The 72,089-nt window shown below is 40.8% G+C and overlaps 2 protein-coding genes across 5 annotated transcripts in view; one reads left to right on the top strand and one right to left on the bottom strand.

The window, feature by feature from the left end:
- fam78a (family with sequence similarity 78 member A) overlaps positions 1 to 2,355 on the top strand; it is a 13,761-nt gene extending 11,406 nt beyond the window's left edge. For both annotated transcript variants that reach the window (XM_062959049.1, XM_062959050.1), the window contains exon 2: positions 1,548 to 2,355. In XM_062959049.1, the coding sequence (XP_062815119.1) occupies positions 1,548 to 2,076 (529 nt within the window). In that variant the 3' untranslated portion in view covers positions 2,077 to 2,355. The remainder of the gene's footprint in view (positions 1 to 1,547) is intronic.
- A 9,755-nt stretch (positions 2,356 to 12,110) lies between these two features.
- nup214 (nucleoporin 214) lies at positions 12,111 to 71,822 on the bottom strand. Of its 3 annotated transcripts, none has more exons than XM_062959026.1 (36): positions 70,967 to 71,820; positions 67,443 to 67,638; positions 64,204 to 64,355; positions 63,913 to 64,102; positions 63,321 to 63,391; positions 63,086 to 63,149; positions 61,562 to 61,665; positions 61,273 to 61,379; positions 58,914 to 58,980; positions 56,895 to 57,021; positions 56,004 to 56,165; positions 54,108 to 54,504; positions 53,236 to 53,432; positions 51,762 to 51,853; positions 47,956 to 48,045; positions 47,718 to 47,867; positions 44,878 to 45,036; positions 43,040 to 43,143; positions 42,727 to 42,909; positions 40,743 to 40,828; positions 40,457 to 40,540; positions 37,920 to 38,207; positions 36,567 to 36,716; positions 35,363 to 35,465; positions 32,898 to 32,973; positions 31,334 to 31,433; positions 29,339 to 29,510; positions 27,320 to 27,372; positions 24,756 to 26,087; positions 24,424 to 24,488; positions 21,447 to 21,603; positions 20,005 to 20,190; positions 14,813 to 14,987; positions 14,544 to 14,695; positions 12,548 to 12,572; positions 12,111 to 12,353 (listed from the first exon to the last, which is right to left on the bottom strand). In XM_062959026.1, exons 1-36 carry the CDS (start codon positions 71,141 to 71,143, stop codon positions 12,320 to 12,322), a joined length of 6,027 nt encoding a protein of 2,008 aa, XP_062815096.1. In that variant the 5' UTR covers positions 71,144 to 71,820; the 3' UTR covers positions 12,111 to 12,319. The 3 variants fall into 3 exon arrangements, with proteins under 3 accessions (XP_062815096.1, XP_062815098.1, XP_062815099.1); XM_062959028.1 differs by having other exon boundaries at positions 29,399 to 29,510; positions 70,967 to 71,818; XM_062959029.1 differs by lacking the exon at positions 20,005 to 20,190 and having other exon boundaries at positions 70,967 to 71,822.
- Between the last annotated feature and the right edge of the window lie 267 nt (positions 71,823 to 72,089).

Genomic DNA, 72,089 nt, shown 5'->3' with positions numbered 1-72,089 from the left:
CAACCTGTGCTTCCTCCTCTTCCATCATAGGTCAATGTTCTCCAGGCTTTGATCCTCAACCAGTGCTTTCTCCTCTTCCATCATAAATCAATGTTCTCCAGGCTTTGCTCCTCAACCAGTGCTTTCTCCTCTTCCATCATAGGTCCATGTTCTCCAGGCTTTGCTCCTCAACCTGTGCTTTCTCCTCTTCCATCATAGGTCAATGTTCTCCAGGCTTTGCTCCTCAATCTGTGCTTCCTCCTCTTCCATCATAGGTCAATGTTCTCCAGGCTTTGCTCCTCAACCAGTGCTTTCTCCTCTTCCATCATAAATCAATGTTCTCCAGGCTTTGCTCCTCAACCAGTGCTTTTTCCTCTTCCATCATAAATCAATGTTCTCCAGGCTTTGCTCCTCAACCAGTGCTTTCTCCTCTTCCATCATAAATCAATGTTCTCCAGGCTTTGCTCCTCAATCTGTGCTTCCTCCTCTTCCATCATAGGTCCATGTTCTCCAGGCTTTGCTCCTCAACCAGTGCTTTCTCCTCTTCCATCATAGGTCCATGTTCTCCAGGCTTTGCTCCTCAATCTGTGCTTCCTCCTCTTCCATCATAGGTCCATGTTCTCCAGGCTTTGCTCCTCAACCTGTGCTTCCTCCTCTTCCATCATAGGTCAATGTTCTCCAGGCTTTGCTCCTCAATCTGTGCTTCCTCCTCTTCCATCATAGGTCAATGTTCTCCAGGCTTTGCTCCTCAACCAGTGCTTTCTCCTCTTCCATCATAAATCAATGTTCTCCAGGCTTTGCTCCTCAACCAGTGCTTTCTCCTCTTCCATCATAGGTCCATGTTCTCCAGGCTTTGCTCCTCAACCTGTGCTTCCTCCTCTTCCATCATAGGTCAATGTTCTCCAGGCTTTGCTCCTCAATCTGTGCTTCCTCCTCTTCCATCATAGGTCAATGTTCTCCAGGCTTTGCTCCTCAACCAGTGCTTTCTCCTCTTCCATCATAAATCAATGTTCTCCAGGCTTTGCTCCTCAACCAGTGCTTTTTCCTCTTCCATCATAAATCAATGTTCTCCAGGCTTTGCTCCTCAATCTGTGCTTCCTCCTCTTCCATCATAGGTCCATGTTCTCCAGGCTTTGCTCCTCAACCAGTGCTTTCTCCTCTTCCATCATAGGTCCATGTTCTCCAGGCTTTGCTCCTCAATCTGTGCTTCCTCCTCTTCCATCATAGGTCCATGTTCTCCAGGCTTTGCTCCTCAACCTGTGCTTCCTCCTCTTCCATCATAGGTCAATGTTCTCCAGGCTTTGCTCCTCAATCTGTGCTTCCTCCTCTTCCATCATAGGTCAATGTTCTCCAGGCTTTACTCCTCAACCTGTGCTTCCTCCTCTTCCATCATAGGTCAATGTTCTCCAGGTCTTTCTCACCTTGTCCTCTCTCCTCCTCCATTGTAAATCAGTCTTTTCCAAGGTCACCCTCCCAACTTTGCTCCTCAGCCAGAGCTTTGTCCACCACAGGTCCACCTTCTCCAGGCCTTGCTCCTCACCTTGTTCTTTCTCCTCCTCTCCCTCCAGGTCCAGCTGGGAGCTCCCGGACCTGCTGGAGGGCAAGATCCAGGCGATCAGCGACTCGGACGGGGTCAACTACCCCTGGTACGGCAACACCACGGAGACCTTCACGCTGGTGGGCCCCACCAAGAAGGAGAGCAAGTTCAGCGTCAGCATGAACGACAACTTCTACCCCAGCGTGACCTGGGCCGTGCCGGTGAGCGACAGCAACGTGGCCAAGCTGACCCGCATCCACCGGGACCAGAGCTTCACCACCTGGCTGGTGGCCACCAACACGGGCACGGGCGAGATGGTGGTCCTGCAGACCATCAAGTGGCGGATGAAGCTGTGCATCGAGGTCAACCCCCAGCGGCCCCTGGGCCAACGGGCCAGGCTGGCGGAGCCCTCCGCGCAGGAGCAGCCGACGGTGCTGCCCAAGAACGAGCCCATCCCGGCCAGCGCCCTGGTCAAGCCCAACGCCAACGACGCCCAGGTGCTGATGTGGCGGCCCAAGGAGGGGCGCCCCCTGGTGGTCATCCCCCCCAAGCACCGGTAGCGGGGAGGACGGAAGGGGGGGACGGGCACGGCCCACTCGCTCTGCATTAAAGAGAGAAAGCATCTATTTCGGAGGCACTTTTAGACTCGAAACGATCATAACGATAACAATCATAATAATAGTAATAATAATCATGCAACCGTTCTACCTTGACCCGCCCGAACGGATCTCACTGTGCTCCCCGAAGGCCCCTCCCCTCGCGTCAATCACGGAAGGCGGGCAGGTGGGCGGGCGTTTTCCTGACATCGCGGGGAAAAATACACGGATAATATACACTTACTTCCAGCTTTACGTTTGCTTTCAGGGAGGACCCGTCTTCCTTCGGGTTAAGGTTTCGAGTTCACTCTCATTTGTCGAGAGAAAAGGGAGATCATAGAATCATAGGAGACTTTTTTCTTTTGGTTCTTTTTCTTTGGGGAGAGTCTATTCAAAATTTCCAGCTTTACGTTTGCTTTCACGGCGGACCCGCCTTCCCTCGGGTTAAGGTTTCGAGTTCACCCTCATTTGTCGAGAGAAAAGGGAGACGGAGACGTTTTTCTTTTGGTGCTTTTTCTTTGGGGAGAGTCTATTCGAAATGCAGATCGTGTTGGGAACGAAGATAAATCATTATATATATATATATATGGGACGGTGAGACATTTGCTTTATGTTTGTTTTCACGGCGGACCCGCCTTCCCTCGAGTTAAGGTTTCGAGTTCACTCTCATTTGTCGAGAGAAAAGGGAGACGGAGACCTTTTTGGGGGGGGAGAGTCTATTCGAAATGCATATCGTGTTGGGAACGAAAAGAGGTCATTTTAAATATATATATATAAATATATATATATGGGGGACGGTGAGACGTTTGCTTTACGTTTGCTTTCACGACGGACCCGCCTTCCCTCGGGTTAAGGTTTCGAGTTCACTCTCATTTGTTGAGAGAAAAGGGAGATGCAGACCTTTTTCTTTTGGTTCTTTTTCTTTGGGGAGTCTATTCAAAATTTCCAGCTTTACGTTTGCTTTCACGGCGGACCCGCCCTCCCTTGAGTTAAGGTTTCGAGTTCACTCTCATTTGTCGAGAGAAAAGGGAGACGGAGACCTTTTTCTTTTGGTGCTTTTTCTTTGGGGTGAGTCTATTCGAAATGCATATCGTGTTGGGAAATGAAAAGAGGTCATTTTTAATATATATATTAAATATATATACATATAAATATATTTATATATATTTGGGGGACGGAGACACGGGTGGAAACGACGGGTGTTTTCTAACGTCCCGTGGCCTTATGTAGATGTTGCGTTGCGTTGCCAAACTTTTGCCTTAAGCTACGTTTCAAAAAAAGGAGGGAAAGAAAAAGACAAAAAGGAAGAAAAGAAAGAAGAAAGGAAGATGCATCGAATTTTCCTTCACCGTCGACTGATCCGCATCACTTTGTGACATTTCAAGGAAAATCAGGATTATTTTCATGCAATTATTGCATTCCAATGTTTGCGGCGAATTTTTTTGTGTGTGGATTTTGTTGGTAAAATTGGAGAGTTTGGTTTATCTTTAGTGCTGGGTTCCTGGGGTGGACTAGATGTCCTTTGGGAACCCCATCCCATCATAGTATGGGTCTACACTGCTATTTAATACAGTTTGAAACTGGGTCAAGTGTTAGATTGCGGTTTCAAACTCAAGGAGAGGTGGGTAAGAAATATAATAATAATAATAATAATAATAATAATAATAATAGAAAATATTAAATAATAATGCAATTAAATAATAATATTACATCATAAATGATCATAAAATGTAATGATTAAAATAATGAACATTTATAATAATAAAATTAATACTAATAGAAAAATAATAATATTAAATTTAAAATGTAATGATGGAAAATACTGAACATTTATAATAATAAAATTAATAATAGAAAAAAATAACTAATAATATAATAAAATTAAATAATATTACATCATAAATCACCATCATAAAATGTAATGATGGAAAATACTGAACATTTATAATAATAAAATTATTATTATTATTATTATTATTATTATTATTATTATTATTAATTACTTATTAATCGCCCTCCATCCAAGATGCTCTAGGCTCTAATAGAAGAAATTAAATAATAATATAATAAAATTAATAATATTACATCATAAACCACCATCATAAAATAAATGTAATGGCTGAAATTAATGAACATCTATAATAATAATATTAATAATAATATGAAATAATAATATTAAATAATATGAAATAATGAAAATAATAATATAATAAAATAAAATCATAATATTAAATAATAATAAATGTAATGTAACTTATATAATAGTAAAATAACAAATAGCAATTTTAATAAGTAGTAATATTCGATAATATTATTAAATAATAATAAGTAATAAATAATAAATAGTAATAAATAAATAATAAATAATATTAAATAATATAAAATAATGAAAATAAAATAATATAATAAAATTAAATCATAATATTAACTAAAAATAATAATAAATGTATTGTAACTTATATAATAGTAAAATAGCAAATAATAGCAATTTTAATAAGTAGTAATATTCGATAACATTATTAAATAATAAGTAATAAATAAATAATAATATTAAATAAAATATTTAATTTTAATTAATATTCGATATTATTAAATAAAAATAATGTTATTTATATAATAAAATAACACATAACAATTTTAATAAGTAATAATATTCGATAATATTACGAAATAATAATAAATATTTCGTAAAATATTTAATATTAATATTTGATAATATTGTTAAATAATATTAATATTCAATAAATATTTAACAATAAGTAATATTTGATAACATTATTAAATAATATTAATACTCAATAAAATATTTAAAAATAATAAGTAATAATATTTGATATTATTAAATAATATTTTATTATAATAATAATATGGCAGTGTGGATCCGGCTGTAATGATGGAGTTGGCTCTCATTTGGCACCCAATTAAGCAAAGCAGATGTGGCTTTGGTGCAATTAAAACACCAAATTCAAAATAATTTTAATTTTATTTTTTTGGTGGCAAAGCTTCCCTCGAACTCTGAGCTCTCTTGAGAAATGTTTGAAGAAAGAGGCAAAGAGAGAGAGGCTTAATTAATACCCAATTAGTCTGGACTATTTAATATAAATAATAGTAATAATAGAGGAGGTCATTGGCAAAGGCAGCTTCTGGCGGATGGTTAATTAATTAATCTAACGAGACAGCTGGGCCTCGCCATGGAAGGTCACTTTGGGGCCGATCCAAAAATAAGCATGCGAGGAACAAAAGCAATAATAATAATAATAATAACAATCTTACAAAAAAACAAATCTCGGCTATCAAACATGTAAGAAATCTCACAAAGTTTCGCATCTGATGTGCACTGAATAAGCCTTGCAGCTTCAAAGCCTGGCTGCTTCCTGCTTGGGGGGGGGGGGAATCCTTTGTTGGGAGGTGTTAGCTAGCCCTGATTGTTTCTTGTCTGGAATAAATAATAATAATATTGTTTACACTCTGCTTTGTTGCAAATTGGCCACCTTGACTAGCACTGAATTAGCCGTGCAGCTTCAAAGCCTGGCTGCTTCCTGCTTGGGGGAATCCTTTGTTGGGAATTGTTAGCTGGCCCTGGTTGTTTCTTGTCTGGAATAATAATAATTATTATTCTTTACACTTTTCTTTGTTGCAAATTGGCCACCTTGACTAGCATTGAATTAGCCTTGCAGTTTCAAAGCCTGGCTGCTTCCTGCCTGGGGGAATCCTTTGTTGGGAGGTGTTCGCTGGCCCTGGTTGTTTAATGTCTGGAAGAATTATTATTATTGTTGTTTACACTCTGCTTTGTTGAAAATTGGCCACCTTGACTAGCATTGAATTAGCCATGCAGCTTCAAAGCCTGGCTGCTTCCTGCCTGGGGGAATCCTTTGTTGGGAAGTGTTAGCTGGCCCTGGTTGTTTCTTGTCTGAAATTATTATTTGTTTACACTCTGCTTTGTTGCAAATTGGCCACCTTGACTAGCACTGAATTAGCCTTGCAGCTTCAAAGCCTGGCTGCTTCCTGCTGGGGGAATCCTTTGTTGGGAATTGTTAGCTGGCCCTGGTTGTTTCATGTCTGGAAGAATTATTGTTATTATTTGTTTACACTCTGCTTTGTTGCAAATTGGCCACCTTGACTAGCACTGAATTAGCCTTGCAGTTTCAAAGCCTGGCTGCTTCCTGCCTGGGGGAATCCTTTGTTGGGAGTTGTTAGCTGGCCCGGATTGTTTCTTGTCTGGAATTATTATTACTATTATTATTATTGCCGTTGTTGTTGTTTATTTACACTCCGCTTTGTTGCAAGTTGGCCACCTTGATTAGCATCGAATTAGCCTTGCAGCTTCAATCGGGGCCAGCTAACACCTCCCAACAAAGGATTCCCCCCCAGGCAGGAAGCAGCCAGGCTTTGAAGCTGCGAGGCCATTCAATGCTAATCAAGGTGGCCAATGGACATCATCCCTCAGGTACCTATGTAAACCCCACTTGCTCGGTTTCCAACAGACCTCCCAACCTCTGAGGATGCCTGCCACAGATGTGGGCGAAACGTCAGGAGAGAATGCTTCCGGAACACTCACAGCGATGGAATAATAATGCAGTTTGACCCTACTTGATTAATAATAATAATGATTATTATAATTGTGATGCAGTTTGACTCTACTTGAATTATTATTATGTAGCTTGAACCCACTGGAATGATTATTATTATGCAATTTGATCTCACAATAATAATAATAATAATAATAATAGTAATAATAGTAATGCACTGAACTGGCTCCATGCTCTGCCAGGGGATCATGGGAATTGTAGTCCAACCGCCTTGGAGCCAAACGACAGCTTCCTAGCACTGAGCTGGGGCGGCTCAAGTGGGATCAAACTGGATTAAACCGACAGTGCGGACGCCCCATTGACTTGAATGGAGCGACCCGGCCTCCCATCGTCCACCCATTTGCACTTCTTTGCACTGTGATGCGTCGTAGCAATAACGAAAATTATCTCTTTGCAGGAAAAAAAAGAAATATATACATACATATATATACTGTGAATTTTCTTTCTTGGCAACACTTGACGGGGAAAAAACAAAACACAAAAAAAGGAATAAATAAAAAATATCGGTTTTTTTCCATGAGAACGGTCTGCTGTGGTTTCCTATTGAGCTTGTACGTTAAATTATATTCTGGGAGTCTCATTGGTCCGCATTCAACACTGTTAGGTGCCCGCTCTAGGCATTTTCTAGGTCCTCCAAGGCAACTCTGTGATCTCATTCGGCCACTTCAATAGGATTCACCATTATCCAGAATATGTCCAGGATGGCTCCATGGCACTCCTGCAAAGGAAGTCCTTCACCTCAATAGGATTCGACATTATCCATGGTCTCGTTTATATTCGTTTTACACAATATGTCCCCTCTAGGCATTTTGTAGGTCCTCCAGGATGGCTCTATGGCACTCTCGCGCAGGATGTCCTTCATTTCAATGGGATTCGCCATTATCCATGGTCTCGTTTATATTCGTTTTACAGAATATGTCCTCTCTAGGCATTTTGTTGGTCCTCCAGGATGGCTCTATGGCACTCTTGCAAAGGAAGTCCTTCACCTCAATAGGATTCGACATTATCCATGGTCTCGTTTATACTCGTTTTACACAATATGTCCTCTCCAGGCATTTGTAGGTCTTCCAGGATGACTCAATGGGATTCGACATTATCCATGGTTTTGTTTATATCCAGTTTACAGAATATGTCCTCTCTAGGCATTTTGTTGGTCCTCCAGGATGACTCAATGGGATTCGACATTATCCATGCTTTCGTTTATATTCGTTTTACAGAGTGTGCCCTCTCTAGGCATTTTGTAGGTCCATACACACCTGACCCAACACACCCTCTCTAGGCATTTTGCAGGAATCGGAAACAACTGAATGAGTGAGATGATGACGATGATGTGTATATCCATTTTACAGAATATATCCTCTCTAGGCATTTTGTAGGTCATCCAGGATAGCTCTATGGCACTCTCGTACAGTACGTCCTTCACCCCAATGGGATTTGCCATTATCCATGGTTTCATTAATATCCGTTTTACAGAATATGTCCTCTCTAGGCATTTTGTAGGTCCTCCAGGATAGCTCTATGGCACTCTCGCGTATGGTGCGATTCACCATTATCCATTTTGTGTTTATTCATTTTACAGAATATGTCCTCTCTAGGCATTTTTTCGGTCCTCTGGTACGACTCTATGCCACTCTTACATAAGAAGTCCTTCATTTCGAGAAGAGTTTTGTTGCACGAAAACAGGTCTAAGAGGTTGGGACTCCACGGCGTTTTTGAACGAAGGAAGGCCTTTGGGGTTCGTGAAGAGGGAGCCATTTGCGGCATCTCTGGCCTCCGAGGTCTCCGTCTAGAATTGCAATCTATTTACGAATCCTGACGTCCGGAAGGGCCTCAGGCCGCCCTCGAAGCAGCTGCTGGACGTCTGACCGGTTGCGGAGGAGGAGGATGCTCACAGCGAGGGACCGGGAAACGGCCAGAGGGATCACCTTCCTCGGAAAAAGGGCCGATTCAGAGGTTATAGAGCCTCAACAGCTCTATAAAATGAATCGGACCAGTGTCTGCAAAGAACAAGATTAGGATGAGATTTGGGGAAAATTCGGAATATTTGCAGTTTCGGGGACAAATACCCTGCGGAAACGGGATTCCTCCTCCCGCACATAATAAGGATGCCTTCCAAGCGACCCAGCAACCACTCGTTTCCCTTTTGCAATTTGTTCGCATGGCTTTAATCCTCCGACGAGAAGAACGCCAACCACCCGATTTCTATTTATAAGCCGAGAGCGGAGAAATATAAGTCGCTCCGAGGGAAATGCCTCCCGTTCCTCTCTGGCACCTGTTCAGCTCCGTCTGCAACTTCCACTTCATTCCTCCTGTGACATTCTTCCGTTCTCTCGTTCCCTCTCTTTTTTGCAATCTCATCTCACTCTCCGACTCTTCGTACTACCTTCCTATCTACATCTTCCTTCCGATGTATGTACGAGGGTCCTTCGTTACTTGGGTTTGGATGGGAATATTTTAATAAATCAAACGCAGAACTAATCCTTAGAATGTGCTCTTTAACGACCACTATTCGCTTTTCCACAATTGTATACATTTCTGCCAACGATGAACAAGTTTTCTGAAGCCGTCACGGAAGAAGTCGACACTCAGTTCCCGCAACCAACGTCTCACAGTTCTCTCAACATCCGATAGCCAAGCAAAGCAATAATGCGACCCACACGTTCTTGTGAAATGCCGATTAGGCTTGAAATTTCTCCCTGAGGGATACGACGATCGTCCTGAATCAGAAGTCAACACTCAGTTCCCGCAACCAACGTCTCACAGTTCTCTCAACATCTGATAGCCAAGCAATGCAATAATGTGACCCACACGTTCTTGTGAAATGCCGATTATGCTTGAAATTTCTCCGAGTTATACGACGATCGTCCTGAATCAATCTGTCCACCTTTTGCTGGTGAAACTCGGTGGTTTCTGTCACAGGACATCCAACTCTTTGTTTGTCATGCAAGTCAGATGTTCCCACCTCAACATCTTTAAACCTGGGGATCAGGAGTTGTAGTTCACCTGCATCCAGAGAAACTGTGACCCCACCGAAAATGGACCGGGTTCGATCTTGGCACAGAGAAGCCCCATTGAATTGAAATGTAACTGAAATTGTTTTATATGTGTATTTTATATTTCTAAGCAGCCCCGAGTCACCTTAGGGGTGTTGTGGTTCAGTCTGATGATGAAGGCGGATTTGGGTTTATGCAGGCTGACCATGAATGTTGAGGGAAATGTTGAAGGCTCTGAATTGTTAGAGATGCCACAGACTAGCAGGGAAGCAGAAGCCAGAGATAAGGGTCACCTTTCACAGGATTCAGAACATCAACAAGTCCCAGATGGCTCTGGCAGCGAGTCAGAGGAATCTTCCTTAGATAGGGATACAAAGTTAAGGTTAAGAGTTCATTCTCTTGGGATAGCTGGTAAACGTGTGGGAACCCAAGGTCAGAGGAATGCTTTCTGAGCCTGTAAGCATGGTTAAATAAGGGAGAAACGGAAAGATTTCAGACGAAGCAACGTTGGTTTTGGAAGCAGAGTTCCTCTCTTGTCTATGCTCTTGGAAAACGATTCTTGCTTTTGTTCATGCCTGGGTCTTGTATTTTGGATGGTGTTTTGAAGTTCATGCTGCCTTGTTATCAGGATTGATTTGTTATATTAGAGACTTTGAACTACATTCCACAGACTGCCTTTGCATTGGATTATTGCCTTCTACTGACTGCCTTTGCCTTTGGATTACTGCTTTCTTTACTGATTTTTATTCAGACTTTGCTATCTTTTATCAATAAACTGTTGAAACCCAGTCTGCTGTGGTGGTTTGTGTGTAAAGAGCAAGGTGAACCTGCCCTGAGGTACAACAAGTGGGTGAGAAGGGTGGAGTAGAAATGCTGTAATAATAATAATAATAATAATAATAATAATAATAATAATAATACACAGCAGACAAAAAGCCAGTACAAGAAAACCGCACTACAAACTAGAGCTGACAGCTGGCACCACAAAACATTGCATGGAAAGTTCCTTGACAAAATTGAAGGAAAGGCTGATAAGGAGAAGACCTGGCTCTGGCTCACGAATGGGACCCTGAAGAAGGAGACAGAAGGCCTGATCCTTGCAGCCCAGGAGCAAGACATCAGGACAAAGGCCATTCAGGCCAAGATCGAAAAATCAGCTGATGACCCAAAATGCAGACTGTGCAAGGAAACTGATGAAACCATGGATCATATCCTCAGCTGCTGTAAGAAAATTGCACAGACAGACTACAAACAGAGGCACAAATCTGTGGCCCAAAGGATCCATTGGAACTTATGCCTCAAGTCCCACCTCCCAGCAGCAAAGAACTGGTGGAATCACAAACCAGCAAAGGTCGTGGAAAATGAGCACGCAAAGATACTGTGGGACTTCCGAATCCAGACTGACAAAGTTCTGGAACACAACACACCAGACATCACAGTTGTGGAAAATAAAAAGGTTTGGATCATTGATGTTGCCATCCCAGGTGACAGTCGCATTGACGAAAAACAACAGGAAAAACTCAGCCGCTCTCAGGACCTCAAGACTGAACTTCAAAGACTCTGGCAGAAACCAGTGCAGGTGGTCCCGGTGGTGATGGGCACACTGGGTGCCGTGCCAAAAGATCTCAGCCGGCATTTGGAAACAATAGACACTGACAAAATCACCATCTGCCAACTGCAAAAGGCCACCCGACTGGGATCTGCAGCATCATCCGAAAATACATCACACAGTCCTAGACACTTGGGAAGTGTTTGACTTGGGATTTTGTGATATGAAATCCAGCATATCTATCTTGTTTTTGGTGTCATAAAAATAATAATAACAATAATAATAACAATAATAATACATAACACAGTCCTAGACACTTGGGAAGTGTTTGATGTGTGATTTTGTGAAACGAAATCCAGCATGTCTATCTTGTTTGCTGTGTCATAATAATAATAAAATAACAATAACAATAACAATAATAATAATACATCACACAGTCTTAGACACTTGGGAAGTGTTCGACTTGTGATTTTGTGATATGAAATCCAGCATGTCTATCTTGTTTCCTGTATCATAATAAAATATAATAACAACAATAATAACAATAATAATAATAATACATCACACAGTCCTAGACACTTGGGAAGTGTTCGACTTGTGATTTTGTGATATGAAATCCAGCATGTCTATCTTGTTTGCTGTGTCATAATAATAATAAAATAATAATAACAATAACAATAACAATAATAATAATAATAATAAATCACACAGTCCTAGACACTTGGGAAGTGTTCGACTTGTGATTTTGTGATATGAAATATAGCATGTCTATCTTGTTTGCTATATCATAATAATAATAGTAATAATAATAATAATAATAATAAACCGTATCCCTCTCTGACCAAAGGAAGTCTCGGCATTCCAATCCCCGCGTTCCGGTGATTTTTATTCTTATTTTATAAAACCCACTTTGCTTTGGAGTCACAAACCTGACCTCGCAGGCCCGGAGGCAACAACACAGAGAAAATAATTTTATTGAAAGACGGGGTCCGCTCCGTTAAAAAAAAATAGGCCTCTTGGGGTGTGTTTCCTGTTTGTACAAAAGACGAAAGACAGACGTTGTGCTCCGCACACGCTCAGCTTCTCCATCCGCTGAATCCGGAGGCGGATCTGGAAGACACGCGAGAAATAAAGCATTACGGCGGGGAGACGTCTCGACCCGAAGCTACTCGTTCAGGAGACGCCCCGACATTAATTCCGCGTAGGATTACCACGTTCAACATACATATCTTTCCAAGAAGCTCATCCCTCTTTTTCCGCCCGAGCAAACCCAGTTTGTAAGGCCATCGCCAGGAGAGACTTACGTGTTCGAGGACCCAAAGCCGAAGCCTGAAAAAGGAAGATTGAAACTTTTAGTTCATACATACAGACATCTATATATATAAAAGAGTGATGGCATCAGGGCAGCGGACAAAACAACAAAACGACAGGCCCCCCAACCTCGAAATTTGACAACACAACCCATCATCCACGCCTCTACGTTGATACAACAAAAAGAAAAGAAAAATAAAGTCCTCATTAGCAGGATAGGAATAATTGTTTTTATCCAATTGCTGCCAGTTAGAGGGTTAAGCTCTGCCCACTTGGTCTCCTAGCAACCTACTCAGCCCAGGGGACAGGCACAAGAGTTTGGAGAGACCCCTAAGGGCCATCCAGCCCAACCCTTTCTACTATGCAGCAGGGCACAATCCAAGCATTCCCAACACATGGACAACATATAAATACTATACAATACTACACAGAGACACAGATTCCCTTCTACCCTCACCACTTTCACAGAACACAAACAACCAAATGCATACTAAACATAAAGACAACCATACAACAGACATTCAATACCACCACTACCTCAACAAGTTCTCACCAACACCACCAGACAACAACACAGCAACGCGTGGCCGGGCACAGCTAGTATCTATATATATCTATATCTATCTATATCTATATATAAAAGGGTAATGAAATTTCGGCCTAGCACAAAACAACAAAACGACACATCCCAGAAACACTAAACTTGGCAGCACAACCCCTCATCCATGCCTCTACGTTCCTACAACAAAAAGAAAAGAAAAATAAAGTCCTAATTAGAGGGAGAGGAATAATTGCTTTTATCCAATTGCTGCCAGTTAGAAGGCTAAGCTCCACCCACTTGGTCTCCTAGCAACCCACTCAGCCCAGGGCACAGGCAGAGTTAGGCCTCACTTAGGCCTCTTCCACACTGCCTATGAAATACAGATTATCTGATTTGAACTGGATTATATGGCAGTGTAGACTCAAGGCCCTTCCACACAGCTATATAACCCATTTATAATCTTATATTATCTGCTTTGAACTGGATTATCTTGACTCCACACTGCCATATAATCCACTTGTGTGCAGTCGGACACAACTGGACTTAACGTCAGGAGAAAACCTTTACCTTTTACCTTAACTACCACCAAATCCTCAATACTTTATTTCCCAGACCACCAGACTTCGCCACAGCAACGCGTGGCTGGGCACAGCTAGTATCTATATCTATCTATCTATCTATATATATAAAAGGGTAATGGAATCATGGCACCGTACAAAACAACTAAACTAAACACCCCACAACCTCGAAAATTGACAGCACAACCTCTCATCCACGCCTCTACGTTCATACAACAAAAAGAAAAGAAAAATTAAGTCCTAGCCACAGCAACGCGTGGCCGGGCACAGCTAGTATCTATATATATAGATATATTCTCTTTCTCAATCACAACTAGGGGATTGGACCACCTACATCTGGAGACACCATAGCTACCACTGAGAGTAGACCGGGAGCAAACCTGGCCCACAGAACCCACCTGACCAACTGAACCTACGGGAGGAGTTTTGGGGGAACTGACCTACATTTCTGGGAGTTATAGTTCACCGACATCCGGAGACACTACGACCCCCACCGAAAATAGACCGGGACCAGACTTGGAACACAGAACCCCCATGACCAACTGAACCTACACGAGGGAATTGAGGGGGACTGACCCACCGTGGTGGGAGTTGTAGTTTACTCTGCAGCCAGAGAGCACACTGAGCCCCACTGATGATGCACCTAGAGAGCAAACTAGCCCGACATAACAAAGTACTGAGGGAGTTTCTCGGGATTAACCTGACATGATGTGAGGGCTTTGATTGTGTCCTCCTTCCAACTCTACAACTCTATGATCTCTCTCCATTGCATCTATGTCCGTCTCTCTTTGGCTGGGTGGCCATCTGTCAGGAAGGCCCTGATGGTGGGGGTAAGGACTGGATAACCCTTGGGGTGGGTGCTGCCAGTACCTCCTCCTGTGTTGGTCCCGAAGCCGGAGAATCCGCCGCCTCCGCCACTCTGGGTTCCGAATGCGGTGGGCTGCTGGGAGAGGGAGCCGAAGGTGGGGGTGTTCTGGGAGGCCAAGGTGCCGAAAGAGGCCGTGTTGGCCGTCCCGCCAAAGCTGCGAGAGGAAAGAGAGGAGAGAAGAGGGGGTGCTCGGGGTCTCCGACACAGCCCAAGGGAACCACGGGAGCCCCCCGACCCCCCGCGGGAGCCCCCCGACCCCCCGCGTCCTTACCCGAATCCTCCGGCGCTGGCGGCGGCGGTGCCCTCTCCGAAGACTTTGCCTGCGGTCGAGCCCAGAGGGCTTGCAAAGGCTGGGGCTGAACCGAATGCCGGCACCCCTCCGAACCCCCCGGGGGAGCCCCCAAAGGTGGGAGGGCTGCCGAACACTGGAGCAGCGCCAAAGCCACCTGAGCAAAACGGAGGCAAACACAAGAGGGAAGGGGAGGGGACACAAAAAAGAAAGCGGCATCAGAGGAATGTGTTTGGAAGGCATCCGGGCCAAAGGTGAAGGAGAAATTAGCTGCCTTGAATGCCCATGGGTAAAGAAGCGGGATAAATAATAATAATAACTCAAGTCAAACAAGCAGTCAAAGAAGAAGAACATGCCCTGGCAGAATATGTAAAGCAAAGTGAAGAACCTGCTTTGATTGATGTCAAAAATCAGAAACTCCTCAAAGCACAGCAGACAAAAAATCAGTACAAGAAAACCGCACTACAAACTAGAGCAGAATCAGTACAACAAAACCGCACTACAAACTAGAGCAGAATCAGTACAAGAAAACTGCACTACAAACCAGAGCTGACAGCTGGCACAACAAAACATTGCATGGAAAGTTCCTTGACAAAATTGAAGGAAAGGCTGACAAGGAGAAGAGCTGTATGGGAAAACGGAAACTGAAATCCAGTCTCTGACTAACACTGTCCGAATTTTTAGCACTGATATCAGCATGGAGTTTGGTTTGGACAAATGTTCGATAGGGCACAGTTTTGCTTTATATGTTACATAATAATATAGTACCCAGTTGGGACTGTAAAGAAAATACTCAATAATACTAGCATACCATAATACATGAGAGTATATACATTTAAGTTGTTTTTTTTTAAATATATATATACCATTCTTATAGCATTGGACAAATGTTCGACAGTAGCATTGAAGAAGGGAAAAATCATTGAAAGTGAGAGCATAAATATGCCTAATGGCCAAACGATAAAGTGTCACCAGCCAGAGGCCTATAAATATCTGGGCATATTACAGCTGGACAACATCAAGCATGAACATGTGAAAACTGTGGTCAGCAAAGAATATACACAAAGGGTCAGAAAAATTATCAAAATCAAGCTCAATGGAGGCAGCACCATCAAGGCCACAAACACCTGGGCCATACCTGTCATAAGATATACTGCTGGCATCATAAACTGGACACAGGTGGAACTGGACAATTTGGACAGAAAAACAAGAAAACTCACGGCCATTCATCATTCACTGCACCCTCGCAGTGATGTTGACCGACTATATCTGCCTAGAAGATCAGGGGGCAGAGGACTCTTACAAATCAAACAAGCAGTCAAAGAAGAAGAACATGCCCTGGCAGAAGATGGCAAGCAAAGTGAAGAACCTGCTTTGATTGAAGTCAAAAATCAGAAACTCCTCAAAGCACAGCAGACAAAAAAACCTGTACAAGAAAACCGCACTACAAACTAGAGCTGACAGCTGGCACAACAAAACATTACATGGAAAGTTCCTTGACAAAATTGAAGGAAAAGCTGATAAGGAGAAGACCTGGCTCTGGCTCACGAATGGGACCCTGAAGAAGGAGACAGAAGGCCTGATCCTTGCAGCCCAGGAGCAAGACATCAGGACAAAGGCAATTAAGGCCAAGATCGAAAAATCAGCAAAATGCAGACTCTGCAAGGAAATCGACGAAACCATGGATCATATCCTCAGCTGCTGTAAGAAAATCGCACAGACAGACTACAAACAGAGGCACAACTATGTGGCCCAAATGCTTCATTGGAACTTATGCCTCAAGTCCCACCTCCCAGCAGCAAAGAACTGGTGGGATCACAAACCTGCAAAAGTCCTGGAAAATGAGCAGGCAAAGATACTGTGGGACTTCCGAATCCAGACTGACAAAGTTCTGGAACACAACACACCAGACATCACAGTTGTGGAAAAGAAACAGGTTTGGATCATTGATGTCGCCATCCCAGGTGACAGTCGCATTGACGAAAAACAACAGGAAAAACTCAAGATTGACCTTCAAAGACTCTGGCAGAAACCAGTGCAGGTGGACCCAGTGGTGATGGGCCAAAATTCCAAATTTATTTAATGCTTAGACCATAGGTGATGGGCACATTGGGTGCTGTGCCAAAAGATCTCAGCCAGCATTTGGAAACAATAGACATTGACAAAATTACGATCTGCCAACTGCAAAAGGCCACCCTGCTGGGATCTGCACGCATCATCCGAAAATACATCACACAGTCCTAGACACTTGGGAAGTGTTCGACTTGTGATTTTGTGATACGAAATCCAGCATGTCTATCTTGTTTGCTGTGTCATATAATATTATAATAATAACAATAACAATAATAATAATAATAATAATAATAATAATAATAATAATAATAATAATAATGATGCTTTATATTTTTAAAAAATGGAGGAGAAGCAGCAGCAGCTGTCTTTTGGAAACCTGAAAGTGTTCACGATCCTGGAGAGAAGTTGTCTTTGCCGGCTGTTGGGCCGGCGACGCATTCTAATACCGGGGTGAAATTCCACCCCGATGTAAGGGATACTCCCCGCTGCAAGCGTAAACCGCCCGGAGAAAGAAAGACATACAAAAAGGTCTGGAGCTGAATTATTTAGAGCAGGCCTGCACAACTTGGCGGCATGAAATAGGGCTCCGGAGAGGTTTTTAGCACCTGATCTCGCAATTGCGAGAGGCGTCTTTCCCGCCGAACAACAACAAATCGCTTCCCCTCAACATGGTGGCAGGTTGCATTCGTTTTCCCTTTGTAACTGTCGTTTCCTTCTCCTCTGGAAGGAAAAAACCTTGCCGTTCATCTCCCTCCCTTTTGATGTTTATTTATGTATTTTATTTATATATTTATTACATTTCTCCCTTATTTAACCATGCTTACAAGCTAAGAAAGCATTCCTCTGACCTTGAGTTCCCACACATTTCCCAGCTATTCTCAGAGAATGTCTGGGACGATGAACTCTTAACTTTAACCTTGTACAGTAGAGTCTCACTTATCCAACACTCGCTTATCCAATGCATTATTATTGGATTATCCAACGCATTTTTGTAGTCAATGTTTTCAATATATCGTGATATTTTGGTGCTAAATTCATAAATATTAATATTAATGACTATAAGAAAACATAAAAATGTAAATAAATATCAGTAAATAATATAAATATCAGTAGAATTCGTAAATACAGTAATTACTACATAGCATTACTATGTATTTAACTACTTTTTTAACTACTTAATTACTATGTATTTAACTACTTTTTCTGCCAAATTTGTTGTCTAACATGACGTTTTGGTGCTTCATTTGTAAAATCATAAGCTAATTTGATGTTTAATAGGCTTTTCCTTAATGCCTCCTTATTATCCAACATATTCGCTCATCCAACATTCTGCCGGCCCGTTTATGTCGGATAAGTGAGACTCTACTGTAATAATAATAACTTTATTCTTATACCCCGCCCCATCTCCCCGAAGGGACTCGGGGCGGCTTACATGGGGCCATGCCCAGACACAACAATATAAAAGCAAACAAAGTAATAAAACAAATCAATCAACAATAAAACAACAGTAATTGATAAAAACAATCATAAAAGGTCAACATATTAATCAGGTGTTAAAAACACAAGTTGAGTTCACGGATCAGGGCCAAAGTGCAAAATATGTCAAAATCATCAGGGATAGGTAGTTGCCCAGCTGACATAGTCGTTAAAGTGCAATTAAATGTAATACTGAGAAGGCAAACCTATGGGTCTATGCTAATGGTTTTAAATGCACATAAAAACAGATAGATAAACATTGATGGAAAAACATTATATAGATGTAGAAAATATATACGTGTGTATGTATATATATATATATATATATATACTAGCTGTGCCTGGCCACGCGTTGCTGTGGCGAAGTCTGGTGTTATGGGAAATAAAATATTGAGGAATTGTTGGTAGTTAAGGTAAAGGGTAAAGGTTTTACCCTGACATTAAGTCCATTATAAATGGGTTATATAGCTGTATGGAAGGGCCTTATAATTCAGTTAAAATCACATAATCTGTATTTTATAGGCAGTGTGGAAGAGGCCTAAGTGAGGCTTAACTCTGCCTGTCCCCTGGGCTGAGTGGGTTGCTAGGAGACCAAGTGGGCGGAGCTTAGCCTTCTAACTGGCAGCAATTGGATAAAAACAATTCCTCCTCTCCCTCTAATTAGGACTTTATTTTTCTCTTCTTTGTGTTGTATGAACGTAGAGGCGTGGATGAGGGGTTGTGCTGCCAAGTTTAGTGTTTCTGGGATGTGTCGTTTTGTTGTTTTGTCCTAGGCCGAAATTTCATTACCCATATATATATATATATATATATATATATATATATATATATATATTCCTTGGATATAAATGTAATTTATAGAAAAAGAAATGAAACCTAGATAAAAAGAAACCCCCATTCCTTCCAGATCTTCTGCATAACAAGGTATATTCCCTTCTGTTCTGGGCATTTTCTCAATAAATGCCCATTTGCACCTTTGAGCCTAGTATTGTTTTTAAACACATTATGTAAGAGTTCAATGTTTTCTTTTGATAAATATACACCTAAATTTCTCTTTGTCTTTATTCTATGTTAAAAGACATTGAATGTTTGCCTATATGAGTAATGTGATCTGCCCTGAGTCCCCTTTGGGGTGAGAAAGAAGGGTGGAATATCAATACTGTAAATAAATAAATATACTCGAGTATAAGCCTAGCCCTTTTTTTAAGACTGAAAAAGCCCCCCTCGGCTTATACTCGGGTGAGGGTCCTGGTTGGCTTATATTCGGGTCGGCTTATACTCGAATATATATGGTACATTTATTATTATTGGCATTGTTACATTTATTATTTTACTCTACTTATTATTATTATTATTATTATTATTATTATTATTATTATTATTATTATTATTACATTTATCATTTTACTCTTGGGATTATTGCTACTATTCCATTTATTTTAATCTATTTATTATTATTATTATTATTAATACATTTATTATTTCGTTCTGATATTATTATTATTACTGCATTAGAAATAGAAAGTCATTGTGGCCCAATGTGATGGGAGTCACAAGAGAGCCTTCAGGCGGGATGTTCCGATCCCAAAAAGCTGCAACGAAGTATGTTTGGGAAACCCCGGTACCTGCTTTGGTGGGGCTGGAGAACCCGAATCCCTGGGCGGCCACGCTCCCGGCTCCGGAGCTGAAGGTGCCGGCCCCCATGGGCTTCTGCTCACCGAAGGAGGAGGCGGCGGCGGCCGTGGCGGCGGCGGCAGGGCTCCCGAACCCGAAGGCCTTGGCCCCGCTGTTCCCAAAAAGGCTCGAGGTGCCTGGGACGAGGAGAAAGCAGAGGCTGAAACCAAACTCTAGCGGCCACGGAGATTCGGAGAGACTCCTTTTCCAAGTACATATACAGTAGAGTCCCGCTTATCCGATTTCTGCTCACAGACGCACTGTATTATCCAATGCTCACTCACTCAGAAGGCTGGGTCCCAGCCTGGTGAAACAGGACCCGGCCTGGTGGCGGGAACACTTGAAGAACTAAAAGAGAGTCCTCTCTACAACAGTGAGACTTCTTCCCAAGCTGGATGGATGTTGTGTTTCCGACTTAGGGCAACCCCAAAGCGACCTTCTGTGGGCCGCACTAAATTTTATTATTATTATTATTGCTATTACTATTATTATCTTTATTTCTTCCATAGGGACTCAAGGCAGCTCACAATATCGTCATCATCATCAAGATCACCATGATCTTTATTTCTATCCTGCTTTTCTCCCCATAGGGACTCAAGGCAGCTCACAATGATGTGACACAACCTAAAAAGTTTAAGACAAGGCAAATGCAGAATAAATTAGGAAAACAATCATGTATATGGATGGGTATAAAGAGTCTCACTTATCCAACACTTGCTTATCCAACGTTCTGGATTATCCAAGGCATTTTTGTAGTCAATGTTTTCAATACATCGTGATATTTTGGTGCTAAATTCGTAAATACAGTAATTACTACATAGCATTACTGCATATTGAACTACTTTTTCTGTCAAATTTGTTGTATAATATGATGTTTTGGTGCTTAATTTGTAAAATCATAACCTAATTTGATGTTTAATAGGCTTTTCCTTAATCCCTCATTATCCAACATATTCACTTATCCGACGTTCTGCCGGCCCGTTTATGTTGGATAAGTGAGACTCTACTGTATTATTATTATTATTGCTATTACTATTATTATCTTTCTTTCTTCCATAGGGACTCAAGGCAGCTCACAATATCATCATCATCATCAACATCACCATGATCTTTATTTCTATCCTGCTTTTAGATGTGACACAATCTAAAAAGTTTAAGACATGGCAAATGCAGAATAAATTAGGAAAACAATTATGTATATGGATGGGTATAAGGTCAATATATTTGTTACCCGCCTCTCCTAACGGCTTGAGATCATCCCGAGCTACGTCTTGGAGACAATTCTCCGTATAGGAAGCCATGCGCACAAGTCAACCCCGCAAAAGAAGGAAAAGATCCAGAAAAAGGAGGAGAGGAACGGAAGGACGGGGGGCCGAACACCCTGAGTGCTCACTTTGTGTGGCCGAGGAGCCAAAGGCGCTTCCGCCGGCGCCGAAGGGGTTCTTGTTGGCCGCCTCCTGGCTGGGCTTCCCCCCCAGGCCGCTGAAGAAACCCCCGCCTCGTCCGCCGCCGCCGCCGGACCCAAAGAGACCCGCGCCGGGTGCCGGTTGCTGCAAATACGGGCAGAGAAAGAGAGAGAAAGAGAACGTCATTCTTATTATTATTAAGAATGGGGCTGAGACAACAGGAAGTGAGACGAATCTTATCTATATATATAAAAGAGTGATGGCATCACGGCAACGCACAAAACAACAAAACTACAGGCCCCCCAACCTCGAAATTTGACCACACAACCCATCATCCACGCCTCTAGGTTGATACAACAAAAAGAAAAGAAAAATAAAATCCTAATTAGAGCGAGAGGAATAATTGCTTTTATCCAATTGCTGCCAGTTAGAAGGCTAAGCTCCTCCAGCTTGGTCTCCTAGCAACCCAATAAAAAATAATTAAAAAACACTAAAAAATTGATACAATAAAATACTATAATAACAGAAAATAACTAAAAATAATACAAGAAAATAATAAAATATAATAAATAAAAATATAACTTACAATAAAATTAATAAAAAAATGCAAATAACGTCAAATAAAAATTACACAACAATTTTTAACCAATACCACCACCACTTTGCCACAGCAACGCGTGGCCGGGCACAGCTAGTATTATATATAATAATAATAATAATAATAATAATAATAATAATAATAATAATAATTATTATTATTATATTTTAAAGAATGGGGCTGAGACAACAGGAAGTGAGACAAATCTTGTATTATATATCATTAGCATTTATATTATTATTATATTTTTAAGAATGAGGCTGAGACAACAGGAAGTGAGACAAATCTATTATTTATTATTATTATTATTATTGTTATTATTAAGAATGGGGCTGAGACAACAGGAAGTGAGACAAATCTTATATTATATATAATTAGCATTTATATTATTATCATTATATTTTTAAGAATGGGGCTGAGACAACAGGAAGTGAGACAAATCTATTATTATTTACTATCAGCATTTATATTATTATATTATTATTATTATTATTAAGAATGAGGCTGAGACAACAGGAAGTGAGACAAATCTTGTATTATATATCATTAGCATTTATATTATTATTATTATTATTATTATTATTATTATTATTATTATTATATTTTTAAGAACAAGGCTGAGACAATAGGAAGTGAGACGAATCTTATATTATATATAATTAGCATTTATTTTATTATTATTATATTTTTAAGAATGGGGCTGAGACAACAGGAAGTGAGACAAATCTTGTATTTATCATTAGCATTTATATTATTATTATATTTTTAAGAATGAGGCTGAGACAACAGGAAGTGAGAGGAATCTAATATTATATATTATTATATTTATATTATTATTATATTATTATATATGTACCATATATACTCGAGTACAAGCCAACCCAAATATAAACTGAGGTGCCTAATTTTACCACCAAAAAACTGGGAAAACTTATTGACTCGAGTATAAGCCTAGGGTGCGAAATGCAGCAGCTACTGGTCAATTTCAAAATAAAATAAAAAAAAAGTCAAAATAAAAATAAAATTACATTAATTGAGGCATCAGTAGGTTACATGTTTTTGAATATTGACCGTATTTCTAAGAAAAACAGTAAACTAGCTCTGTAAGTGGAAAAGGAGGGTCAACAAAAACAATATGGTCTCAACAATAAGTTAATAATAATAATAATAATAACAACAACTTCATTTGTACCCTGCCTTATCTCCCCATGGGGACTCAGGCCGGCTTCCAACCTAGTAATAGGCAAACATTCAATGCTTATATAAACAGAGCTAGATATAGATCTACAATTATATATACTAATTTCACATATGCATTTCCCCCTGAAATGTTTGTAAATCCTCTCTCTATATATATGCATTTCCCTCCTGCAATATTTGCAAGCCTTGTATATATATTTATGTTTATATCTATCTAGAAATCTGTGTGCATTTCCCTGCAATACTAGCAAGCCCTATATATCTATATTCATATATATCTATCTAGACATCTCTCTCTCTATATAGTTATTGTTATATATTGTTATATTCTTATTAATAATAATGATTATGCTATTGTTATATACAACAATAATAAAACTTTATATATACAGTAGAGTCTCACTTATCCAACATAAACGGGCCAGCAGAACGTTGGATAAGCGAATATGTTGGATAATAAGGAGAGATTAAGAAAAAGCCTATTAAACATCAAAATAGGTTATGATTTTACAAATTAAGCACCAAAACATCATGTTATACAACAAATTTGACAGAAAAAGTAGTTCATTACACATTAATGCTATATAGTAATTACTGTATTTACGAATTTAGCACCAAAATATCACGATTTATTGAAAACATTGACTACAAAAATGTGTTGGATAATCTAGAACGTTGGATAAGTGAGTGTTGGATAAGTGAGGCTCTACTGTATACTGTCAGAAATATTAAAAATTAACTAGGTATTTTTAATTGCAAAAATATGAGTCAAGGAGTGACTATCAAAAACAAAAACAAAATGGTCTCAACAATAAGTTAATAATAATAATAATAATAATAATAATAATAATACACATACAGATTTTCACTATTATGTGTATAGATTTATACATTATTTTAGTAGTTATACACTATTTTAAGTCTTTATAAAGCGCAAGTCCTACTTTTCTGAGTAAATGCGCTATTTACTGTAAATCGTAATTTTTATGATTAATAATATTTTTTAGTGTTAGAATTATTTTACATTAATATTTACTGGGAAAAAAACACAAAACAGCGAGCCCGTGAAAAGCGAGCCGCGAAGACGCGAGGAAACACTGTATATAACAACTGATTCGAACCACATAAGGTTAAAAATAATTAATGATAATATTAATAGGTATTACCTGGCCGAAGAGGCCGCCGCTTGGGTTGGCTGCTTGTCCAAAGACAGTGCTGCTGGAACCAAAAGCTAGAAAAAGGAGAAAATAATAAGGAAATTAAAATGGTGAAGAGTGAAAAAGAGGGCTAGCGCTGTAAACTTGTAAACTGCCCTGTGTCCCCTTCGGGGTGAGAAGGGCGGTATATAAATGTCACAAACAAATAAATAAATAAATAAATAAATAAATATGATTGATATTTTCCTCCCCAAAACGGCAGAAAAAGAGAGAACTGAAATACATACGCTTGTTGCGATGACCCCGCCCACCCTCACTTTCCAAACCAGAACTTCGTTCACCTGAGGCCTGGCAGAAGCTGAACCCGGCCGAAGAGGTTGGCGTGGTTGCGGCGCTCCCGAAGACGGAGCCGGCCTGCCCGAAAGTGGAGCTCTGTCCGAAGGCAGGGCCCCCGCTTTGGCCAAAAAGTCCCGTCGTCGTGGAGGACGACGAAGAGGACGGCTGGCCGAACGAGAAGGAGTTGACGGTGCTGGTGCTGGAGGGAGTCCCGAAAAGCCCGCTGGAAGTCGAAGAGGTGGCCGGTTGGCCGAAAGCGGGGGCGGCCCCGAAGGTGGTCTGGTTGAAAGTAAAGCCGCTGGCGGAGGTGCTGGCCGGCTGCCCGAAGGCAGGGGTCTGACCGAATGATGGCTGCCCGAATCCGGCAGTGCCGAAGGCTGTAAATCCGGTCGCAGTCGGAGGAGTGGTGACAACGGCCGTAGACGCTGGTGGGACAAAGAGCGAGGACGCCGTCGTGGTAGCTGTCGCAGGGATCTGGCCGAAGAGGGACGGCGGGGGCGGCGGAGCATCGGTCGCGGGTTGTCCGGACGCGAAGATGGAAGGCGCTGTGAACGCAGAGGCCCCCGTGGCCGGAAGAGACGTGGCGGTCGTTTCCACCGGAGGGGGGGCCTTCGGGTCCGTCGGAGCAGAAGTGGTGGCGGCTTCGGGGGCCTCCGAGGCGGGGGCGGGGCCTTCGGGGTCGACCAAAGCGGGCACCTCCGGGGGAGCATCCGGCCCCGGCGAAAGCGTTTGGGGCACGTGTCCCTCCGGGGTCGCCTCACCGGGAAGCGGCTTCTCGGGAACGGCCTCGTCCTCCGCTTTGCTAATCGTGGCCGAAGTCAAAAGGCTCCCGAAGGAGAGGCCGCTCGACGCAGACCCCGGCGGGGCCGTGCCTGCTTGGACCCCAAACGTGAAGGCGGACTTGGCGTTGCCCGCAAAGGCCGAAACCGGGGCGGTTCCCACCAACTGGACGTTGCCGAAGACGGGAAGCGAGGCCGAGCTGACTTCCGTCACCTCGGTGTTTGCGACGTTAGAAGGAGCTTTGGGGGGATTCTCATCCGCCGGACCGACCCGGAGGCCCGAGAAGCTCCCGATGGTTTCTCCGATGACCGGGAGGCCCTGAGGAAGGGGCTCGCCTTGCTTCTCCGCCTTGTTCGGGGTGGAGGCGACAGGGGCGGGAGCCACGGCCACGGTGGTCGGGGGGCAAGGGTCGCCGGAGCCGCTTCCGGCCACGGAGGAGGCGGGAAGAGCGGCCGGTTTGGCAGACCCAAAAGCAAAGGAGGATTCCCCGGAGGTCCCGAATTTCATGCTCCCGGCAAGAGAAAAGGCATCCGGCGGGCTCGGCTCTTTCGTCGCGGCTACAGAGGCAGACGGGAGAGAAAAGGAAGACCTTTTTAGGAAGCATTCTCTCCTGACGTTTCGCCCACATCTATGGCAGGCCTCCTCAGAGGTTGGCCCTGATTGTTTCCTTTGTGGAATTTCCAATTTCCCTGCTTTCAGACTGTTGCTCTTTATTTACTGTCCTGGTTTTAGAGATTATATTGTTCTGCATTATTCCATCCCAGTAATTATTTCATATTAAAGTAGAATCTCACTTATCCAACATTCACTTATACAATGTTCTGGATTATCCAACGCAGTCTGCCTTTTCATAATCAACGTTTTTGTAGTTGGTGTTTTAAATTCATTGGGATATTTTAGTGGTAAATACAGTACGTATATATCTGTGGAAAGTCCAGGGTGAGAGAAGAACTCTTGTCTGTTTGGAGGCCCGTGTGAATGTTGTAATTAATCCCCTTGATTAGCATTAAATGGCCTTGCAAGCTTCATATCCTGGCCTGGGGGGGAATCCTTTGTTCAGAGTCGTTAGCTGCCCCCTGATTGATTGATTGATTCATGTCATGTCTGGAATTTTTCTTCTTTCAGAGTGTTTCTCCTTATTTACTGTTCTGATTTTGGAGTTTTTTTTTTAATACAGTAGAGTCTCACTTATCCAACATTCTGGATTATCCAACACATTTTTGTAGTCAATGTTTACAATGCATTTTGATATTTTGATGCTAAATTCGAATATGACATTAATGTGTAATGAACTACTTTTTCTGTCAAATTTGTTGTCTAACATGATGGTTTGGTGCTTAATTTGTGAAATCATAACCTATTTTGATGTTTAATAGGCTTTTTCTTAATCTCTCCTTATTATCCAACATATTCGCTTATCCAACGTTCTGCCGGCCCATTTATGTTGGATAAGTGGGACTCTACTGTACTGGGAGCCAGATTTTGTTCATTTTCATGGTTTCCCCCTTTCTGATGAAATTGTCCACATGCTTCTTGCGGATTTCAATGGCTTCTCTCTGTCGTCTGGCTCCCATTATTAAAAAAAAAAACAACTCCAAAATCAGAACAATAAATAAGGAGCAGCATTTAGAAAACAGAAGAATACCAGACAGGAATCAATCAGGGGGCAGCTAACAACTCTGAACAAAGGATCTCCCCAGGTCAGGACACGTTAAAATAACTTAAAACATAGCCGTTATCCCATGACCATTACCCATAACAGTAAGAACACCTTTTTTTACGGTTTTACCTGGTAAAGATGTAGGGCCAGATGTGGCCGGGGCGGCAAAGTTGAATCCAGGCCTACGTTTGTTCAAAAAATAATAAGAGGGGAGGGAAAACCAAAATTTAATACCATGTTTAATTTTGTTTTAATGTTTGCATATTTGTAGATTTTAAATTGCATTAAAATGCTTTTAATATAAGCTGCTTTGAGCCCTCTTTGCGGAGAGAAAATGCAGGATATAAATAAACATAATAATAACAATAATAATAATATCCCTAGACACTTGGGAAATGTTCAACTTGTGATTTTGTGATATGAAATCCAGCATATCTATCTTGTTTGCTGTGTCATACAATAAAATAATAATAATAATAATAATGGGTTGTGGTTGGAACGAATCCATCAGCATTGCCTATAATAATAATAATATCCCTAGACACTTAGGAAGTGTTCGACTTTTGTGATACGAAATCCATCTTGTTTGCTGTGTCATACAATAAAATAATAATAATAATAATAATAATAATGGGTTGTGGTTGGAACAAATCTATCAACATTGCCTCTCCCAAAGCAGTTAACGTATATACTCGTGTATATACACCTAATTTTACTACAAAAAACGCATTGATCCGAGTATAAGCCGAGGGTTGGAAATGAAGCAGTTACTGGTAAATTTCAAAATAAAAATAGATACCAATAAAACTACATTAATCAAGGACTCAATGGGTTAAATAATGTGTGTGTGTGTATGTGTGTGTGTGTGTATATATATATATATATATGCATACAGATATACAGGTAGATGGATCAATATGTATATAGGATATACAAAGATTTGCAAACAGAGGAAAATTCATATACAGTAGAGTCTCACTTATCCAACGTTCTGGATTATCCAACAGTGCTTTTAGGATGTTTTAAAAGGTGCTTTTAAGATGTTTTTTTAAAGATGTTTTTAAGATGTTTTTAAAATTGTTGATTTTAGCCGGTTCTTGTAAGCCGCTCCGAGCCCTAGGGGAGTGGCGGCATATAAGTTTGAAAAATAAATAAATAAATAAATAAATACAAATGTAGCAAATAAATAAATGATAAATAATAGATGCCGTTGGGTTCCGATGCCGTGGGATCGTGGTGCTTCGGATCCCGATTCGACCCTTCACTTTGGCAGAAAAAATGGAAATCAAAGAGACAGAATGGGGGACGATGCCTGGCTTGACAGCAGTGTGTGCGAAAAAGACCGTGGAGTCCTCGTGGGGAAGAAGTTAAACATGAGCCAACAATGTGATGCGGCGGCTAAAAAAGCCAATGGGATTCTGTCCTGCATCAAGAGGGGAATAGCGTCTAGATCCAGGGAAGTCCTGCTCCCCCTTATTCTATTCTGCCTTGGTCTGACCACACCTGGAATCACACTGTGTCCAATTTTGGGCACCACAGTTGAAGGGAGATGTTGACAAGCTGGAAAGCGTCCAGAGGAGGGGACTAAAATGATTAAGGGTCTGGAGAACAAGCCCTATGAGGAGCGGCTTAAAGAGCTGGGCATGTTTAGCCTGCAGAAGAGAAGGCTGAGAGGAGACATGATAGCCATGTACAAATACATGAAGGGAAGTCATAGGGAGGAGGGAGGGAGCTTGTTTTCTGCTGCCCTGCAGACTAGGACGCAAGGGAACAAGGGCTTCAAACTACAGGAAAGGAAGGAGATTCCACCTGAACATCAGGAAGAACTTCCTCACTGTGAGAAGGGCTGTTCACCAGTGGAACTCTCTGCCCCGGACTGTGGTGGAGGCTCCTTCTTTGGAGGCTTTTAAGCAGAGGCTGGATGGCCATCTGTCGGGGGTGCTTTGAATGCGATTTCCTGCTTCTTAGCAGGGGGTTGGACTGGATGGCCCATGTGGTCTCTTCCAACTCTACTATTCTAGGATTCTATGATTCTATGACCCAATTTAACTATTCTCCCTGGATCACGTTTTGCAGCCTTGAAATATAGGCTTTTTTCCCCCCCTGCCATTCCAATCCGGGCGAGAGACGGTGCCCTTGCCGGCTTACATAACCAGGGCTCCAGATGGCACGGGAAGGAAATCCGGATGAAGGAGGGAAAGTACAGACCCGGAGGCGGAGGCGGAGGCGGAGAACAGCTTGTTGAACTGGGCGGCTGTGGACGGGACCGACGGCGCGGGAGACGACGAGGCCACGGCCTTCACGGACCCCGATCCGGGCCCTGCAAGGACAGCGGAGGGTTACGGGATGCAACACAACTTGGACATTGTCCTTGGACATGAAACACATGGATAAGCTAACACCAAAAAAAATAAGAGAAGGTAAAAATAAAACAGACTGGACCAACGTCACAAAATTCTTGGGGAAAAGAAGAATGGATAGTCTTCTTTACGATAGACTTATCAACAATATAAAACGGTTTAAACGAAAAGAGGACTAAGGAAAAATACCAATATGGAATCAACAAAAGAGAAAACTCCAAGGTCAAGATGGGAAGTCAAGCCATATATTTTTTCCGTTTTCTTCTCTTTCTCTTTTTTTCCCCCTCCGGTTTTCTCTCTTCACCTATTTTCAGAACCATTTCACCCCCCCTCACTTTCCTATCAATATATTGCTCCACCAGTTTCAATGTACACACACACACACACACACACACACACACACACACACACACATATATATATGCACACACATACACATATACACCTATACACACAGATATATATAAATGTTTGCATGTATCTATTACTATAATATATATATATATATGCAGACACATACACATATACACCTATACACACAGATATATATAAATGTTTGCATGTATCTATTACTATAATATATATATATATATATATATATATATATATATATATGCAGACACATACACATACACATATACACCTATACACACAGATATATATGTTTGCACGTATCTATTACTATAATATATATATATATATATATATATATATATGCACACACATACACATATACACCTATACACACAGATATATATAAATGTTTGCATGTATCTATTACTATTATATATATATATATATATATATATATATATATGCAGACACATACACATACACATATACACCTATACACACAGATATATATAAATGTTTGCATGTATCTATTACTATAATATATATATATATATATATATATATATGCAGACACATACACATACACATATACACCTATACACACAGATATATATGTTTGCACGTATCTATTACTATAATATATATATATATATATATATGCACACACATACACATATACACCTATACACACAGATATATATAAATGTTTGCATGTATCTATTACTATAATATATATATATATATATATATATATATATATATATATATGCAGACACATACACATACACATATACACCTATACACACAGATATATATAAATGTTTGCATGTACCTATTACTTTAATATATATATATATATATATATATATATATATATGCAGACACATACACACCTATATATATATATATATATATATATATATATATATACACACACACACACACACACACACACACACACCTATACACACAGATATATATAAATGTTTGCATGTATCTATTACTATAAGACTAAATATATATGCACACATACACATATACATCTATGTATATATACACACACACATACACACATATATAAATGTTTGCATGTACCTATTACTATAATATATATACATACATATATATATATACACACACACATACACACCTATATATATATATACACACACACACATATAAATGTTTGAATATATCTACAGTATTATCATTATCATTATTATTATTGGGTTCCTGGGAACCATCAAAATGAACAAAACCTGGCAGCCAGCATTAAAAAGACTCTACAATCTGGACAGTAAATAAAGAACAATACTCTGAAAATAAGGATATTCCAGACAGGAAACAACCAGAGCCAGCTAACACCTCCCAACAAAGGATTCCACCTCAGGCACAGCTAGTAGATCTATCGACAGCGGTCTGAACTGACCTGCGTTCTTCTTCCCAGTCTGACCAGTGGAGGCCACGGCAGCGCCTGGAGTTGAACTGGGAGGAGGCTGCGCTTTGATGGAACCGCCAGGAAGAGGACCCTGGAAGGTCAAGGGAGAAATGAAGAGGAGCCAAACAACACAGGTCCACCCAGAAAGGGACTCCACCACTCAAAAGGTTCTTGTGGATGGGGTGGCCACAACAACAACAACAACAAACATAATGAATAATTAGAGGTCACCTGGAAGTAGAGAGCAACCCATCCTTCAAACCATGCAAGTACCCAGCCTCTCAAGCAGAAAGTCTATTCCAGGGGTCCCCAAACTTTTTAAACAGGGGGCCAGTTCATGATCTTTCGGACCGTTGGAGGGCCGGACTATAGTTGGCCACCAAGCAATAATAATAATTAATAATAATAATAATAATAATAATAACAACAACAACAATAATAAAAAAAGAGGGTTGGAAGAGACCCTTTGGGCCATTGAGTCCAATCTCCTTCTGCCTTTGTGCACCGAAAGCACAAGCAAAGCATCCCTGACAGATGGCCACCCAGCCTCAATGTTAATAATAATAATAATAATAATAATAATAATAATAATAATAATAATAATAATAATAATAATAATAAAGAGGGTTGGAAGAGACCCCTTGGGCCATTTAGTTCTATCCCCTTCTGCCTTTGTGCACCAAAAGCCATTAGTATTGCCCCTGACAGATGTCCACCCAGCCTCAATGATAATAATAATAATAATAATAATAATAATAATAATAATAATAATAATAAGGGTTGTAAGAGAAGAAGAGACCCCTTGGGTCATTTAGCCCAACCCCCTTCTGCCCTTGTGCCGTGGGGGCCGGATAAATGGCTTCGATGGGCCGCATCCGGCCCCCGGGCCTTAGTTTGGGGACCCCTGGTCTATTCCATTGCATTCCTGCTCACCAAACAAGGATTCCCATAAGAAAACAGCCAGGCTTTGAGGCTGCAAGGCTATTCACGGCTATTCCACCTGGCCAACAAAGGATTCCCATACGTCACAGCAATACGTGGCCGGGCACAGCTAGTACTAATATAATAATAATATCAGATGCCTCTCACTTCCTGTGGTCTCAGCCACGTTGTTCTTAATTAGGAGTTGTTTCTAAGTTTGATGTTTCTAGCTTGTAGAGATAGATAAATACAGTAGAGTCTCACTTATCCAACATAAACGGGCCGGCAGAACGTCGGATAAGCGAATATGTTGGATAATGAGGAGGCATTAAGGAAAAGCCTATTAAACATCAAATTAGGTTATGATTTTACAAATGAAGCACCAAAACATCATGTTAGACAACAAATTTGGCAGAAAAAGTAGTTCAATATGCAGTAATGCAATGTAGTAATTACTGTATTTACGAATTTAGCACCAAAATATCACGATATATTGAAAACATTGACTACAAAAATGCGTTGGATAATCCAGAACGTTGGATAAGCGAGTGTTGGATAAGTGAGACTCTACTGTAGATAGATAGATAAGGACAAGAGGAAGATGAAGGGAGCATGCTTTAGGGAGGTCCGATACCTGGCTGCCTTGACTGGTGGCCACCGTGGCCAGGACTTGGTGGACGGCTTGAGCGGCCGACTGAGGCACCGAGGAGCTGCAAGAGGAAAGCGAGAAAATAATAATAATAATAATAATAATAATAATAATAATAATAAAATAATAAAAATAAAAAAATGATTCATTGGAACTTATGCCTCAAGTCCCACCTCCCAGCAGCAAAGAACTGGTGGGATCACAAACCTGCAAAGGTCGTGGAAAATGAACATGCAAAGATACTGTGGGACTTCCGAATCCAGACTGACAAAGTTCTGGAACACAACACACCAGACATCACAGTTGTGGAAAAGAAAAAGGTTTGGATCATGGATGTCGCCATCCCAGGTGACAGTCGCATTGACGAAAAACAACAGGAAAAACTCAGCCGCTCTCAGGACCTCAAGATGGAACTTCAAAGACTCTGGCAGAAACCAGTGCAGGTGGTCCCGGTGGTGATGGGCACACTGGGTGCCGTGCCAAAAGATCTCAGCCACCGGCATTTGGAAACAATAGACATTGACAAAATCACCATCTGCCAACTGCAAAAGGCCACCCTGCTGGGATCTGCACGAATCATCCGAAATACATCACAGAGTCCTAGACACTTGGAAAGTGTTCGACTTGTGGTTTTGTGATACGAAATCCAGCATATCTATCTTGTTTGCTGTGTCATAGTAAAATAATAATAATAATAATAATAATAATAATAATAATAATAATAATAAATCACACAGTCCTAGACACTTGGGAAGTGTTCGACTTGTGGTTTTGTGATACGAAATCCAGCATATCTATCTTGTTTGCTGTGTCAGAATAAAATAATAATAATAATAATAATAATAATAATAATAATAATAATATATTATTATTATTATTATTATTTTATTTTGTACCCCGCCCAGAGGGACTCAGGGCGGCTTACAGATATAAAACCAACATACAATAATATCAAATACATAAACACAATAATAAATTTAAAAAGGCATCACTTTCCAGGCCTGGTGAAAGCAACAACTTGTGGGATTCTGCAAAGGTGTCACAGGGAGTCAAAATACCCTCTTGACTCTCATGCCTCTATGTTGTATTATGAATGCACTTTAACTGCCTTGATTCAATGCTACGGAGTCACGAGGGGAACATACGAGGGTTGAATGAAAAGTAATGCCTCCACCTTCGTAACTCAACAGATGACAATACTGGTATGTAGCGGGTACTGACTTGTTCAGTTGACTCTACCGTTAGTTCCATTTGGTGAGAAGCCTTAGCATTGAATGGTTGTGTTGTTAAAGTGTGAAGTATGGAACCTTGTGCACATGGGGAAGCCTTAGCATTGAACGGTTGTGTTGTTAAAGGGCGAAGTATGGAACCCTGCACAGACAGGGAAGCCTTAGCATTGAACGGCTGTGTTGTTAAAGTGCAAAGTATGGAACCCTGCACAGACGGAACCTTGTGCACATGGGGAAGCCTTAGCATTGAACGGTTGTGTTGTTAAAGTGCGAAGTATGGAACCTTGTGCACATGGGGAAGCCTTAGCATTGGACGGTTGTGTTGTTAAAGGGCGAAGTATGGAACCCTGCGCAGACGGGGAAGCCTTAGCATTGGACGGTTGTGTTGTTAAAGTGTGAAGTATGGAACCTTGTGCACATGGGGAAGCCTTAGCATTGAACGGTTGTGTTGTTAAAGTGCGAAGTATGGAACCCTGCGCAGACGGAGAAGCCTTAGCATTGAACGGTTGTGTTGTTAAAGGGCGAAGTATGGAACCCTGCACAGACAGGGAAGCCTTAGCATTGGACGGTTGTGTTGTTAAAGGGCGAAGTATGGAACCCTGCACAGACGGAGAAGCCTTAGCATTGGACGGTTGTGTTGTTAAAGTACGAAGTATGGAACCCTGCGCAGACGGTGAAGCCTTAGCATTGAACGGTTGTGTTGTTAAAGTACGAAGTATGGAACCCTGCGCAGACCATCAGTCAATGCGACTTAAGCAAGGTGCAGTCACTGAATTCTTGACCGCAGAAGGTGTCATCCCAAAGGAGATTAATCAGAGAACGCAAGCTGCTTATGGGGATTGTGTTGATGTGAGTCCTGTGCATCGTTGGGCGAGTAAGTTTAAAGATGTTGAAGTGGGAACATTGGACTTGCGTGACAAACAAAGCGTTTGACGTCCTGTGACAGCAACCGCCAAGTTTCACGAACAAAAGTTTGACAGATTGATTCAGGACAATTGTCATATCACTCAGGGAGAAATTTCAAGCATCATCGGCATTTCACAAGAACGTGTGGGTCACATTATCGCTTTGCTTGGCTGTCGGAAGATCTGTGCACAATGGGTCCTGCGAGACGCCGGTTGCGGAAACAGAGTGTTGACGGAAGAGGAAGATTCTAGGAGTTTTGTGTAAGTTGGACATGTATATAACTCAAATAATAATAATAATAACAAGGTTGCTCACCCGAGGACGGCCGCGACAGCCGGTGGAGCGGAGTTGTTCCTGAGCTCTCGCACGTTGACCACCTGCGGGACGTTCTTCAGCGTCGACTCCGTCAAGGAAGCGGCTACGGGGAGAAAGGAAAGGGCCTGAGGCTGTGCTCTGAGGATGTGGGCAAAACGTCAGGAGAGAATGCTTCTGGGACATGGCCAGACAGCCCGGAAAACACACAACAACCCTGTGATTCCAGCCATGAAAGCCTTCGACAACACAATAATAATAATAATAATAATAACCTCACAACCTCTGAGGATGCCTGCCATAGATGTGTGCAAAACGTCAGGAGAGAATGCTTCTGGGACATGGCCAGACAGCCCGGAAAACACACAACAACCCTGTGATTCTGGCCATAAAAGCCTTCGGCAACACAATAATAATAATAATAATAATAATAATAATAATAATAATAATAATAACAATAACAACCTCACAACCTCTGAGGATGCCTGCCATAGATGTGGGCGAAACGTCAGGAGAGAATGCTCCTGGAACATGGCCAGACAGTCCAGAAACACACACAACAACCCTGTGATCCTGGCCATGAAAGCCTTCGGCAACACAATAATAATAATAATAATAATAATAATAATAATAATAATAATAATAACAACCTCACAACCTCTGAGGATGCCTGCCATAGATGTGGGCAAAACGTCAGGGGAGAATGCTTCTGGGACATGGCCAGACAGTCCAGAAACACACACAACAATCATGTGATCCTGGCCATGAAAGCCTTCGACAACACAATAATAATAATAATAATAACCTCACAACCTTTGAGGATGCCTGCCATAGATGTGGGCGAAACGTCAGGAGAGAATGCTTCTGGGACATGGCCATACAGCCCAGAAAACACACAACAGCCCTGTGATCCTGGCCATGAAAGCCTTCGACAACACAATAATAATAATAATAATAATAATAATATAATAACAACCTCACAACCTCTGAGGATGCCTGCCATAGATGTGGGCGAAACGTCAGGAGAGAATGCTTCTGGAACATGGCCAGACAGCCTGGAAAACACACAACAAGCCTGATTCCGGCCACGAAAGCCATCCACAACACAATAATAATAATAATAACAACCTCACAACCTCTGAGGATGCCTGCTATAGATGTGTATATATAACAACAACAACAATAGTAACGATAAGAGCATCCCTACCCGGTCCCTGGCTGGCCATCTGCCTCCGGAGCGCTGCTTCGGCCGCGGCCTGAGGAGCCGGGAGGGGTCCCGGGGCCCCGTGCTTCACCGTCTTGGTGGCCAACATGGTGCTGTCTGCCCCCGTCGGAAGGAGGCCTTTGGGGGTGGAGGCTGCAAGGGAAAAACAGGGTCGGTCTGGCCATCTGTCGGGAGGGATCGGATGGTGCTTTTCCTTTATAGCAGACAGAAGGGGGCTGGCCTTCCCACTCTAGGAGTCTCTGATTCTAGAGCCCTATTTCTCCATGAACCTGGACGTATGTAAGCATTTCAGTGTTTAAGTGGTTAATTGCCTAGAGCTTTGATTTATCGCTAGAAAGGCAAAGCATCAAGACTTCCATCCACGTCACAGAAATTGGAATGTGGGATGTGTCTTATTTCACTGATAAGGGCTTCTAGTGAGTTGCCATTCATCTCTCTCGGCTTATATTCGAGTATATACGGTACATGCAATATTATATTATTAGCATTATTATTAGGCAATAAATTACTATATTGTACTATATCAATATATTGTAATATATTACATGCAATATTACTAATAATATTACCATATATTGATATAGTACAATATAGTAATTTATTGCCTAATAATAATGCTAATAATATAATATTGTATGTACCGTATATACTCGAATATAAGCCGACCCGAATATAAGCCGAGGCACCTAATTTTACCACAAAAAACCTGGGAAAACATTGACTCCAGTATAAGCCGAGATACCAATAAAATTACATTAATTGAGGCATCAGTGGGTTAAATGTTTTTGAATACAGTAGAGTCTCACTTATTCAACAAACGGGCCAGCAGAATGTTGGATAAGCGAATATATTGGATAATAAGGAGGCATTAAGGAAAAGCCTATTAAACATCTAATTAGGTTATGATTTTACAAATTAAGCACTAAAACATCAGGTTATACAACAAATTTGGCAGAAAAAGTAGTTCAATATGCAGTAATGCTATGTAGTAATTACTGTATTTACGAATTTAGCACCAAAATATCACGATGTATTGAAAACACTGACAACAAAAATGCGTTGGATAATCCAGAACGTTGGATAAACGAGTATTGGATAAGTGAGACTCTACTGTATTTATATCAAGCTCAAATTTAAGATATGACTGTCCAACTCTGATCAAATCATGATTCTCATCTTCAATGTAAATGTGCTCATGTATCCTTCTAATAATAATAGAGTAAAATAATACATGTAATAATAATAAGAAGAAATACAGGAAAATAATACATGTAATAATAGAGTAAAATAATAAATGCAATAATAATGATAATAATCCTGTGAGCCCCTACTCACCCAAAGCGCCGGCCGGGATCTGTGGTTTGCCAAGGGCCAGGGGCTGTGGCATGAGTCCGGGCTGGACGGAGGGGGTCCGGACCACGGGGGCGTGGCGGGGGGGCGCCTGGAGCGGGGCCACGGGCTCCTCTGCGGCTTCCTCCTCTTCCGCCTCCTCCTCCTCCTCCTCGGGCACCCCGACCCGGAGCTCTTCGTTCTCGAGGGAGGCGGCAGCCGACGACGTGGAGCTCACCTCGTCCAGGTCGTCCCCGAACCTCACGGAGAGGAAGGCCGACTGGGAGAGGCTGGCTGCGGGGAAAGGGCAGAGCGGGCTCAGATAACAACAATCACGCTACAAATCACAAAGAATTCTACGCCAGTTCAGGGGCCACGATTCTCATTTCTAATCCAATCTAATCCCAGTTGCCATCATTGCTTCTGCAAAACCAGAAGCATAGAGCTGCACACTGGATTTAATAATAATAATATTGAAACTGGACAATTTGGACAGAAAAACAAGAAAACTCAGAACCATTCATCACTCACTGCACCCTCGCAGTGATGTTGACCGACTATATCTGCCTAGAAGGTCAGTGGGCAGAGGACTCTTACAAGTCAAACAAGCCATCAAAGAAGAAGAACATGCCCTGGCAGAAGATGGCAAGCAAAGTGAAGAACCTGCTTTGAGTGAAGTCAAAAATCAGAAACTCCTCAAAGCACAGCAGACAAAAAACCAGTACAAGAAAACCGCACTACAAACTAGAGCTGACCGCTGGCACAACAAAACATTGCATGGAAAGTTCTTTGACAAAATTGAAGGAAAAGCTGAGAAGGAGAAGACCTGGCTCTGGCTCACGAATGGGACCCTGAAGAAGGAGACAGAAGGCCTGATCCTTGCAGCCCAGGAGCAAGACATCAGAACAAATGCAATTCAGGCCAAGATCGAAAAATCAGAAAAAGGCAGACTGTGCAAGGAAACCGACGAAACCATGGATCATATCCTGCTGTAAGAACATCGCACAGACAGACTACAAGCAGAGGCACAACTTTGTGGCCCAAATGATTCATTGGAACTTATGCCTCAAGTAAAGAACTGGTGGGATCACAAACCTGCAAAAGTCTTGGGAAATGAGCACGCAAAGATACTGTGGGACTTCTGAATCCAGACTGACAAAGTTCTGGAACACAACACACCAGACATCACAGTTGTGGAAAAGAAAAAGGTTTGGATCATTGATGTTGCCATCCCAGGTGACAGTCGCATTGACGAAAAACAACAGGAAAAACTCAGCCGCTCTCAGGACCTCAATATTGAACTGCAAAGACTCTGGCAGAAACCAGTGCAGGTGGTCCCGGTGGTGATGGGCACACTGGGTGCCGTGCCAAAAGATCTCAGCCGGCATTTGGAAACAATAGACATTAACAAAATTACGATCTGCCAACTGCAAAAGGCCACCCGACTGGGATCTGCGCGCATCATCCGAAAATACATCACACAGTCCTAGACACTTGGGAAGTGTTCAACTTGTGATTTTGTGATACGAAATCCAGCATATCTCTCTTGTTTGCTGTGTCATAATAAAATAATAATAATAATAATAATAATAATAATAATAATAATAATAATAATAATAATACATCACACAGTCCTAGACATTTGGGAAGTGTTCGACTTGTGATTTTGTGATACGAAATCCAGCATATCTATCTTGTTTGCTTTGTCATACAATAAAATAATAATAATGATAATAAACACACCATGCATTAATAATAATAATAATAATAATAATAATAATAATAATAATAATAATAATAATAGTAATAATTGTTGTGCCAGCTGTCAGCTCTAGTTTGTAGTGCGGTTTTCTTGTACTGATTCTTTGCTGTGCTTTGAGGAATTTCACACAGTCCTAGACACTTGGGAAGTGTTCGACTTGTGATTTTGTGAAACGAAATCCAGCATATCTATCTTGTTCCCTGTGTCATACTTAATAATAATAATAATAATAATAATAATAATAATAATGATAATAATAATAAACACACCATGCATTAATAATAATAATAATTGTAATAATTGTTGTGCCAGCTGTCAGCTCTAGTTTGTAGTGCGGTTTTCTTGTACCGATTCTTTGCTGTGCTTTGAGGAGTTTCACACATTCCTAGACACTTGGGAAGTGTTCGACTTGTGATTTTGTGAAACGAAATCCAGCATATCTATCTTGTTCCCTGTGTCATACTTAATAATAATAATAATAATAATAATAATAATAATAATAATAATAATAATGATAATAATAATAAACACACCATGCATTAATAATAATAATAATTGTAATAATTGTTGTGCCACTGTCAGCTCTAGTTTGTAGTGCGGTTTTCTTGTATTGATTCTTTGCTGTGCTTTGAGGAGTTTCACACATTCCTAGACACTTGGGAAGTGTCTGACTTGGGATTTTGTGCTACGAAATCCAGCATATCTGTCTTGTTTGCTGTGACATAATAATAAAATAACAGTAATTATTATGGTTGTTCCCTAATGCTCTTGGCAAGGATACCTGGCGCGGTCGACCGCACGGGTGGCACTTTCCGCTTCGACAGGAAGTTCCTCAGTTGCATCTGCTTCACCGGCGACAGTTTGGCTGAAAGACAAAAAGGAAGGACGGACTATCTCAACAACACCATTATTTATTCCTAACTTGGGTTCCCGGCGATGCCCGGGTAATTTGAAAAGAGCCTTGTTTGTTTTCGGATGTTAGGTAATAATATCAGTCCGGTCATATGTTACACTATGTCTTAGAAAAAACTTAGTTAAAAACCCGTTGTTGTTGTCATGTAACTTACTGGCTGGTTTCGGCAACATTTTGCCGGAAGGTTCCAGAGTGGCTTTGGTCAAGGCATTGCTCAGGCTCTCCAGTTCGCTGTCGAGGCTGAGCCCAGGAGGAAAAACAAGAGAAAGAGGATGCTATTATTATTATTATTATTACTGATAATCTATTTCTATCTACAGTATACCTATCTAGATCTATCTCATTATATCTAAGCTCTCCAAATTAAATTTACATACAAAATTATATTATTAGCATAGTACAATACCGGCAATAAATTACTATGTTGTACTATATCTATATATTGTAATATTATTAGTAATATTACACGTAAAATATAATATGTAATTAATATTATTATATTGCATTATTAGTATTATATCGTACTATTAGTATTACAGTATATTGTAATATTATTAGTAATATTACATGTAAAATATAATATGTAATTAATATTATTATATTGCATTATTAGTATTATATCGTACTATTAGTATTACAGTATATTGTAATATTATTAGTAATATTACATGTAAAATATAATATGTAATTAATATTATTATATTGCATTATTAGTATTATATCGTATTATTAGTATTACAGTATATTGTAATATTATTAGTAATATTACATGTAAAATATAATATGTAATTAATATTATTATATTGCATTATTAGTATTATATCGTACTATTAGTATTACAGTATATTGTAATATTATTAGTAATATTACATGTAAAATATAATATGTAATTAATATTATTATATTGCATTATTAGTATTATATCGTACTATTAGTATTACAGTATATTGTAATATTATTAGTAATATTACATGTAAAATATAATATGTAATTAATATTATTATATTGCATTATTAGTATTATATCGTATTATTAGTATTACAGTATATTGTAATATTATTAGTAATATTACATGTAAAATATGATACGTAATTAATATTATTATATTGTATTCTTAGTATTACAGTAGAGTCTCACTTATCCAAGCCTCGCTTATCCAAGCCTCTGGATTATCCAACGCATTTTTGTAGTCAATGTTTTCAATACATCGTGATATTTTGGTGCCAAATTCGTAAAATACAGTAATTGCAACATAACATTACTGCGTATTGAACTACTTTTTCTGTCAAATTTGTTGTGTAACATGATGTTTTGGTGCTTAATTTGTAAAACCATAACCTAATTTGATGTTTAATAGGCTTTTCCTTAATCCCTCCTTATTATCCAAGATCCAAGATACTCGCTTATCCAACGTTCTGCTGGCCCATTTATGTTGGATAAGTGAGACTCTACTGTATATAGATTATGAGAGCACAATATAATCATTATATATAACTAATTTATATTATATTTATAATCATATTATCTGTTTTGAACTGGATTATCTTGACTCCACGCTGCCATATAATCCACTTCAGTGTGCATACTAAACATAAAGACAACCATACAACAGACATTCAATACCACCACTAGCTCAACAAGTTCTCACCAACACCACCAGACAACGCCACAGCAACGCGTGGCCGGGCACAGCTAGTATTATATATAATTAATATTATTATATTGTATTACTAGCTGTGCCCGGCCACACGTTGCTGTGGCGAAGTCTGGTGGTATGGGAAATAAAGTATTGAGGAATTGGTGGTAGTTAAGGTAAAGGGTCCCCTGGGCTGAGTGGGTTGCTAGGAGACCAAGTGAGCGGAGCTTAGCCTTTTAACTGGCAGCAATTGGATAAAAACAATTATTCCTCTCCCTCTAATTAGGACTTTATTTTTCTTTTCTTTTTGTTGTATCAACCTAGAGGCATGGATGAGGGGTTGTGCCGTCAATTTTCAAGGTTGTGGGGTGTTTACTTTTGTTGTTTTGTCCGCTGCCGTGATGCCATCACTCTTTTATATATATAGATTAGTATTATATCATATGCAAAAATCAATATTATAATATTATTAAACTAGAGGGATTCTAGTAGGGCGCCCAACCTCTGGACGTTGCTGGGTGGGGAGGGGGGTCCCGGGCGTCCCCAGGCGGGGGTGCGGCTGTAGAGGCGGAGCTCCTGAAGACCCCCCACCAGGCCCTGGAGCCGCTTCCGCTGCTGGTTGATGATCTCCCGGTTGTTGGTCAGGGCGCTGAAGAGGGTCTCCCGCTCGGGGACCACCAGGCGCCTGCAACAAGGAAGGAAGGAAGGAAGGAAGGAAGGAAGGAAGGAAGGAAGGAACGTGAGAAAAAGAAGCTCACCAAAGTGAGTGGAGGGAGGGAGGGAGGGAGCGAGGGGCGGCTACGGAGGCCACTCACTTCTGCTTCTTCTGCTGCTCCAGATGTCGGTCCCACTCCAAATCCAGAACGTCGTTCACGTCCTGAACGGCAAACTTCACATACTGGTGCAGACGCCGGATTTCCTGCGCAAAATAAATGTTAAAAGTTGTCACCTAAACCCACTCAAAACAATCAAAATTGGAATTGATTGTGGCTGTCACCCAGAAGAGCCATGCAATATTATCCTTGCACATCCCATTTGGAGATAATAATAATAATAACAACAATAATAATAATTTTATTATTATTAAGTTCCTTGACAAAAATTTAAGGAAAAGCTGATAAGAAGAAGACCTGGCTTTCTGCACCAAAAGCACAAGCAAAACACTCCTGACAAATGGCCACTCAGCCTAAATGTAAAGCAAAGTGAAGAACCTACTTTGATTGAAGTCAAAAATCAGAAACTCCTCAAAGCACAGCAGACAAAAAACCAGTACAAGAAAATCGCACTACAAACTAGAGCTGACAGCTGGCACAACAAAGCATTGCATGGAAAGTTCCTTGACAAAATTGAAGGAAAAGCTGACAAGGAGAAGACCTCTGGTATGTGAGAGCCCCTATATAAATGGGCTACAGAGAAGATTCTGGTATTCTGTACAATAAAAACTTGTTGGAATCTGCCCAGCGTGTGTCTTGGTGCTTTCTGACAAAGAATAGATGCCAGCCATAAAACGGGCCAGCCATAAAACCTCAATTACCCTCTGGTATGTGAGAGCCCCTATATAAATGGACTACAGAGATGATTCTGGTATTCTGTACAATAAAAAACCTGTTGGAATCTGCCCAGCGTGTGTCTTGGTGCTTTCTGACAAAGAACAGATGCCAGCCATAAAACCTCAGTTACCCTCTGGTATGTGAGAGCCCCTATATCAATGGGCTACAGAGAAGATTCTGGTATTCTGTACAATAAAAACTTGTTGGAATCTGCCCAGCGTGTGTCTTGGTGCTTTCTGACAAAGAATAGATGCCAGCCATAAAACCTCAGTTACCCTCTGGTATGTGAGAGCCCCTATATAAATGGACTACAGAGAAGATTCTAGTATTCTGTACAATAAAAACATGTTGGAATCTGCCCAGCGTGTGTCTTGGTGCTTTCTGACAAAGAATAGATGCCAGCCATAAAACGGGCCAGCCATAAAACCTCAGTTACCCTCTGGTATGTGAGAGCCCCTATATAAATGGACTACAGAGATGATTCTGGTATTCTGTACAATAAAAAACCTGTTGGAATCTGCCCAGCGTGTGTCTTGGTGCTTTCTGATAAAGAATAGATGCCAGCCATAAAACGGGCCAGCCATAAAACCTCAGTTACCCTCTGGTATGTGAGAGCCCCTATATAAATGGGCTACAGAGAAGATTCTGGTATTCTGTACAATAAAAACCTGTTGGAATCTGCCCAGCGTGTGTCTTGGTGCTTTCTGACAAAGAACAGATGCCAGCCATAAAACCTCAGTTACCCTCTGGTATGTGAGAGCCCCTATATAAGTGGGCCAAAGATAAGGTTCTGGTATTCTGTACAATAAAAACCTGTTGGACTCTACCCAGTGTGTGTCTTGGTGCTTTCTGACAAAGAACAGATGCCAGCCATAAAACGGGCCAGCCATAAAACCTCAGTTACCCTCTGGTATGTGAGAGCCCCTATATAAGTGGGCCAAAGAGAAGGTTCTGGTATTCTGTACAATAATACCTGTTGGAATCTACCAGCGTGTGTCTTGGTGCTTTCTTCTAGTGGAAGACTTACCCACAGCACAACTGGAAGAAGGGAACCTAACACCGGAGCAGAGTCGTGACCCCTTCCGGGATCCTGACCGTCTCACCTGGAGCTGGGCCTCGCTCTTGGGGTCGAGGGGCTTCTTGTAGAGGAGGTGCAGGTACTCGGCGCTGTGGGCCCGCTCCTCCTTCTCCTTGGCGTCTTCGGCCCCCGCAAAGCCTTCCAAGAGGTTGGTCTTCAGGAGGCTGATGTCTCCGTGGAGGGACTGCGGGAGGAAAGCAAGAGCAAAACAGGACCGGGCTGGTTAGTAGCCAGCTGCAATAAATCACTACGCATGCATTCGAAGCCCGCCTGCATTGGATTGAGCTCCCGACCATTTAATAGCCTTGCTCATTATTGACCTAAGCAACCGGAAAGACAGGTGCATCTGTCATGTAGGAAATTTAGGTACCGCTTCATATGGGGAGGCTAATTTTATTTATTTATTTATCTATCTATCTGGGGGTTGGTGCTCATCTCCATTTCTAAGCCGAAGAGCCGGCGTTGTCCGTAGACACCTCCAAGGTCATGTGGCCACTGGCATGACTGCATGGAGCACCAATGTTACCTTCCCGCCGGAGCAGTACCTATTGATCTACTCACACTCTGGGGGTTGGTGCTCATCTCCATTTCTAAGCCGAAGAGCCGGCGTTGTCCGTAGACACCTCCAAGGTCATGTGGCCAAAGGCATGACTGCATGGAACGCCGTTACCTTCCCACTGGAGCGGTACCTATTGATCTACTTACATTTTGCATGTTTTCAAACTGCTAGGTTGGCAGGAGCTGGGGCTAACAGCGGGCACTCATTCCACTCCCCGGGTTAAAACCTGGGACCTTTCGGTCTGCAAGTTCAGCAGCTCAGCGCTTTAACACATTGAGCCATCGGAGGCTCCGTAATAATAATTATATTATTAGCATAGTACAATACTGGCAATAAATTACTATATTAATATATTGTAATATTATTAGTAATATTACATGTAAAATATAATACATAATTAATATTATTATTTTGTACTATTAGTATATCGTATTACAATATAATATTATGAATATTGTATGTATATACAATATGTTATAATCTATATATATAAAGGAGTAATGGGGTTCGTTCCTCCCACTAAGCAACAAAAGTACAAGCCCCAGAACCTAGAAATTTGGCAACACAACCCACCATCCTTGCCCCTAGGTTTCGACAAGAAAAGAAAAATAAAGTCCTAATTAGAGGGAGAGAAATAATTGTTTTTATCCAATTGCTGCCAGTCAGAAGGCTAAGCTCCGCCCACTTGGTCTCCTAACAACCCATTCAGCCCAGTGTCAATAAAAGAATAAAAAATAAAATAAATACAAATAATACAATAAAAAATAATAAAAAACACTAAAAAATTAATACAATAAAATATTACAACAAAATAACTAAAAACAATACAACAAAATAAAATATAATAAATAAAAAAGATAAGTTACAAAAAAATCCCACAACAATTTTTAACCAATACCACCACCACTTTGCCACAGCAACGCGTGGCTGGGCACAGCTACAGTAGAGTTCCGGTTATTCGACATAAACGGGCGGGGCGAATATTGAATAACTGGATCTGACGGATAATAGGGAGGCCCTATTATCCAGCAAGCCAGTTGAAGGAAGTGTCCCGTGCACGTTGCTAGGTAGATAGCAAGCTACCTAGCAACATGCAGGAGCGCTTCTGCTCCGCCTCTTGGGAGGCGCCCGTGTGGGTTGCTAGGTAGATAACAAGCTACCTAACAACGCTCAGGGGTGCTTCCTAAGCCGAGTGCTCGCTGCTCTGCCTTTGGGAGGCGCCTGTGCACGTTGCTAGGTAGCTTGCTATCTACCTAGCAACGCGCACAGGCGCTTCCCTAAGCCGAGTGCTCGCTGCTCTGCCTTTGGGAGGCGCCTGTGCGCGTTGCTAGGTAGCTTGCTATCTACCTAGCAACGCGCACAGGCGCTTCCCTAAGCCGAGTGCTCGCTGCTCTGCCTTTGGGAGGCGCCTGTGCGTGTTGCTAGGTAGCTTGCTATCTACCTAGCAACGCGCACAGGCGCTTCCCTAAGCCGAGTGCTCGCTGCTCTGCCTTTGGGAGGCGCCTGTGCGCGTTGCTAGGTAGCTTGCTATCTACCTAGCAACGCGCACAGGCGCTTCCCTAAGCCGAGTGCTCGCTGCTCTGCCTTTGGGAGGCGCCTGTGCGCGTTGCTAGGTAGCTTGCTATCTACCTAGCAACGCGCACAGGCGCTTCCCTAAGCCGAGTGCTCGCTGCTCTGCCTTTGGGAGGCGCCTGTGCGTGTTGCTAGGTAGCTTGCTATCTACCTAGCAACGCGCACAGGCGCCTCCCTAAGCCGAGTGCTCGCTGCTCTGCCTTTGGGAGGCGCCTGTGCGTGTTGCTAGGTAGCTTGCTATCTACCTAGCAACGCGCACAGGCGCTTCGCTAAGCCGAGTGCTCGCTGCTCTGCCTTTGGGAGGCGCCTGTGCGCGTTGCTAGGTAGCTTGCTATCTACCTAGCAACGCGCACAGGCGCCTCCCTAAGCCGAGTGCTCGCTGCTCTGCCTTTGGGAGGCGCCTGTGCGTGTTGCTAGGTAGCTTGCTATCTACCTAGCAACGCGCACAGGCGCTTCGCTAAGCCGAGTGCTCGCTGCTCTGCCTTTGGGAGGCGCCTGTGCGCGTTGCTAGGTAGCTTGCTATCTACCTAGCAACGCGCACGGGCGCTTCTCTGCTCGCCGCCCTGCCTCTTGGGAGGTGCCTGTGCTTGTTGCTAGGTAGATAGCAAGCTACCTAGCAACGTGCATGAGCGCCTCCCAAGGGGCCTGGGACGTTGGATAATACGGAGTGTCGGTTAACCGGAACTCTACTGTAGTTATTATATATGATTGTGAATTATATTGTGTATGCATACCTCCGTGGTCTCCTTGATCTCCAAGAGGAAGGTGTGCAGGGCGTTGGCCTCGGCCCGCAGCAGCTTCTTCTCCTCCTCGGTGCCGACCAGGAAGGAGGCCTTGGCGGTCCGGCCTTTCAGCTCCGCCATCTCCTGCTGGAAGTGGGCGATCTGCGGGTCGGGAATCACGGCACAGCGGTCAAAGGCGGACCTGTCACTCACAAGTCCTCAAAGACACAACGTTTCGCCCCAGACTTACTTCCTCTCGGATCCCTGCAATGACCGGGTCGGAGTCCTTCCATTGGTGAACCGGCTTCTCTGTCCCGGAGACAGGAGGCGGCTGCCGGCCCTGAAAGACACACAGATCCACATGTTTCATACCGTGTTTCCCCGAAAATAAGACAGTGTCCTATATTATTTTTTACTCCCAAAGATGCGCTAAGTCTTATTTTCAGGGGATGTCTTATTTTTCAATGAAGAAGAATTCATATTCATTGTTGAACAAAAAAAAGAACATTTATTCTATACTGTACAGTAGTTGTCATCACAAACCAACATAACTAAACCAGACAAACTGTGACTCCTGTCACGAATTTCTTGTTACTACCATTATTTACATATATGACTGGTATGTAAGCCGCCCCGAGTCCCTCTGGGGAGATGGAAGCGGGGTATAAAAATAAAATTATTATTATTATTATTATTATTATTATTATTATTATATTGTATGACACAGCAAACAAGATAGATATGCTGGATTTCTTATCACAAAATCACAAGTCAAACACTTCCCAAGCGTCTAGCACTGTGTGATGCATTATTATTATTATTATTATTATTATTATTATTATTATTATTATATTGTATGACACAGCAAACAAGATAGATATGCTGGATTTCTTATCACAAAATCACAAGTCAAACACTTCCCAAGTGTCTAGCACTGTGTGATGCATTATTATTATTATTATTATTATTATTATTATTATATTGTATGACACAGCAAACAAGATAGACATGCTGGATTTCTTATCACAAAATCACAAGTCGAACACTTCCCAAGTGTCTAGCACTGTGTGATGCATTATTATTATTATTATTATTATTATTATTATTATTATTATTATTATTATATTGTATGACACAGCAAACAAGATAGACATGCTGGATTTCTTATCACAAAATCACAAGTCGGACACTTCCCAAGTGTCTAGCACTGTGTGATGCATTATTATTATTATTATTATTATATTATTATTATTATATTGTATGACACAGCAAACAAGATAGATATGCTGGATTTCTTATCACAAAATCACAAGTCGAACACTTCCCAAGTGTCTAGCACTGTGTGATGCATTATTATTATTATTATTATTATTATTATTATTATTATTATTATTATTATTATGTACATTTACCAACCCTGCATGCTATGGCGTTTTGTTTGGCAGGCGCCGGGCATGCTTCCAAACAAAAACTTTGCTAGGCCTTACTTTTGGGGGAGGCCTTATATTTAGCAATTCAGCAAAACCTCTACTAGGTCTTATTTTTTGGGGATGTCTTATTTTCGGGGAAACAGGGTAGGCTTTTCCTTAATCCCTCCTTATTATCCAAGATATTCGCTTATCCAAGCTTCTGCCGGCCTGTTTAGCTTGGATAAGTGAGACTCTACTGTAATGTTAAAGAGCCCTAAAAGGCCCAGGACAGGACCCTCTTTATGGTAATAATAATAATAATAATAATGTTAATTGTGCGGTTTTCTGGCATTGTATATTTCTGCCGCTTCTGTGACTGTTCATTTGGGTTTTGATGATTCCGTAGCCCACTTGTCGATGGATGTCCAGAATCAGCAGAATCATGTTATACAACAAATTTGACAGAAAAAGTAGTTCAATAAGCAGTCATGCTATGTTGTAATTACTGTATTTACAAATTTAGCACCAAAATATCACGATGTATTGAAAACACTGACTACAAAAATGCGTTGGATAATCCAGAATGTTGGATAAGTGAGACTCTATTGTATTATTATTATTATTATGTTTAGTCCAACCCCATTCTGCCAAGAAGCAGGAAAATCACCTTCATAGCCCCCCCGACAGATGGCCATCCAGCCTCTGCCTAAAAGCTTCCAAAAAAGGAGCCTCCACAACATACAAGTAATAAAACTTGTATGGTTTTATTATGGCTTCAATCTACAGGATAGAAAAGAGATTCCACCTGAATATTTATTTATTTATTTATTATTCAAACTTATAGGCCGCCACTTCCCTAGGGCTCGGGGCGGTTTACAAGAGCAGGCTAAAATCTAACAATTTAAAAATATCTTTAAAACACTGCATGTGTATGAGGAAGAACTTCCTAACTGTGAGAGCTGTTCACCAGTGGAACTCTCTGCTGTGGGAATGTTGTGGAGGCTCCTTTTCTGGAGGCTTTGAAGCAGAGGCTGGATGGCCATCTGTCGGGGGGGCTTTGAAGGCGATTCTCCTGCTTCTTGGCAGAATGAGGTTGGACTAAACATATAATAATAATAATAATAATAATAATAATAATAATAATAATAATAATACAGCAGTCTCAGTTATCCAAGATTATGGATTATCCAATGCATTTTTGTAGTCAATGTTTTCAATATATCGTGATATTTAGGTGCTAAATTCGTAAATACAGTAATTACTACATAGTATTACTGCGTATTGAAGTACATTTTCTGCCAAATTTGTTGTCTAACATGATGTTTTGGTGCTTCATTTGTAAAATCATGACCTAATTTGATGTTTAATAGGCTTTTCCTTAATCCCTCCTTATTATCCAACATATTCGCTTATCCAACATTCTGCCGGCCCGTTTATGTTGGATAAGTGAGACTCTACTGTAACAATAATAATGTTAAAGAACAAGTACCAAGCTTGGAAAGCAATCTTCTCAGCCCAATAATAATAATAATGTTAAAGAGCCTTGAAAGGACCAGGACAGGATCCTCTTTATGGCACCCAAGGAACCACAATAGTAGTAATAATAATAATAATAATAATAATAATAATTAAAGAGCCTTGAAAGGACCAGGACAGGATCCTCTTTATGGCACCCAAGGAACCACAATAGTAGTAATAATAATAATAATAATAATAATAATAATAATTAAAGAGCCTTGAAAGGACCAGGACAGGATCCTCTTTATGGCATCCAAGGAACCACAATAGTAGTAATAATAATAATAATAATAATAATAATAATAATAATAATAATAATAATAATGAGCCTTGAAAGGACCAGGACAGGACCCTCTTTAAGGCACCCAAGGAACCGTGATAGTAGTAAATAATAATAATAATAATAATAATAATAATAATAATAATAATGTTAAAGAGCCCTGAAAGGACCAGGAGAGGATCCTCTTTATGGCACCCAAGGAACCATAATAGTAATAATAATAATAATAATAATAATAATAATAATAATAATAATAATTAAAGAGCCCTGAAAGGACCAGGATAGGATCCTCTTTATGGCACCCAAGGAACCATAATAGTAGTAGTAGTAGTAGTACTAATAATAATAATAATAATAATAATAATAATTAAAGAGCCTTGAAAGGACCAGGATCCTCTTTATGGCACCCAAGGAACCATAATAGTAATAATAATAATAATAATAATAATAATAATAATAATAATTAAAGAGCCCTGAAAGGACCAGGATAGGATCCTCTTTATGGCACCCAAGGAACCATAATAGTAGTAGTAGTAGTAGTACTAATAATAATAATAATAATAATAATAATAATAATAATAATTAAAGAGCCTTGAAAGGACCAGGATCCTCTTTATGGCACCCAAGGAACCATAATAGTAATAATAATAATAATAATAATAATAATAATAATAATAATAATAATTAAAGAGCCCTGAAAAGACCAGGACAGGACCCTCGTTATGGCGCCCGAAGAGTCGCTTCTTTCCAGGATGAAGAAGAGGAACTATAATAGTAGTAGTAATAATAATAATAATAATGTTAATGTTAATAATAATAATAATAATAATAATAATAGTTTTCCTTTACCTGGGAAGGGCCTGCTTTCGACACAGAAGGGGGAATTTTGGCGGTTTTCTGAAGACCGGGTGCTGGGGAGGCGCTCTGGGGGGGACGCACCACTAAAGGAGAAAGAGAGGCAGAAATAATATAGTAGTTTAATATATAATACTATTATATATACACACAGAACACATACTATCATATATATATGCACACAGAGGCAGTCCCCAAGGTATGAACAAGATAGGTTCGGTAGATTTTTTCTTAAGCTGAATTTGTTTAGAAGTAATTTTTAAGCGTAACTTAAAAATAAAATCCTTGCAGGACTTTTTAAACAGGGGGCCAGTTCACGGTCCCTCAGACTGTTCAAGGGCCGGACTATAGTTTTTAAAAAAAACTATGAACATTGCACATAGCTTATTTATAAAAAAGCAAAATGGGAACAAATACATCCTCAATGTTAATCATAATCATAATCATAATAAAGAGGGTTGAAAGATACCCCTTGGGCCATTTAGTCCTGACTTTGTGCACCAAAAGCACAAGCAAAACAACCCTGACAAATGGCCACTCAGCCTCAATGTAAAGAAAAGTGAAGAACCTGCTTTGATTGAAGTCAAAAATCAGAAACTCCTCAAAGCACAGCAGACAAAAAAACAGTACAAGAAAACCGCACTACAAACTAGAGTAGAATCAGTACAAGAAAACCACACTACAAACTAGAGCTGACAACTGGCACAACAAAACATTGCATGGAAAGTTCCTTGACAAAATTGAAGGAAAGGCTGAGAAGGAGAAGACCTGGCTCTGGCTCACAAATGGGACCCTGAAGAAGGAGACAGAAGGCCTGATCCTTGCAGCCCAGGAGCAAGACATCAGAACAAAGGCAATCAAGGCTCTTCCAACTCTACTATTCTATGATTCTAAGGCCAAGATAAAAAAAAATCAGCTGATGACCCAAAATGCAGACAGTGCAAGGAAACTGACAAAACCATGGATCATATCCTCAGCTGCTGTAAGAAAATCGCACAGACAGACTACAAACAGAGGCACAACTATGTGGCCCAAATGATTCATTGGAACTTATGCCTCAAGTCCCACCTCCCAGCAGCAAAGAACTGGTGGGATCACAAACCTGCAAAAGTCTTGGAAAATGAGCACGCAAAGACACTGTGGGACTTCCGAATCCAGACTGACAAAGTTCTGGAACACAACACACCAGACATCACAGTTGTGGAAAAGAAAAAGGTTTGGATCATTGATGTCGCCATCACAGGTGACAGTCGCATTGACGAAAAACAACAGGAAAAACTCAGCCGCTATCAGGACCTCAAGATTGAACTGCAAAGACTCTGGCAGAAACCAGTGCAGGTGGTCCCGGTGGTGATGGGCACACTGGGTGCCGTGTCAAAAGATCTCAGCCGGCATTTGTCAAATTTTTCAAATTTTGTTACACAGTGCAATGCTTCCCGAAAGGTCACAACCTTGCAGTGCTGCCTACCTGGGGAAGGTGCCGGGGTGGAGCTTTTCATAGGTGCGGAAGGCGGAGAAAAGCGCACGGCGGCGGCCTGGCTTTGGGGTCCTGCAGGCACAAGCTTCACGGCCGGAGAAAAGAAGGCGGTGGCGGCAGCAGCAGGGCTTGGGCTATTCATGCTCGTGGCGGTGGCTGCGGGAGACGACGAGTCTGCAGCTGTGAACCTGGAAGAAATGGATAGGAAGGCCTCTTTTTAGTCGGGACGGAGCCCAAATGGCAGTGGGAGGAGAAGGAGGCGGCGCCATGTTCTCCTGCCTCTTTCTTCCCTCCCTCTTTCTACTCAGGGTGGAGCCCAAATGGCAGTGGGAGGAGAAGGAGGCGGCGCCTTGTTCTCCTGCCTCTTTCTTCCCTCCCTCTTTCTACTCAGGGCGGAGCCCAAATGGCAGTGAGAGGAGAAAGAGGCGGCGTCTTGTTCTCTGCCTCTTTCTTCCCTCCCTCCCTCCCTGCCTCCCTCCCTCTTTCTACTCAGGGTGGAGCCCAAATGGCAGTTGGAAGAGAAGGAGGCGGCGCCATGTTCTCCTGCCCCTTTCTTCCCTCCCTCCCTCCCTCCCTCTTTCTACTCAGGGCGGAGCCCAAATGGCAGTGGGAGGAGAAGGAGGAGGCACCATGTTTCCCTGCCTCTTTCTTCCCTCCCTCCCTCCCTCTTTCTACTCAGGGCGGAGCCCAAATGGCAGTGGGAGGAGAAGGAGGCGGCTCCATGTTCCACTGCCTCTTTCTTCACTTATCACAGGAGGTCCTGGAACATAACCCCCGCGATAAGTGAGGAAACACTGTATGTTAAAGTTTCACTGCATTTCAAAGCATCTCCTGAACTTTGCGCCACTTGACCAATGACTCACTTCTCGCTGAGGTTGACTTTGACAGACGCTGTTGAGGGGGTGAAACTCTGCTTCGGCCCGAGGGGCGTTGAGGCGGGCAGGGGGCCGGAAGGGCTGTCCGCGCTCGTTTTGAAGCTCATGGATCCAAAGGAGAACGAGGAGGCGGGAGGCGGAGTGGCGGCAGCCAAAGGGGCCGGAGTCGGGGGGGCCTTGGGGGGCGCGGGGGAGAAGGCGAACCCCGAGGCTCCGCTCAGGGACTTGGAGGCGTCCGGAGCAAAGGGAGGGGGGCCGGGGGCCTCGGCTGACCCCGGCGGGGCTTTCAAAGTGGAGGTCGCAAACGAGAAGGCGGTGGCGGCGGGAGCAGGAAGAGGAGGCGTTGGATCCATCCTCGGAGGGGCAGAGGAAGGTGGAGTGCTCCCTAGAGTAAGGAAAGAAAGAGGAAGAGAAAGAAGAGAGAAAGAAAGAAAGAAGGCGTTACTCAGACAACACAGGGAAAGAACTGGAACCTCCCTCCTTCCCTTCCCTTCATAATAATGAACAAGAAAACTGCACTACAAAGTAGAGCTGACAGCTGGTACAACAAAACATTGCATGGAAAGTTCCTGGACAAAACTGAAGGAAAAGCTGCTAAGGAGAAGACCTGGCTCTGGCTCACGAATGGGACCCTGAAGAAGGAGACACAAGGCCTGATCCTTGCAGCCCAGGAGCAAGACATCAGAACAAAGGCAACTCAGGCCAAGGTCGAAAAATCAGCTGATGACCCAAAATGCAGACTGTGCAAGGAAACCGACGAAACCATGGATCATATCCTCAGCTGCTGTAAGAAAATTGCAGTGAAGAACCTGCTTTGTTTGAAGTCAAAAATCAGAAAGTCCTCAAAGCACAGCAGACAAAAAACCAGTACAAGAAAACCGCACTACAAACTAGAGCTGACAGCTGGCACAACAAACCATTGCATGGAAAGTTCCTTGACAAAATTGAAGGAAAAGCTGATAAGGAGAAGACCTGGTGACGGCTCATGAATGGGACCCTGAAGAAAGAAGGAGACAGAAGGCCTGATCCTTGCAGCCCAGGAGCAAGACATCAGGACAAAGGCAATCAAGGCTCTTCCAACTCTACTATTCTATAATTCTAAGGCCAAGATAAAAAAAATCAGCTGATGACCCAAAATGCAGACTGTGCAAGGAAACCAATGAAACCATTGATAATATCCTCAGCTGCTGTAAGAAAATTGCACAGACAGACTACAAACAGAGGCACAAATCTGTGGCCCAAAGGATTCATTGGAACTTATGCCTCAAGTCCCACCTCCCAGCAGCAAAGAACTGGTGGGATCACAAACCTGCAAAAGTCTTGGAAAATGAGCACACAAAGACACTGTGGGACTTCTGAATCCAGACTGACAAAGTTCTGGAACACAACACACCAGACATCACAGTTGTGGAAAAGAAAAAGGTTTGGATCATGGATGTCGCCATCCCAGGTGACAGTCGCATTGACGAAAAACAACAGGAAAAACTCAGCCGCTATCAGGACCTCAAGATTGAACTGCAAAGACTCTGGCAGAAACCAGTGCAGGTGGTCCCGGTGGTGATGGGCACACTGGGTGCCGTGCCAAAAGATCTCAGCCGGCATTTGGAAACAATAGACATTGACAAAATTACGATCTGCCAACTACAAAAGGCCACCCGACTGGGATCTGCAACATCATCTGAAAATACATCACACAGTCCTAGACACTCGGGATGTGTTCGACTTGTGATTTTGTGATACGAAACCCAGCATATCTATCTTGCTGATACAAAATGTATATGTTTCTATTCTATTCTGATGCTTGTACATTTTCTGTTGCTGGCCACAAATAAATAAATAAATATATAAGTGTAGTTGAGCATTTCTTTGGATGCAGGGACTTACCAGCCGCCTTTGCTCCTCGCTCCCCTTCTGCCGACAGAGGCTCCGGCGTCACGAGGAGGGTCCGGACCCCGGGGTTTTGGTTGACCATATAGAAGGGACACAGCACCCCATCTGTCGAGAGGAGCAACAGGACCGGGGCCGGATCCACAGACTTCTCCTCACCTGAAAATAAAAAAAGGCCCCATAAGCACCGAGCGAGAACACCTGTCCATCAAAGACTTTGGCCTCAAACCATTTCAGACCCAGAAATATCTATCTTCTATATATATATAAAAGAGTGATGGCATCACGGCGACCGACAAAACAACAAAACTACAGGCCCCCCAACTTCGAAATTTGACAACACAACCCATCATCCACGCCTCTAGGTTGATACAACAAAAAGAAAAGAAAAATAAAGTCCTAATTAGAGAGAGAGGAATAATTGCTTTTATCCAATTGCTGCCAGTTAGAAGGCTAAGCTCCTCCAACTTGGTCTCCTAGCAACCCAATAAAAAATAATAAAAAACACTAAAAAATAATAAAAAACACTAAAAAATTAATACAATAAAATACTATAATAACAGAAAATAACTAAAAATAATACAAGAAAATAATAAAATATAATATTTAAAAAGATAACTTACAATAAAATTAATAAAAAATACAAAAAACATCAAATAAAAATGACACAACAATTTTTAACCAATACCACCACCACTTTGCCACAGCAACGCGTGGCCGGGCACAGCTAGTGTTTTATAATATTTTACTTTACTGTATTACTTCTATTCCTAGACACACTTCTCCGTAGATAAACATATCTCAAAATGAGGTGTGACTTAGAACCGCAGGCAAATCTTGTATGAGTTTTTGTTGTTACTCGTGGTACTGGAATGAGGTTGCACTTACTGATGACGATGGGGCTGTTGCTGGTGTAATCGATGGCCAGTCCGATGGGCAGCGTGTCGTCGCTCTTGTCCGTCACGGGCAGCTCGGCTCGGCTGGAGTCTTCCAGGACCCACAGCTCCCAGTTGTTCTGAAAAGGGGCACAAGGTGAACCCACGGGCTATCTCGAGCCTCGTTGTGGCAACGGGAGGCTGAAGGAAACCTCCACGCCACTGAAAGAGGCAACAAGAAACCGCCTCCTCTTCTCAACTTTGATATTTGAAAGATCCAGGCTGTTGTGACTCAGCCACAGCATAGCCCAGGGGTCCCCAAACTAAGGCCCGGGGGCCGGATGCGGCCCTCCGAGGTCATTGACCTGGCCCCCGCCCTCAGATTTATAATATAATATATTGTATATACATATAATATTGATAATAACATTATAATGTAATACAATATCACACTAATAATAATACCATATAATAATATTAATTATATATTCTATATTACATTCGTATAATATTACTAATAATATTACAGTATAGTGCTATAGTTCAATAAAGTAATATATAATGCTAATATTGTGCTATGCTAATAATATAATATATTGTATGTACATATAATTTGAAAGCCACTCTGAGTCCCCTTTGGGGTGAGAAGGGTGTGATACAAATGTAGTAAATAATAAATAAATAAATAGATAAATAAATAAATTTTAGACTTAGGCTCGCCCAAAGTCTGAAATGACTTGAAGGCACACAACAACAACAACAACAACAACAACAATAACAACAACCCTAATTAACTTGACTATCTCATTGGCCAGAAGCAGGAGCACGCTTCCCATTGAAATCCTGATAAATGTATGTTGGTTAAAATTGTTTTTATTTTTAAATATTGTATTGTTCTTTCATTGTTGTTGTTGTTGTTGTTGTTTTTGCACTACAAATAAGACATGTGCAGTGTGCATCGGAATTTATTTGTATTTTTTTTTTAATGAAAATCCGGCCCCTCAACAGTCTGAAGGATTGTGGACCGGCCCTCGGCTTAAAAAGTTTGAGGACCCCTGGCATAGCCAGAGTGAGGATGAAGAAGGGGATTCTGGGTTTCAGATACAAGAGCCAGCTGAGTCAGATGATGGGATGCAGGATGAATTTCAGGATGATGGCATGGGAATGGGAATACAGGCTTGAGAAATGCAGTTTGAGCAGAATGAACTGTTGGCCCCACAAGCCATAGATAACAGCCAGAACGACATTGCCGTGGGAATTAATGAGCAAGAGATGTCTCAAGCCCTGGTGTCTTCAGCCCCAGTTCAGGTGCGAAATAATGAGGACCTTTGAATTATCTAGGGCAGACCGGTTGTTATGGAAGGGAGTTCAGCTTCGTAGGAGTGTGAGGCAAGAGAAAGAGGAATGCATTTCTGGGGTGCTTTTAAAAGTGTGTGTTTGCAGATAGATTTTTGTCAAAGCAAATCCTCGCTTCATCTGCGTGGATGTTCTTGCTTCATGCTTAAGAAAAGATTATTGTTCCTGGATCTTTGAAACCTTTGGGCCTTGGTTCTTTGGGATTTATCTGTTACTGTTTTGGCTTATGGACTTGTGGATTTTTTATTGACTTTTTTATTGCCTGCTTGATTTATATCTGCTTTTGTTCAATAAAAAGTTGGAGGATATTGGACGAACGGATTTTAAACACGTTTTATGTTTTATATTTTATACTGTATTTAATTGGTTGTATTTTTTATATGTTGTTGTTTTTAATGATGTATCGGCATCGAATTGTTGCCAATTGTACGCCGCCCTGAGTCCCTCCGGGTGAGAAGGGCGGGATAGAAATATTTGAAATAAATAATAAATAAATAAAACTACAAAAGACTTTCTCCGGTGTCCGACTGGGTGTCTATAGCAAGGTGAACTATTCTGAGGTGCGACACAGGCCTCTGACTCACACACACACCTTGCACCTGGCCTTGCCAAGGTGACCCTATGTCCACACGTATTCGAACTGAATGGGATGTCATCCCAATAAGCAGAACGTTACCTGGTCGCCTTGCCTCGCGAGGATGCTGACTTCCGTGGAAGCCGCCGAAGCGGCCAGAACCAGATCCCTTTGAAAACAAAGAAAACAAAAAGGCTCCAGGTGGGTGTTTTCTTAGAGAGGAAAATATACAAAATATAATAAACTAGTCTACACTGCCATATAATCCAGTTCAAATCAGATAATATGTATTTTATAGGTAGTGTGGAAGAGGCCTCAGTGAACTCTGCCTGTCCCCTGGGTATCAGGAGATGAAGTGGGTGGGGCCTACCCTTCTGACTGGCAGCCAGGGGGAGAACGGCTCTTCCTAGCCCTCTGTAATTTGGACTTTATTTTTTCTAGATTTTTTTGATTGAAAAACATAGATTGGGACTCTGTCTTTTGTGGAATTTACCCTCATATGTTTCCAAGTCTCTGCAAACCCTATATAGATATAATTATCTATATAAAGAGAGATGTTTCGATAGATATGAATATATTCTTACCTACCTATATAGAGGGCTTGCAAATATTACAGGGGGAAACGAACACACAAATATATACATGTCTTGCAAATATTGTAGGGGAAATGCTCACACACACACACACACATATAGAGAGGATTTGCAAACGTTTCAGGGGGAAATGCATATGTGAAATTAGTATATATAATGATAGATCTATATCTAGCTCTGCATTGTTTATATAGGCATTGAATGTTTGCCTGTTACTATGTTGGAAGCCGGCCTGAGTCCCCATGGGGAGATAGGGCAGGGTACAAATGAAGTTTTTATTATTATTATTATTATTATTATTATTATTATTATTATTATTATTATATTATGACACAGCAAACAAGATAGTTATGCTGGATTTCGTATCACAAAATCACAAGTCGAACACTTCCCAAGTGTCTAGGACTGTGTGATGTATTATTATTATTATTATTATTATTATGACACAGCAAACAAGATAGATATGCTGGATTTCGTATCACAAAATCCCAAGTCGAACACTTCCCAAGTGTCTAGGACTTTGTGATGTATTTTCGGATGATGCGTGCAGATCCCAGCAGGGTGGCCTTTTGCAGTTGGCAGATCGTAATTTTGTCAATGTCTATTGTTTCCAAATGCTGGCTGAGATCTTTTGGCACGGCACCCAGTGTGCCCATCACCACCGGGACCACCTGCACTGGTTTCTGCCAGAGTCTTTGAAGGTCAATCTTGAGTTTTTCCTGTTGTTTTTCGTCAATGCGACTGTCACCTGGGATGGCGACATCAATGACCCAAACCTTTTTCTTTTCCACAACTGTGATGTCTCCTGGGCTGCAAGGATCAGGCCTTCTGTCTCCTTCCTTCTTCAGGGTCCCATTCGTGAGCCATCACCAGGTCTTCTCCTGATCAGCTTTTCCTTCAATTTTGTCAAGGAACTTTCCATGCAATGTTTTGTTGTGCCAGCGGTCAGCTCTAGTTTGTAGTGTGGCTTTCTTGTACTGGTTTTTGGTCTGCTGTGCTTTGAGGAGTTTCTGATTTTTGACTTCAATCAAAGCAGGTTCTTCACTTTGCTTGACATCTTCTGCCAGGCCATGTTCTTCTTCTTTGACTGCTTGTTTGACTTGTAAGAGTCCTCTGCCCACTGACCTTCTAGGCAGATAGAGCCGGTCAACATCACTGCGAGGATGCAGTGAGTGATGAATGGTCATGAGTTTTCTTGTTTTTCTGTCCAAAGTGTCCAGTTCCATCTGTGTCCTGTTTATGATGCCAGCAGTATATCTTATGACAGGTATGGCCCAGGTGTTTATGGCCTTGATGGTGTTGCCTCCATTGAGCTTACTTTTGAGAAATTTTCTGACCCTTTGTGTGTATTCTTTGCTGACCACAGTTTTCACATGTTCATGCTTGATGTTGTCCAGCTGTAATATGCCCAGATATTTATAGGCCTCTGGCTGGTGACACTTTATTGTTTGGCCATTGGGCATATTTATGCCCTCACTTTCCATGATTTTTCCCTTCTTCAATGCCACTGTCGAACATTTGTCCAAACCAAACTCCATGCTGATATCAGTGCTAAAAATTTGTACAGTGTTGGTCAGAGACTGGATTTCAGTTTCCGTTTTTCCATACAGCTTCAGGTCATCCATGTACATTAGATGTGAAATTTTGTGAGAATTCTTAGATGTTTGATAGCTGAGATTTGTTTTTATTATTATTATTAATTATTATTACTACTATTCAAGCTCCAAACAAGGTACAATATCCATCCACAACAGCCTTGTATGTCACTGGATGTACAGAAAGCCCTCCCTCCACTCCACCCTGGGCTGTAAAGCCAAAGTGCAAGGAGAAGGGTAGCTTTTCCTGGGCTCCCTTTTGTTGACACTCACCACTCTTCGACGTAGTTCAGGAAGTAGTGATGCTGCCTCTCTGTGCAGCTCCCGTAACAGGGCTCCATGAAATTCACAAACAGCTCCGGCCTTTTCTCCTCCTTTTTCTGAACGGAGAAAGAACAGAAAAGGTGAGATGCAGCGAATCTGGACATGACGTATTGATGAAAGGCATGGGAACCTCAATGGGAGGTGAGCTTCCTTCCCTGCTCTCTCTTCTATTTTAATGATTTATGAAACACTTTTCATCAGAATTGAAACCCAAAGCGGCTCACAATTCCAAACGTACCGGCAACACGGCCATCACCACTTCGGGAGACGTCTCCAAGGTCCCATCCGCGGCAGCATAGACGATGGTGAAGACGTAAGTCCCGATCCACAAGACGTCCAGGACTGGGAAGGGAAAACAAGCATGACAAATAAGCACATAATAATAATAGTAATAATTGAGCATATCCTCAGCTGCTGCAAGAAAATCGCACAGACAGACTACAAACAGAGGCACAACTATGTGGCCCAAATGTCTCAATGTTAATAATAATAATAATAATGGAAACAACAGACATTGACAAAATCACGATCTGCCAACTGCAAAAGGCCACCCGACTGGGATCTGCGCGCATCATCCGAAAATACATCACAGTCCTAGACACTTGGGAAGTGTTCGACTTGTGATTTTGTGATACAAAATCCAGCATATAGATCTCATGTGCTGTGTTATACTATGTCTTTATGTCAATTAATAATAACAATAATAATTATAATAATAATTCATCACACAGTCCAAGACACTTGGGAAGTGTTCGACTTGTGATTTTGTGATACGAAACCCAGCATATCTATCTTGTTTGCTGTGTCATAATAAAATAATAATAATAATAATAATAATAATAATAATACATCACACAGACCTAGACACTTGGGAAGTGTTCGACTTATGATTTTGTGATTCGAAATCCAGCATATACATCTCATTTGCTGTGTTATACTGTGTCCTTTTGTCAATAATAATAATAATAATAACAATAAGGGTTGGAAGAGACCACTTGGGCCATTTAGTCCAACCCCCTTCTTCTTTTGTGCACCAAAAGCACAAACAAAGCACCCCTGACAAATGGCCACCCAGCCACAATGTTGTTAATAATAATAATAATAATAATAATAATAATAATAATAATAATTATTATTATTATTATTATTATACATCACACAGTCCTAAACACTTGGGAAGTGTTCGACTTGTGATTTTGTGATTCGAAATCCAGCATATACATCTCATTTGCTGTGTCATACTAATAATAATAATAATAATAATAATAATAATAATAATAATATGAAATCCAGCATATCTATCTTGTTTGCTGTGTCATACTACTACTACTACTACTACTACTACTAATAATAATAATAATAATAATAGATACATAGCCACTTTGGATCTCCTTTGGGAGAGATGAAGTGGGGTATTAACAACAACAGCAACAACAACAATAATACATCACACAGTCCTAGACACTTGGGAAGTGTTCTACTTGTGTTTTTGTGATATGAAATCCCGCATATACACCTCGTGTGCTGTGTCATACTCTGTCTATGTGTCAGTAAAATAATAATAATAATAATAATAATACATATACACTAGATAAACATTGTAATCTATGTAGTAAATTTATTGATTAGCCCTTAAGCCATATCACAGGCTTATTAAACCATATAGTAAGTTGATTAAAACACTTATAACAATACAGTAAATAAATATAAAATTGTAATCTATGTGTGTAGCAAGGCCACTTGCTCCAAAAAAATGCCGTACCTTTGACAGGATTATCCGAATCATAGAACGGAGGGCAAGGGATGATTTTTTTCTCCTGAAGGTTCTGAAAAAATGAGCAAAGAGGATGCTTCAATTCATAATAATCACCACCATAATAATGCTTCAATTGCCTTCCATTTCATTTCACGGCTTGCTGTTTCCCTTTGCCACACAACCCATTCAAATCTTCAAAGCGCACCATATTCGTATTTATTCTGTTCAGGCATCTACTTACCGGCAGATACTGGACCACGGTGCCGTTCTGTTTGCCCACCGCCAGCTGCTTCCCTTTGGGGCTCCAACACACTGGAAGCGAGAACAAAAAGCAAAAACAATCGGGTCGGTTTATACTCAAGTATATACGGTAGTCTCATTGCAAAAACCACACGTGATAAGAGAAAAAAATAAACACTGATCTGAACTCGGCGCAAACATCTCTGTAAAAATGATCTCAAATTACAGTAGAGTCTCACTTATCCAACATAAACGGGCCGGCAGAACGTTGGATAAGCGAATATGTTGGATAATAAGGAGACATTAAGGAAAAGCCTATTAAACATCAAATTAGGTTATGATTTTACAAATTAAGCACCAAAACATCATGTTAGACAACAAATTTGACAGAAAAAGTAGTTCAATACGCAGTAATGCTATGTAGTCATTACTGTATTTACGAATTTAGCACCAAAATATCACGATATATTGAAAACATTGACTACAAAAATGCGTTGGATAATCCAGAACGTTGGATAAGCGAGTGTTGGATAAGTGAGACTCTACTGTATAATTGATGAAAAATACTTGCTGGCTTGTGTGATGTAACCCACCTGACGTGACGGCCACGGAGGCGGGGAGCGTGGCAAACACCTTGACCGAATCGGTCACCTGCAGGACGGAGACGCTCCCGTCGGACAGGCAGACGGCCAGCATGGCGGCGTTCACGGGGTTCCACTTCAGGTCGCTGACCAGGGCCGCCGGCATCTTCTGGTAGGCAAAGGGACGCTTCTGCGGCTTGGCCTGGCCGGAGGGAAGGAAAGAAGAAACCCACAATCCGTTGTTATTTTCCTGACCGAATCAAACAAACCATCTCAATGGGTGGGGTGTAAGCCGCGACTCACCTGGTTCACAAAGGTGCGGACGTCGAAAAAGCCGATGAAGGAGCCGACCTCGTTGGAGGCCATGCAGACCGAGAGGGTCAGGTTGTCGCAGCTCAGGGCCAAGTGATGGACGCGGAACTTGGTGGGGACAAACAGGCCCTGGACGTTCTCAACTGCAAGAGGATCAGCGGAAATATCAGCAACCCTTCAAAACTAACAAAATGAACTTCAACAGGGACAAATGCAAGATACTTCACTTCGGCAGAAAAAATGGAAATCAAAGATACAGAATGGGGGACGCCTGGCTTGACAGCAGTGTGTGCGAAAAAGACCTTGGAGTCCTCGTGGACAACAAGTTAAACATGAGCCAACAATGTGATGCGGCAGCTAAAAAAGCCAATGGGATTCTGTCCTGCATCAATTGGGGAATAGCGTCTAGATCCAGGGAAGTCCTGCTCCCCCTTATTCTATTCTGCCTTGGTCAGACCACACCTGGAATCACACTGGGTCCAATTCTGGGCACCACAGTTGAAGGGAGATGTTGACAAGCTGGAAAGCGTCCAGAGGAGGGGACTAAAATGATGAAGGGTCTGGAGAACAAGCCCTATGAGGAGCGGCTTAAAGAGCTGGGCATGTTTAGCCTGCAGAAGAGAAGGCTGAGAGGAGACATGATGAGAGCCATGTACAAATACGTGAAGGGGAGTCATAGGGAGGAGGGAGGGAGCTTGTTTTCTGCTGCCCTGCAGACTAGGACACGGAACAATGGCTTCAAACTACAGGAAAGGAGATTCCACTTGAACATCAGGAAGAACTTCCTCACTGTGAGAAGGGCTGTTCACCAGTGGAACTCTCTGCTCCAGAGTGCGGTGGAGGCTCCTTCCTTGGAGGCTTTTAAGCAGAGGCTGGATGGCCATCTGTCGGGGGTGCTTTGAATGCGATTTCCTGCTTCTTAGCGGGGGGTTGGACTAGAGGCCCATGTGGTCTCTTCCAACTCTACTATTCTATGATTCTATGATTCTATGATTCAAAGCAGGCACTTGTTATTAACAATTAAAATGACACTATAATAATAGTAATAATACACTATTATAATTGTATATCTATATTACATGTAATATTACTAATAATATTGCAATATAGTGTTGTGGCACAATATAGTTATATATAATGATTATATTGTGCTATGCTAATCTATATACAGTAGAGTCTCACTTATCCAACATAAATGGGCCAGCAGAACGTTGGATAAGCAAGTATCTTGGATAATAAGGAGGGATTAAGGAAAAGCCTTTTAAACATCAAATTAGGTTATGATTTTACAAATTAAGCACCAAAACATCATGTTATACAACAAATTTGACAGAAAAAGTAGTTCAGTTCGCAGTAATGTTATGTTGTAATTACTGTATTTAGGAATTTAGCACCAAAATATCACGATATATTGAAAACATTGACTACAAAAATGGCTTGGATAATCCAGAGGCTTGGATAAGCGAGGCTTAGATAAGTGAACTCTACTGTATATTGAAAACACTGACTACAAAAATGTGTTGGATAATAAAGAACATTGGATAAGCGAGTGTTGGATAAGTGAGACTCTACTGTATAATGCTTATATTGTGCTATGCCAATCTATATCTATATACAGTAGTCTCACTAATCCAAGCCTCACTTATCCAAGCCTCTGGATAATCTAAGCCATTTTTGTAGTCAATGTTTTCAATATATCGTGATATTTTGGTGCTAAATTCGTAAATACAGTAATTACAACATAACATTACTGCATATTGAACTACCTTTTCTGTCAAATTTGTTGTATAACATGAAGTTTTGGTGCTAAATTTGTAAAATCATAACCTAATTTGATGTTTAATAGGCTTTTCCTTAATCCCTCCTTGTAATCCAAGATATTCAATTATCCAAGCTTCTGCCGGCCCGTTTAGCTTGGATAAGTGAGACTCTACTGTAAATGTAATGTACGTTTGTAGGACTGAGTAAACAACAAAACCACTGAACCAAATCACACCAAATTTGGCCATAAAAGACATAGTCGTCCAATCTATGTCTTTCAAACAAAACAAAAAAAAACCCTAGAAAAATAAAGTCCAAATTAGAGGATGAGGAAGAGCTGTTTTGTCCCCCCTGGCTGCCGGTCAGGAGGGTATTCCAGCTCACCAAACAAGGATTCCCATAAGAAGAAAACAGCCAGTCTTTGAGACTGCAAGGCTATTCACTGCTATTCCCCCTGGCCAACAAAGGATTCCCCATAAGCCACAGCAACGCGTGGCCGGGCACAGCTAGTAATATAATATATTTTATGTACATATAACTTGTAAGCCGCCTTGAGCCCCCTTCGGGGTGAGAAGGGCGGGATATAAATGTTGCTAATAATAATAATAATAACGCAGACTGTGCAAGGAAACCGACGAAACCATGGATCATCTCCTCAGCTGCTGTAAGAAAATCGCACAGACAGACTACAAACAGAGGCACAACTCTGTGGCCCAAATGATTCATTGGAACTTATGCCTCAAGTCCCACCTCCCAGCAGCAAAGAACTGGTGGGATCACAAACCTGCAAAAGTATTGGAAAATGAGCACGCAAAGATACTGTGGGACTTCCGAATCCAGACTGACAAAGTTCTGGAACACAACACACCAGACATCATAGTTGTGGAAAAGAAAAAGATTTGGGTCATTGATGTCGCCATCCCAAGTGACAGTCGCATTGATGAAAAACAACAGGAAAAACTCAGCCGCTATCAGGACCTCAAGATTGAACTTCAAAGACTCTGGCAGAAACCAGTGCAGGTGGTCCCGGTGGTGATGGGCACACTGGGTGCCGTGCCAAAAGATCTCAGCCGGCATTTGGAAACAATAGACATTGACAAAATTATGATCTGCCAACTGCAAAAGGCCACCCGACTGGGATCTGCAGCATCATCCGAAAATACATCACCCAGTCCTAGACACTTGGGAAGTGTTCGACTTGTGGTTTTTGTGATACGAAATCCAGCATATCTATCTCGTTTGCTGTGTCATAATAATAATAATATATTAATAATAATAATAATAATACATTACACAGTCCTAGACACTTGGGAAGTGTTCGACTTGTGATTTTGTGATACGAAATCCAGCATATCTATCTTGTTTGCTGTGTCATAATAAAATAATAATTATTATTATCATTATACAGCCAGCCTGAAACCAAATCCCAGCTTCCGGGTGGTTGTGTGTTTGGAAAATAGGAAACACACCTATTTTGTTGGGCGAATCCCCAATCTGGATCTGCATCAGGAGGTTCCTCGTCTGGAAGACCTGCAGCCCGGCCGCACATCCAGCAAAGACCAGGCCGTATTTGTTGGAGATGGCGAGGAGGCTGGAGCGCTCCTTGGGCAGCTCCTCGGGGGCTTCGAAGAGCCGCACTTTCTTCAGGGCCCGGAACTGGAAGTCCTGTAACGCAACAAGAACAACAATGAAACGTCCATCGTGCTCCAAGGCAGCCCAGTTTGGTTTCCAAATACACCAAACCCCAGATTCTTTCCTTGGCCAATTAAACATCAAATTAGGTTATGATTTTACAAATTAAGCATCAAATCATCATGTTATACAACAAATTTGACAGAAAAAGTAGTTCAATACGCAGTAATGCTACGTAGTAATTACGGTATTTACAAATTTAGCACCAAAATATCACGATGTATTGAAAACACTGACTACAAAAATGCGTTGGATAATCCAGAACGTTGGATAAGTGAGACTCTACTGTACATATAATATTGATAATAATATTATAATGTTATACAATATAATACTAATAATACTATATAATATTAATTATATGATATATATTACATATAATATTACAGTATAGTGGTATAGTTCAATATAGTAATATATAATGCTAATATTGTGCTATGCTAATACAGTAGAGTCTCACTTATCCAACACTCGCTTATCCAACGTTCTGGATTATCCAACACATTTTTGTAGTCTATGTTTTCAATATATCATGATATTTTGGTGCTAAATTCGTAAATACAGTAATTACTACGTAACATTACTGCGTATTGAACTAATTTTTCTGTCAAATTTGTTGTTAAACATGATGTTTTGGTGCCTAATTTGTAAAATCATAACCTAATTTGATGTTTAATGGGCTTTTCCTTATTCCCTCCTTATTATCCAAGATATTCGCTTATCCAAGCTTCTGCCAGCCCATTTAGCTTGGATAAGTGAGACTCTACTGTAATATAATTTAGTAAGAATAATGTTATACTGTGTAAATAATATAATAATGTTATAATGTGTGAAACAGTGTAGTAATAATAGTAGTAGCAATAAACCATAACCTAATTTGATGTTTAATAGGCTTTTCCTTAATCCCTCCTTATTATCCAAGATATTTGCTTATCCGGCCTGTTTAGCTTGGATAAGTGAGACTCTACTGTTATATAATTTAATAAGAATAATGTTATACTGTGTAAATAATATAATAATGTTATAATGTGTGAAACACTGTAGTAATAATAGTAGTAGCAATAAACCATAACCTAATTTGATGTTTAATAGGCTTTTCCTTAATCCCTCCTTATTATCCAAGATATTCGCTTATCCAAGCTTCCGCCAGCCTGTTTATGTTGGATAAGTGAGACTCTACTGTACATACAAATAATAAAAAATAATAAAAACACTAAAGTAATAAAAACAAATAATAATAAAAGAATAAAAAATAAAATAAATACAAATAATACAATAAAAATAATAAAAAAACACTAAAAAATTAATACAATAAAATACTATAATAACAGAAAATAACTAAAAATATTACAAGAAAAGGATAATAAAATATAATAAATAAAAAAAACAAGTTACAATAAAATTAATTTAAAAAAATACAAATAACGTCAAATAAAAATTCCACAACAATTTTTAACCAATACCACCACCACTTTGCCACAGCAACGCGTGGCCGGGCACAGCTAGTATATAATAATAATAATAATAATAATAATAATAATAATACAACCCTGAGGTATTTCCAGTACGGAAGGGACAGTCTAGGCCAGGGGTCCCCAAACTAAGGCCCGGGGGACGGATGCGGCCCTCCGAGGTCATTTACCTGGCCCCCGCCCTCAGTTTTATAATATAATATATTGTATATACATATAATATTGATAATAATATTATAATGTAATACAATATAACACTAATAATAATACCATATAATAATATTAATTATATATTCTTTATTACATATAATATTACTAATAATATTACAGTATAGTGGTATAGTTCAATATAGTAATATATAATGCTAATATTGTGCTATGCTAATAATATAATATATTGTATGTACATATAATTTGAAAGCCACTCTGAGTCCCCTTTGGGGTGAGAAGGGTGTGATACAAATGTAGTAAATAATAAATAAATAAATAGATAAATAAATAAATTTTAGACTTAGGCTCGCCCAAAGTCTGAAATGACTTGAAGGCACACAACAACAACAACAACAACAACAACAACAACAATAACAACAACCCTAATTAACTTGACTATCTCATTGGCCAGAAGCAGGACCACGCTTCCCATTGAAATCCTGATAAATGTATGTTGGTTAAAATTATTTTTATTTTTAAATATTGTATTGTTTTTTCATTGTTGTTGTTGTTGATGTTGTTTTTGCACTACAAATAAGTCCCCTTTGGGGTGAGAAGGGTGTGATACAAATGTAGTAAATAAATGCAGCAAATAAATAAATAATAAATAAATACATTTTAGACTTTGGCTCGCCCAAAGTCTGAAATGACTTGAAGGCACACAACAACAACAACAACCCTAATTAACTTGACTATCTCATTGGCCAGAAGCAGGACCACACTTCCCATTGAAATCCTGATAAATGTATGTTGGTTAAAATTATTTTTATTTTTAAATATTGTATTGCTTTTTCATTGTTGTTGTGGTTGATGTTGTTTTTGCACTACAAATAAGTCCCCTTTGGGGTGAGAAGGGTGTGATACAAATGTAGTAAATAAATGCAGCAAATAAATAAATAATAAATAAATACATTTTAGACTTTGGCTCGCCCAAAGTCTGAAATGACTTGAAGGCACACAACAACAACAACAACAACAATCCTAATTAACTTGACTATCTCATTGGCCAGAAGCAGGACCACACTTCCCATTGAAATCCTGATAAATGTATGTTGGTTAAAATTATTTTTATTTTTAAATATTGTATTGTTTTTTCATTGTTCTTGTTGTTGTTGTTTTTGCACTACAAATAAGACATGTGCAGTGTGCATCGGAAGTAATCCGGCCCCTCAACAGTCTGAAGGATAATTACTATTATATTATTACAGTAGAGTCTCACTTATCCAAGCCTCTGGATTATCCAAGCCATTTTTGTGGTCAATGTTTTCAATATATCGTGATATTTTGGTACTAAATTCGTACATACAGTAATTACAACATAACATTCCTGCCTATTGAACTACTTTTTCTGTCAAATTTGTTGTAAAACATGATGTTTTGGTGCTTAATTTAATTTAATGCTTTTAATATTGTGATTGTGTTGTGTTGCTTATAATAATAATAATAATAATAATAATAATAATAATAATAATAATAATAATAATACAACCCTGAGGTATTTCCAGCACGGAAGGGACAGTCTAGGCCCTACTTCGCGCTTGACTGAGGCGAAAGTAACGGCTGTTCTACCTGAGGAAACTCTTCCGCCTCACTTCCGCGCCCCTTCCGCCCCGCCTCACCTTCATTTCCCGCTCGGGAATCACGTCCATGTCGTCGCCCATCTCGCTCTCTTTTCCCTTCCTTTCCGCGTCGCCGCCGCGCCTCACATCCTCGGCCGGAAAAAGGAAACAAGAACGAAGCTTCCGCTTCCGGAGGCGCTCTAGGCCGACCACCCCCTTCTCTCTTTCCCTCGCCATAGAGAACGCCGCTCCGGAAGCCTAGACAGAACCTGGAAAAAAAAAGGAGGCGGGTCGTGACGTCTTCCTCGGCCCCGCCCACTCTCCAGGCCAAAGAGTTAGGATTAAATAGACACGGCACCGCCATATCGACTTCTGGTTTCCATATGACTTTTTATTGTTTATACAGTAGAGTTTCACTTATCCAACACTCGCTTATCCAACGTTCTGGATTATCCAACGCATTTTTGTAGTCAATATTTTCAATATATCGTGATATTTTGGTGCTAAATTCATAAATACAGTAATTACTACATAGCATTGCTGTGTATTGAACTACTTTTTCTGCCAAATTTGTTGTCTAACATGATGCTTTGGTGCTTAATTTGTAAAATCATAACCTAATTTGATGTTTAATAGGCTTTTCCTTAATGCCTCCTTATTATCCAACATATTCTCTTATCCAACATTCTGCCGGCCCGTTTATGTTGGATAAGTGAGACTCTACTGTATTATGGGACGACCATAGAGATAGGAATCTATAGAAGCGCAGCACTTCTGTGTTTCTTTAGACACTGAATTATAATTCCACATTTACTTGTATAAGTGAATTATAGTTTTATAAAGTATAATTCATACTTTATAATTATAAAGTATAATTATAATTATAAAGTATGGAACCCAATGATTTGGGTATGATTTTTTAATTATTTATTATTATCATTACTATCTTACATTATAACATTATTCTTATTCATATTATATTATATTATTATTAAAAGTATTATTAATATTATTTTCCACATTTACTATCTTACATTATAACATTATTCTTATTCATATTATATTATATTATTATTAAAAGTATTATTAATATTATTTTCCACACTTACTATCTTACATTATAACATTATTCTTATTCATATTATATTATTATTAAAAGTATTATTAATATTATTTTCTACAT

This window comes from Anolis carolinensis, unplaced genomic scaffold, assembly GCF_035594765.1.
Source record: "Anolis carolinensis isolate JA03-04 unplaced genomic scaffold, rAnoCar3.1.pri scaffold_7, whole genome shotgun sequence".
NCBI lineage: Eukaryota > Metazoa > Chordata > Lepidosauria > Squamata > Dactyloidae > Anolis > Anolis carolinensis.
The sequence above is the reverse complement of the archived record's forward strand: the minus strand, read 5'-3'. Positions and strand labels throughout refer to the sequence as shown.

Bases quoted from the DNA above. Each gene is read 5' to 3' on its own strand.
- nup214 (XM_062959026.1), bottom strand. From the start codon at position 71,143: ATGGCGAGGGAAAGAGAGAAGGGGGTGGTCGGCCTAGAGCGCCTCCGG. The intron at 43,144-44,877 runs GTGAGACGGTCA...TATTTTGCGCAG, and splicing joins AGAGCGAGGCCCAGCTCCAG to GAAATCCGGCGTCTGCACCA. The intron at 21,604-24,423 runs GTAATACCTATT...CCGTATTTGCAG, and splicing joins GCGGCGGCCTCTTCGGCCAG to CAACCGGCACCCGGCGCGGG.